This window comes from Perna viridis, chromosome 15, assembly GCF_037379345.1.
Source record: "Perna viridis isolate PV_CMFRI_1.1 ecotype Kerala chromosome 15, ASM3737934v1, whole genome shotgun sequence".
Classification (NCBI taxonomy): domain Eukaryota; kingdom Metazoa; phylum Mollusca; class Bivalvia; order Mytilida; family Mytilidae; genus Perna; species Perna viridis.
In genome coordinates, this window is record NC_142459.1 from 8,709,227 (window position 1) to 8,781,315 (window position 72,089).

Here is a 72,089-nt window from a genome sequence, read left to right on the forward strand (position 1 = left end):
ACATCTGAATCGAAGAAGACTTTCAGTTAATCAAAATGACCTTAGGTTTCGCTTTAAGTAAAGTGAAACAAATTCTAGATAATAAAGTTAAAAAAAAACAATAAAAAATCTTCCTTAATATATTACATCGAACGTATGCGTCCATTCATATAAATACAAGTTTTTATATTCAACGAAATCACCTCATTTAAACGCTCCATAAAATTAATTCAATTATACATACAATTGTCCCTGTTGAATACCTCAGCATAAAAAATATAGACAAAAACAGATAAAAACTCAAAGAATGCTCACAGTTTCTAAAAGCTAGCTTAGAGCATACAGTGGACTGGATTTGGAGAAGTAACCTCAGGTACGAGCTGGGCAAGATTCGATGTACTGTAGTTCGATATCCTAAAAAAAGGTACTTTGTACTTTGGGGTGCATTTACTGGTCCAATATATTTATTTGGAAGAACAAGGCCCAACAAATAGATAATAATTTGAAAATCGTATCGTTTACGAATACGTTTTTTTCGGACAGTTAATAAGTCCAACAAATTTTATTTTGTAAGAATGTGCTTTAAAGACTATATTTTTGTAAAAAAAAAAAAAAAAAAAAAAAACACGGTGAGCAGTACCGTTTTTAATTTAGAACCTGTAAGATACAATGTTTTCGTTTCAAAATTTATAACCATGAAAATAAAAATATTTGTAAATGTTGCACCGATTCACACATCAAACACAATCTAAACAGTCCGTAAACTAATCGCATGGAGAATAACTCTGCATTAATTAAACAATATGAAAATTTCAGATAATATTTATCTGCTTTATCAAAGATCAGTGTGATTGGCTACTAATATGTCATACCTTTGAAGCTTTTGATTGGATACAAGATTTAGTATCTATATATACAAGAACAGCACAAATACGAAATTATTAATGTTGGTTTATTTGTACACACATTTGTACACACAGTAGTTTTGTTCAGGTAAGAGTTTAATAGGGTATAAATATAACGGATATTTAAAAGGCTTCCTATATTCACATGACTGTTTTATTCATATCCGAAAGAATACTATCATTTTATAGGTTTCATCTTTATATAACTGCATTTTGATTATTTTTGCTAGATTTCTCATGAAAATCTTGCATGCTTTTTCCGATGAGATTTCAGATATGTACTACGGTTTTTGAGGCAACGGTGTTTGATGACTACCCTTAAAACATATTTTTTTAAATCTGTAATTAAATTTCAAATTCCGTGCGACATTCGGTCAAAACCCAAATTAATGTTTATTATGAACTGTTATGAATATCAGGTTAACTTATTAGAAAAAAAATGCTCTGTTCAACCACTGGCATCCGTCATACTGTAAATTGGTTAATCAGGTAAGCGTCAAATTCGGTTGGTCACCAATACGGTAAGACGTGAAATCTAACTAAATATATCTTCCGTCATCTATGAGAGAAACTTCATTGGTCAAATAAATTGTGATGACGGATGTCCGTGCACATGTACAGCAGTAATGGATTACATGAAACTCTGGTATGTATACTACTTAGGATTAAGATGTTCGTGTATTTCGACTTAGAAAACGAAAGTTTAATATTGTAAAGTAAATATCATCACATTTGTCATGAAATTTGGCTTTAAAACATCATGTACCACTTGTGTATCGGATAATGTTAAGGTATGAAGCAGAATAACGTGTATCAGTTGTCCCTTACTTCAATTAGGTAGATCAAATAAAAGCAATTCCTGAAACTAGGTTGATTGTACAATTGAATCCATAACAATAGTTTTTAAAGTGATGCAAATCACAAAGTGAGGTCAACAGGAACGTGTGTGTATTTTAAAAATACATTGGTCCCAATGATAGTCATCAGTCAAACAGGTACTCACAAAAGGATGTTCCACAGTAAAAAAATTAAACAAGTACTATACTTTGAAGAAAGATAGACGACGCAGTATTTTTTTTCATTTTACTTATAATTTTCTACATTTCATTCAGAACATAACACATGGCACGCAATTTCGATTTTCGATAGAGTTTTTTCGAACGCCACTAAGTTATAAATATTTGGCCAATCGGGAAACAGAATTACGATCAGGTGACTTGTTTCAATTGAGAAGCGTATTTAAGGTCAGAGGGTTAAAAAAGAAACTATATCGATTGCGTCGGAAAAAAATCCGGGAAAAAATGACACTAATCGGATCATTAAATGAATATTTATTATACTCGACGTTACATTTTCGAATTGAACCTCTATTTTTATATTGTTTGGGACGTACCGCTAGAGACGTCTCTCTTATTTAATCTGAAGATAGTTCGCATATATGCATGAGGTGTAACAGTTAGTACCTACGAGTCACTAATTTGCTTTAATCGTGCGTAACAAATCCTTACGGGAAAACCCACCATGTTTGTTTCTACGGGACGATTTGTTAACAAATGAAGTTCGTAAATTCCCGTAGAACTCCGGTGACAATCGTATAATTTCCCGCCAAATTGGATGTAAACAAGAAGCTGATTTGTCGGTCGTTTCTTACATTATTCTGTACATTTTTTAAGTCGTAAAACAGGTTAATTTACACTGATTTACTACACTGTATATAATTTATGATTCAAGACGATTTTAAACTAGATTTATTAATAAAATAAGACAGCCAATATTGCTGGGTTCAGAGATTTTTTCAACTCTCAGTAAGTTAACTAAGTCAATGCAACAGATTTGTTTTGTCGGAAATTAATACGTGAATCATACTGATCGAGTAATTACTCCTCGATGATAAAGCATGAGAGGTTATAGTTTAGAGAATGAAGTCTGTATATGAAACATGGCATTTCTTGCAAAAGCTCCGACGATAAAAACAAAAATATAAAATTATATTTACATGTGACAGGGACTATATAATACTAATAGTAATATGAAGTCCCTTCAAGTGAATACTTCATAACAGTCCTCATCAGGACATCTGTATTTATGGAGACACATGTACTCGGAGGGATGCCTTTCCATTTTTATCTTGTGGAGACGCTCCAAAAATTATTTAAAATTTTAATGAAATGAATGTCAACAGCCAAATGGTAATTCCCAGTAATTCATCTTGGATTGGACTATATAGAAGTACAAAATATACACCATATCAGTGCACAGGTGTACAACTCTCTTTAAGTTATTTGATGTGTATTTGATTTGAGGCACACCACAATTTAGTGCAACAATCATGTCAATATTTTCTTGTTATTGGTGTATTTTTTCAGATGCTTTTAAGCATTTTAGGGTAAATACGACTTGTTGTGTTGTAAGTAACCTGACATTGCACTTGTATGTAATTACTTCTGTCAGAGTAGTGAATTCTAAATTGAGGTATATTAATTTTTCTATTGATAATGCTTACATGTATAATTTTGCAACTCCATTAAACACAGAATAGACAAATGTTTGACCCCACATTTTCTACAAGTACATGTTATAGTAAAATATTAAAATATGGCCACACTATTCTGTCAACTTTAGTCCACAAATGAACATTAATTCAATTAAACTTGTCTTCGACAAAGTAATACATGTTCTTTTAGTGTCGTTGTGACTGTCCTTGATTCATTTTCGTTGTGGGTATGTAGATGGGAAATTTGTATTATACATTTCACAATTTTAAGTTATCTAATTATCAAATATTATCTAATTATCAAATATAAGTGTTCAAAAGACAGAAACAATTGCTGAAAGATCAGATTTTTTTCTTTGGAGGAGGCGGTAGGGATATTTTTGATGTTATTGTTCCATATATTCTGGTATCAAAATCATTGGTTGACACGTCTCGGTGGTTAAGAACGGAAAAGCACCGAAGACATACATTCCTTGGAAGGGCATGTTTTGTGTTGCATTTGTTATGCACCCCCTACCCCCAATCAAACATATCACAATGTGTTTGTCCTTCCGAATGGACTTTGGTGGCTCCGCGTTGCCACTGTTGTTGCACAAAACCTCATTAGCTGGATCAATGAAATCAGAGATTTCGTCTAGGTCATTGTACTTTTCTAAGTCATCGCTCTCCCCCTCATCCGAAACACAGTTTGGAATAGTCATCAGTGTCATAAGTGTCAGAATCGTCCGTCACGCGTGGCACGTCCTCATCTGTGAGTCCGTCCATTTGCCAGAGCTTTTCCTCATACTCCCTTATCACGTGGACTTGGCGAAATGGAGGGTGTCTTTGAAACACTCTGTAAAGTGCTCCTTATTCATCTCATCATGATAATTTTGATTATTGGTCTTATGATTCAAAGTTCAGACCACATCCATTGATGAGGCCTTGACCTTTGTAACCAACATTTCAGCTATTGAAAGTTTCTTTGTATCTATCAAAATTTTCAAGTTGTTGGCTGAAAACTCTAAAAAAATCCCAAAAAACCCACTATTTTCCACCCTCAAAGGCAATAAATCTTAGAAAGAGTCGTCTGACAACTTAGATCCCTTCAAGACTTTTGCAGACCTTATATCAAGGGTCATTTCAGCAATTGCAAGAATTTGGCTAAACCTAATGGTTTTGGAGATATATGCGAAAAACTACTGTCTGACTCCTATGTTCTATTTTAGTAACGGCAGCCATCTTTTTAGACAGATCATAAATCCCACATCAGTTCTATGTAGCATACATTCATACCAAGTTTGTTCCAATTGGTCAGGTAGTGTGAGAGGAGAAGAGTCTTGAAAAATTTTAACGACGATGACGGACGATGGACGCCAAATGATGGCAATAGCTCACTTGGACTTCGACCAGGTGACCTAAAAAGTAGACATATTTTATTGTCCTATTATTTTTGTTTATGTTAAAAAAAAAAGCCATAACCTATACCTTCCCAAAATAAAAGGCAGAATAGCCCCCTCCCCCTATAAAAATGAAATGGTTTAAAATGGTTTTCCCTTGGTGTAGCACCTCGTGGTACAATTTCTGGTTCATTCACTTTATTCAGATAATCATAATGACATAAGGAACATGTTTGTTTCACTAGCCCTTTATTCCATATATAGGTCAATTCACCAACCCTAAATGATAACAAATAATAATAATAATAATAATAATAATAATAATAATAATAAATCCTAGTCTTCCTTTGGACGTATGACTAGGAAGTACATTTTTTACCATTTGGTTTATAAATGGGGGTTAGGATCAAATTTGAAATGAAAAAGCAGTATTCAAATTAGATTAGCAAGAAATAGAAAGGAAGTATCTACAGTTTTATTGTCTAATATTTCTTGTATACATGTATATATTTATATTTTTTAAAGCAAGACCTATGATTTTCTCAAGATAAAGACAAGATAGAAAATTTGATCTCAGCACCCCCACCCCCACCCCATAAACTGAATGGTTGCTCTCTAACTCTGTGGTCATACATGTATCAAACTGCACCATGTGAAACTTCTATGTCTTTCACGGATTTATATAGCTTTATTTGATGAAAATATGGAATGATTGTTTCTGGGATCAACACATAGAATAAACTTTGAAATGTTCATGATAGACCCGCAGTTTTTAGTATATGTTATAATAAAGAGATTTATGGTGAATTTTGACTCTTAGTGAGAAATTCAAACAAGTTTTTAATGTTGCAAGAAAAATAATAACTGTCTTATGTAATAGTTACATCTGAGGATATTTTTGTGCATTGTTACTAAAATAATATAAACTTCAATTTATATTGTAAAAAACTACTCCTAGGAACATGGTCTTCCATAGTTACCCAAAAGATTACATAGCAACCATTAATTATCATAGCAACGAACCATTATTGTGATATATTTTCGCATGTTCTAAAATGAATAAACCTTTATTGATTTAAGATCACTATCTAAAGTTATAATTCTATTATTCAAAACTAAACCAGGCAACATTGGTTTCCATGGTGACCAGAAAAAAAATCTCAATAGCAACCATGAGTATACGATGTGGTTGATTCAGAAAAAGGGTGTCTGTTGGTTGGTCTGGGGTGTGGGGGCTAGTGATTTTCACTTTTTTAATTAACCTTTAACCTTTGCAATTTTCTAGTATAAAGGGTCTGACATTTATTAATTATAATTAAAACTGAAGCAAGGTAAATTTCTATTAATATCAATAATTTATTGAAAATTTTATCAAACAAAAAAGTGACACATAATGAGTGGCTATAATGCATCATTACAGGATTGTGTACAGTTATAATAAATATATGATAATTCATATTCCAAACAAAAATCACTTTTTGTTTCAGGAAGTTCTTGGCTCAATTTGTTACAGTTCTTATAATTTGAGGGCATGCTTATCAAATACTCTTTGAAAACCTATGCTTGCTCTTAATTTCGTGTCAATCAAAAGTAAGAAGACAGTCTGATGAGTGGCCGAAACTAAAAGTACAGTTTTTTTCAATCACAGCATAACTTTTTGAGTTATTGGTAAACTTACACTTACTTCATGGGTTATGGGGTGATCATTTGATATTGAGGGGGGTCGGAAATATGTTTTGCCCTTCACTGAATTCATCGCTCTCTAGACTAGGACCCATTCTCGTGAAATCACGGGGTCACATGACGAGACTTACCCTACAACGGTTTCTGAGATCACGTTATGGTTAGAATATTTACTTTTGAAATTTTGCAGGTCATTTACAACTATATTGTGGAACGATTATTTAATACCATTTCGGTGTATTAAGTATTTAAAACTGAGGTTAGAAATTTATTTATTTCCAGTATAGGAGGGCGATAGACCAGAATGTTTATTTTCAACTATGTCAGTGTCAGAATATTTATATCCAAAATATGCCCCCCCCCCAAACTCAGAATAAAATAGAAGTTGTACTTTATATATTTATTGACAAAGGTCTGTCTATCAAAATATTACAAATTCTGTATGTACTTGTACTATCAATATTTTTTTAAAAGGGGTAGGGAGGTTGCATATTTATTTGATATTAATGCATGTGATTCTAAATATCATCAAATATACTGATAATGCTCCTAGTTTTGTTTCATTGTTTTTGAATTATTCTTGATTTGGACATACTACATGTATATTGCTTGTCACTCAGTTACCCAAATATCGTCAATATTGTATTTTTTTTTGAATTTTTCTACCTCGAAATGTCTCCTCCTTTTTACCAAATGTACACACTGCTATCTTGTTCGCAACAACCAACAAAATCGAGTTCGTCTGTTTGACCAACTTCTCGGCATTGTACGTTATTTGTGTAGAATAAATCCGAGATATCCGAACCAACGCCGAAATGCAATCTGGGTTCTTCGGTTTTTGGGAAAAAAAACGACTAAACGTAAACAACATCTCCTAGCAACCCGATCATTGTAAACATGACATGCTTTTGACAATATAAATATTGGGACCAAGAATTAAGATCTCACCGGAATTTAACGATTCAAAGTTTAGTGAGAAACCGTTTGGCTTAACGAATGAGCAAGTCATTTAGTACAATTTAAACGAGGGTAGGTGTCAATAAAGTCGTATTCTCTGTGTCACCCGACCACTTTTGGACAAAAAAATAGTGATAAAAAATATGTTTCATTTTTTCGCCAAATGAATAACTAAAATAAAAAGCCATGCATCGACCATTGATTTTTTACGGTTTACATCATTTTCGGTCCGTTAAATTTGTAATTCCGCCTTCTTTAAATTCCTGACGAGGATTCTCATTGTAAACTTGTTTCTGCCATGGCGGTCTTTATCGCCTAGCAACATCTTATTTGCATAATTTCTTTGGAAAAAAAAACGTAGACCAATCAGATCGACTTCCGCCAAGATCGGAAAATTTGGCGCCATTTCGATCATAAAGTGTCCGTTCAATGTCTGCATTGTGTAAGTTGTCTTACGATGCCCTTATATTTTTGTTCTATAATTTTGCCATAAAAATATATCTACATCAAATAAAAAATATAAACAAATATTCAAATATGAACCCTGCAGCCAAATAAGATAAACATTTTCTATTCTGATTTACAGCAAACATACTAATCAATTATAAATTATTTAACAAACTCATACTTACAGTAATTTCAATGTTTCATCTTCCAAATCTTCCCTACATGAAGTATAGGTTTGTATTATAAAATAGTATCTTATTTCACATTTTAGGGGGAAGATAACATCCAGAATAAACTGCTTATTTTTTTTCAAACAATTTACTTTTATGTGCATTCAATAATTGTTTTTTTATTTATTTTGCATTTATTGTAAGGGTGATTTGCATAATCCACAAACTTTCATATAGGATGGACAGATACAAATGTAATTAAAACTTAGCTTTGGTTACCACCCCCTTCTTTAATGATGAAATTGGAGTTTGAAAATCTACAGAAAATACTAACACACAAACAGTAAAATGTTTGTATTGAATATTCAGGACGAATATATATATCTTATCTTATATATATCTTATATTGCAATTTAAAATAACTTTAGTTATGTGTATTTTATGAACAAGAAAAGAGAGATAACTGATGACATGAATAATTGTAAAAATGACAAATTTATGTAAATTGCAATGAAATAACACTTAAACTCAATCATACTTAACTATAAAACTAAATTTCATCGCTTCAGAAAAAGTGCCAATAGGTGTCGTTCACTACTTCATTTTTCATTTGCTAAGAAGCATGATAAATGCGGCAACCACTTTTACCACAAAATCATAATTTTAAAATATTTAAAAATTGACAACCGTTTACAATTATAAGTAATACTTATAAACTATAAATAAAATATAATAGAAACATCTAACTTACCTTGTCTAGTGCGTATAAGAAATAAATAACAATTTTAGTATCCACGTGAAACACGACCCCGTGGAATCAGCAGATTTAGTCGATATTTACCGTTGGGTTATCTGCCCCTTTACTACCTCCTTCAATTCGGAAGGCGGTCACCTGAAGTAGCTACCTGTCTGTTAATCATAATTTTCATGCTTCCAGTTTTTAGTGGAGTCCGAGTTGCTCATTTACTTTTTTTACTTTGTATGTATGATTTCAGTTACTTTATGTTCTATGTTGTGTATGTCTGTTTTCCATGTCTGGTCTTTGTCCCTGGATTACATTCTTTTGATTACCGCTATAACCTTCGTTCCCTTGATTACTCTTTCATCTAATTCAGAATAATGTGAATTAACCAAATGAAGACCCATGGGATCCTTAGTAGAACTGAACTGATTTAAAAAAAGCATATCAAATAATCATTTATGTCTAAGTATTGATATATCAGGAAAAGATCAAAACTTTTTTCAACATTGATATAATTAGTTCATAAGTAATTGTATATATACATGTATGTAAGTAAGTAAGTGTGTGAATACTGATACATGTGGTATTTATGTATACATGACAGATAATACTAATTAAGTACAAGTGATATCACATTAAAACTTTTATCACAGAGTTTGAATTAATTTTCACTTAATCACAACTTTTGAAATCCAAGCAATATCGCAGATATTTTTATACATTGTATGTATATTGAGTTAAAGGAGACATGACACAAAAATATCGTTTTTAAACGTTTATATTTAAAAAAAACTATAGTTTGTATAGTATAACGAGTATAACAAACGTTTTCTCATCAGGTTAGTGCTAAATAAAGTTAAAATGAATTATTTGTGTTATCACGACTACCAAATAAATATGCATAAATGAAAACCGGATGTAACACCCACTTACCATATATGGAAGTGCTACGTCATTGGTTCTCAATCTCCGTTTGGGTACATTGAAAATGCATATACGTGCCCAAAAAAATGATAAATCTTCAAAAATAGCTTGTATATATAATGTAGAGCGGTCCAATGATCTGTGTATGAATGCACTAATCGTGTTTAGAAAGTAAGAAGACTAAAGTTCTTCTCGTTTTCTGTCTGCTTATCATTTTCATTAGGCATACATCCCCGCGTGGCGAAAACACAACTACTTTGCACACTATTTTTAGGACTTGATGAACAGGATGGTGCACATAAATAGTGACACTCTGTGTATCGTTCTTTCTATGCCGCTGGGTTATCTCAATTAATAAGCCTGGTAGATTTAATTAAGACCAGAAAACCTCGTGATACAGGTGAATGATTTCGATAATGGAAATATAATTGCATTTCTTTTGTCTTTTTGAATTTTGAAATAAAACATTTTTCATGGAGAATTTGACCTAATACACAGTTTATAATAGCAGGCGACCCTAGGTGAGTTTGAGGGAGCTTTTCTGATACGAACGATATTTTTATAGGTTAGTTAAAATCTTTAATTTTAGCAAAAAAGATTTTAAACACGAGGTAGCTTCAGCACAAAACCTTTTTGGGGTTCTCAAATAAATCAATGGTTACTGTTCTTATAACTATATATTTTAGACATTTTTCTTTGCTTGTAGCGATCAGATATACTCGGCCATTTCCGCTATACTAAAACTAACCACGGATGCAGTAAGGAGAATTTCTTCTTGAAAAAACAATTGCTGGAATAATTGTAGTCATACGCGAATCAAAGTAGTTCCATTCACCAGGTTGCGCTAACAACTTTAGTTGGAAAGAACTAGAAATAAAGAACAAGAACTCTTCCTAGAATTTTGGTCCGAAGCAAGGATCAAAGAAAAAAAGCAATGATAAAAATTCAACCAGTTTAACTATTATTTTAGAATTGAATCGGTCAAATTCCGGACAGATCCATCCGCCTAGTGCTTCCGATGTTTTTCTTTTGTGTAACTAGACAGGCTGACCTGTTTTTGTTATATCGAAAAACATAATTGACACATATCTATGCCAATGACTGAATTAGACAAAATACGTTATATCAGGAAATCAGTTATTCTATATAACATTTACATTAGTCACTTATTTTAAACCTTAAGGGGGCAGCAGGCACACAAAAAGACCTGACGACTTAATAATGTTTCTGTCGTCTTACTGAAATTTCAAATACTTGGACTCGACCTTGAATAAATATGAATGTCGATAATTCAGAATGAAATGGTTATGCCCAAACAGTTTCGGGATCGGCAATAGTGAGGAAAATAATGTTCGGTCAATAGTCCTTTGGCACGCAACTCATTAGAATAGTGAAACTATTCACATACAATGTGTAACGATGTATAAAATTGATTATATTCACACTTGGATCATATGTCATGTAATGGGTCCTTGCTATTGTTATAAGTCATTCGCTTCTCTTCACCAATGAATCATTCGTTATCTTATAGTTCTTTTACATGTAAGACATTATATACTTATTTATTGGGTATGAAGGAAATAGCAAGTTTATTGTTCCCCAAGACTGTCACTATAAGTATTTTATTTTACCGAAAACATTAGACTTGTAGTACATTTACTCCATATCCCTCCATTGTTCATAATTGAATGATCATCTCAAAATGATAACCCAGAAAAACGTTTTTTTTTCAATTTTTTCAATTTGAATGTCAATGATATTTTCCCCTCATCACCTCAAATTGTTCAAAACCCAGAAAACCATGCATCTTTTGGCAATATTTTAATCTGAATGTTGTCTCATTGACCTTTTCACCAATAATTAATAGGAGTTTGAATTTGCAGAAAGTAGCCTTCAACATCAATTACATGGTGTATGTAAGATAAAGAACACCAACAATGTACACATTTGAACATAGTCTCGCAAACAATCAATTTCATCTGTGTTAAAGTGCAACACTTGTCGAAGAGGGCGCCAGTATGCAGTATTGAAGTTTTGCGACTTATTGTTTATGCCCCGTTTCTAATTATGTACATATTGTTATTGTACTGTTTCTTCTTCTTCTTCTTCTTCTTCTTCTTATTATTATTATTATTTTTATTTCTATTATTCTTATTATTTTTCTTCCAATGATTTTTTGCAATATCTCGGAAACCTAGGTGGCTAGAAACTTGAAATTTGGTATGGTGGTAGAACTCAATGTGCCTAATAAAGATAACGAAAAGACAAGTGAATCGATATGTTGCGAGTTGCCATTGCAACGAAAAAATCTGAAAATTGCATGGAATCCAACATGTAAATTTTGTAAATTTTTCAACACTGTAAACTTCTATTCCCCATACTCAGTTAAAATCCCGACTTAAAAACATTATACATCGTTGTTTTTCAAAAAAAAGACGGTACACCTAGATACAAATATATAGTTCTTGGTAGAGATTTCTCATACTTTGTAAGAAATAATTCCAAATCATCTTCCAAATATACAGAGGAAGATGTTTACAAAATGCTGGAATTTTTAATTGACAACATATTTGTCCAGTGTGGTGGACGTGTTTTTCAACAAACGGTCGGCATTCCAATGGGAACAAATTGTGCTCCTTTACTAGCTGCCCTATTCCTTCACTCTTATGAGGCTGACTTTATAGCTGATCTGATCAGAAAGAAAGAATATCGTTTGGATAGATCCTTCAATCTCAGTTTCCGCTATATAGATGACGTATTATCCTTAAAAAATCCTAATTTCGGGGATTTGATACATCGCATCTACCCAAAAGAACTTGAGATAAAGGATACTACAGACACTGTGAAGTCAGCCTCATATCTTGACCTACACTTTGAAATCGATGGTAAAGGAAAACTATTGACCAAACTTTACGACAAACGTGATGACATTCATAAATGTCAACTTTCCTTTCATCTGTGGCAACATCCCTTCGGCTCCTGCGTATGGAGTGTTCATATCACAACTCATACGTTATGCCAGAGCTTGCCGAAACTACGCAGACTTTTTGTATCGCGCTAGAACTCTAACAAATAGGCTTATGGAACAGGGTTATGTTGGTACAAGATTGAGGTCATCACTACAGAAGTTTTATGGCCGTTATCATGAACTCGTGGATCGTTATGGTGTATCCATAAGCACCATGAAAACTGATTTGTCCAACGGGTCATAGATTTCCTTCCGTCGTTTGTCTACCCTGGACTTGACTTTTTATGAGCAACTCGGCGGGTGTTTTTAGAAAAGCAGAGGACGCTTACCCTACCGGTGCACCTGGTCCATGCTCCCAGATTTTTGTGGAGTCCGAGTTGCTCATTTACTTTTGTGACTTTGTAAGTATGATTTTAGTTACTTTATGTTCTTTGTTGTGTATGTCTATTTTCCATGTCTGGTCTTTGTCCCTGGATTACATACTTTTGATTACCGCTATAACCTTGGTTCGCTTGATTACTCTTCCACTGTTTTTACACGGCCATATGTTTTTTATTCTTTGAACAAATTTAATTAAACTTTATCATTTTCAAAACGGCTGCCTTAGGTCACAATCTGGGACATTGCATTATCTCAACAACATGAAAAGCTATAAATTTGATAATAGGTGTGTGAAAGAAGTTGAATAGGCATAACAATACAATATTAAAATTGGGAACTTAAACGGTTGCCGGAGGCGATATTCGATATTGCTCGCAATGGCAATTCTAGTTTACATTGTTATTGCTGGATTACCACTTGTAGTATAAAATGTCATTAGAACACGTACATGTACATTTTTTTTTATATTGATGGTCCGATTTTGTAATGGTCCATTTTCGTTTTGGTCCGAATCATCTTGTCACCACTGAAATAAGTGTTGATGAAAATTGTTGAAAAAAATTAAGATAAAAAATGTAAAGGTATGACAATTATGAAACTTGAAAGGTCGTAGATCTTAAATGAAGTTGATGGTACTATTAGAGCTTGGATTGGTTATTATTTGAACCCATGAAAGTTGTGACATGTGAAATATTATATTGATTATTGTGAAAAAGTGTCTCTTAGTAAATGACTTGGTACAAAGAAACATTTATATTATGTAACTTATACCAAGCACCTATGATAATGTTGTGTTAATGTTAAATTTGAATGATAATTGTATTAAATGTAATTAAGAATGGTGATATACAACAAATGAGTTTTTATAGGGTTTATACCCCGGTTAAAAGTTTGGTGTTACATGTACATTCAGAACTATGCAAAAAGTCAGGAAATATCTATACAAAAAACTCTCCTCATAAATGTCATTACTTTCTTAACAAATATTAAATATGTAAACAGGGAAGTAAAATTACTGTTAGAAATGGTCGCAATTGTGAACAGTAGGGTGACAATAATGAATATTTTTTTATAGCAATCTTATCTCCAATCTTCACGACTTTATGTGGACGATTATTTTTTCAGTGGAAGTTTGAAAAAAAAATATCATGTATTAATTGCTTTGTTAAATTTGGAAGCTCCTGCCCTGGTTTGAAAAATTCTGTTGTTTCTGTTTCAAGATGGGTTGCATGAAGCAAATATTAGATGGAGTCTGTTAGAGCACACACTGATCCAAAATTATAGAATCTCTACACAACATGCCATTTAGCAGGAGTTTTTTTTTACAATAATTCAGAAACCTGCACACATGTATGTGGATTGGCCATAACAGAAGCAACTTTTTATTTATTTTACATGTGGCACTAATTTGTCTTATTTTGTGTTAAAATACTGAAGTATGGGTTATGGTAACATTCAGAAGTATTCAAAACACAAGCAAATTTTAAGGGATTAAATCAGCCTGACAATTTTCCACTTTTCTGGTTTCAAAGAAAAAAGGGTCTTGTACAAAATCTTTCTTTTCAAGTTTTTAGTTGTGTTAGAAAACACTCAAACGTTCGAGGACGACCAATTTTATGCTGATGGGGAGAGAGTGGCTAGTTGGCAGATTCTTGAAATAAAAATAATGGCCAGTACCTTCTAGAAAAAAATTAAATATTTAATATTCTGACCTCAAACGATGTATATTTTTAATCGACGATCTACGGTCGTATTATTGAGGTCGCCAATCTTGGCAAAACGCCCTGAGTGCGGGATTATTGAATTCATTTGCGTCAGGTCAGTTATTTTGGAGAAATATAAAAAATTGATGTCGTCGGTTGTAGATGACCCAGAGTATAGAAAATATTTTTATTCAAATTTAAAAGTATCATATTTATGTGACGCCAAGTTATTTTAACTTTAATATTTGCATTTTGTCATTAAAATTTCAATGCATTTCATCCTCTTTTTTTCTGCTTCATACAATATATTCATGAAAATTTCTGTCCGTAGTTCAACTTGATGTTCAAGAACATAACCCGCCATGTATAAAATATAGTTCTAATTGTATTTTCTTAGATAAGAAATGGAATCGTGTTTGGAATATCTGAAAAAAAATTATCAAGGGAACCAAGGTTATAGCGGTAATCGAAAGAATACAATCCAGGAACAAAAACCAGACATGGAAAACAGACATACACAACAAAGAACATAAAGGAACTTAAATCATACATACAAAGTAACAAAAGCAAAGAGCAACTCGGACTCCATTAAAAACAGGGAACATGGACCAGTTGCACCGGAAAGGTAAGCGTCCTCTGCATTTTTAGAAATACCCACAGTGTTGCTCATAGAAGTCAAGTCTGGGGTAGACAAAACTATGCCTGTCAGTTGCTTCAGTATGATGTGCCTATGTTACAACACAATTTATGTGTTAAATATTCCCACTATCCGTGGAGAACTATTACATTTCCGGACTTCGAACAATACTCTGAATTAAACTTAAAAGGATATTATAGCTTGCGCTTCTGCTCGCTAAGTTAAAAGTGAAAATTCCAGAATGCCAAACCTCCTGATGATCGCATCTATAGACAATGCACATGCCTCCACCATATTAGTTTTATGTCGGTGTGGTCATGTTCTTTAAGCAATGTGTGCGAAAAAAACAATGATGAACATGACCACGTGGTAAACCGTTACACGCATGTTGGATATTATCGGAAAAGAAAGGAAAGAAAAGGAACTTTTTTTCATTGTAAATACGAAATTCACATGTCATAAAATGTTAGAATAATAAGACTTGTTTGCCCAGTGAAAATTTGTGCATGTCTATATAACAATACTAGTACATCGAAAACCATCAAATGTAAGTTGAACAGGTTTAGCTCCTGGTTAAACCCACCGGCCTGTAGGAAGTATGGAATTGCGGTTCTTACCAACTTTCCGGTTTTTTGTCTAAATATTGCCATAGAGTATATTAACTTTTTCATATCCCTTCTGTCTTTTACCTTGACCTTTATATAAGCTGTAGGAAATTAAAAAAAAACCTTAAAAAAGCTCTTAACATAGGTGGATCCAGATGGAAATGGGTGCCTAGGGTCCGCTCCTTGTGCTCGAAAATTTGGTTGATTATATGTCTAAAAAAACAGGACATCAATAGAGCGAATCCCTTTTTTCGGAATAACTTGACACGTCACTATTTCATAATAGAAAATGTGTTACATTTGCTTCTAAATAAAACTGATTGCACCTTAGTTTTTGAAAACGTCTACTTATGAGCAAATCAATAATTGATCAACATGCGTGCATTCTTGATGAAATTAAAATTTTTAACAATGGTTATTTTAGGGATTTTACCGAACATATGTGAAGAAATGTAAAACATTCCCATGGATAATGATGATGCTATTGCAATAGTTGGAATTGGTGGGAAATTTCCAGGGGCAGATAACATCGAAGAATTCTGGAAAATCTTGGTAAATGGAGAAAATCATATAACGGAAATTCCTCCTGAGAGGTGGAATGCTGAAGCATTTTACGACAGCGATCCAGATGCTGTAGGAAAGACATATGTGCGGAAAGCTGGATTACTCAAGAGGTTTGTTGATTATCTGCATATAATGTGGTGTATTTAAAAAAGACTGAAAAGAATTAGAAAAGGTACATTTAAAAAACAGTGATCATCCAAAACTATCATAGATTGAAAATGAGGGCAACACAAATTTGATCTGTATAGAAAACATACTTGGACATATTTCTAGTTAATGTTTTGGAAACCAATGATATTTGCTCAAAGCTATACTAAATAAAGTTTTATTTTAATTTGTAGACATGATGAATTTGATAACAAGTTGTTTGGAATCAGTGATATTGAAGCTGCGAGAATGGATCCGCAACAGCGATACGTACTGGAATGTGTACATATGGCTTTGGAAGATGGTGGTATAACTTCATCAGTCATAACGGGGTCCAATACCGGTGTCTTTATAGGTAGGCTTTTTTTTGTGGCTACCAGAAACACAATCGTTCACCTTAGGTATGGATCTACATAAGCAAACCAAAAACAAATATCTCCCATGAAGCTAATTAGCTTATTAACTTCAAAATTCAACCAACAAAATCCTTAAAATTTTCAAAACTTTCAAAGTTCTGTCTATTATATCTTTCGGTCATTAAAGTTGTTGGAATTTCTAAATTACTAATTTTATCCCATTAAATATGACCGCCATATCATAGAACACAAGGCTTAAAGTACTCATTTCAAGTTTATATCTAAACTATAGGAGAAAGAGAATGAGAAGACGGTCTTTCTATTTTTCTACGTTGGCTTGAAAAGCTGTGCAAAATGCTTTACTAGGTCGCAGTTTCATGACGTCTCTGCATCAGAGTTATTGTCCCAGAAAATCAGATATCACATTTATTATTTTTTGTTTAGTCTTATAGCTTTAAAACCGTAACAGAGTGATAAAACTTCCAGTTGATGGAATGGTACGCTCCCGAAGGGAGAGTTTATGGTTGTATTATCAACTTGGCTCTGTATACTTATGGCAAGAAAAAGCATCAATATCCGGTTTGCACCTTCATTTTCAGGAGCTGAAAAACAGCATAATGGCAGCTTCATTTGCGTATACTTGTATGTATGCGATTGAGAGCCAAACCAGCCTTGGAAAATATTCGTTATTTTCGACAATTTAATACAAATCATAGTTTTTTTTCCAAAATAGGGTTGGTCATAATAGTCTGCAGTATGGCACCCAGATGTTTACTGAAATTACGTAATCAAAATTACACATAATGTTCGGGTCATAAAAATTGCAAAACGAAAATGAAACAAAATGAAACGAAAATAATCGATAAAAGAAAGAATCGAAACGAAACAATTCATGAAAATGAATCAAATCGTAATAAAAGACATAATTAACAGAATGAAGCCAAACCAAATTCAATAAAAGAAATCTTTTTAAGACGTTGCGCAAATGATAAGGAACATATTTTTTCCAGTTCCGGACAATTCGACTGCAGATATTTCGGACCATGACAACCAACAATTCCTTGTGAATGCTGGACATTAAGGCTAATAGACATATCAGACCATGACAATTAGCTTTAGGAAATATATCATTACAAAATTTACCATATTTGAAGGTTATTGGTATAATATATCAAATCAGAGCTGACAAAAATTATCAAAGTTGTTTTTAAAAATTGTTTCTTCGGGAGCGTTAAAATGTTTCCCCTTCATCATATTATTTATGATAAGATTGTTAGGATATAACTCTGTTAATGAAAACAATATTATGAGATTGTGAAAAAAGATATCATTTGTAACCCCTCAAAAACATGTTAATCATATTCCTCACTTTAATTCTTTGTAATGCTATATATACATATGACTATTAAGTGCATTAAATACGATTGGCTTTAAAGTTCTAATCTCTAATACGGGTATTCTACCGTATATTATTGACGTTGTATTATTTAAAGGTGTAATGAATGATGATTACAAAGGAATGTCAGGTGATGACTTAGCAACTATGACAAACTACAGCCTGACAGGAACTTCCCAGAGTATTATATCAGCACGGGTGTCATATGTTTACAACCTTCTGGGTCCAAGTATGGTGATTGATACAGCTTGTTCTTCTTCTCTTGTGGCAATAGATGCTGGAGTACAAAATCTGAAATCAGGTGAGCTAAATCCACTATAATATTTTATCAATATCTAAACAAGGGGTAGAGTAATCAAGGAAACCAAGATTCTAGCGACAATCAAAAGAATGTAATCTAGGGACAAAGATCAGACATGGAAAACAAACATACACAACAAAGAATATAAAATAAACAAAATAATACATACAAAGTAACAAAAGTAAACGAGCAACTCGGATTCCACTAAACACTTGGAACACGGACTAGGTACACCGGTAGGGTAAACGTCCTTTGCTCCTTAAGGAACACCCGTCGAATTCCTCATAAAAGTCAAGTAAGTCTGGGGTGGACGAGGAAAGGAAAACTAAGACACGTTGAGAAAATCAGTTTTCATGGTGTAGATAGCTACACCGCAACGATCCACGAGTTCATGATGACGACCATAATACTTCTGTAGTGGTGACTTCAATCTTGTAGCATCATAATCCTGTTCCAAAAGTTTAATTATATAGGAATTAAAAATGATTCTGAGGCAAAGTCGGATACACATACTTGAACAAGATAGAACAGGACATTGTTGGTTAGATCGAATTTTTTTTCGAGTAACAAAGCAGAAAGTTGTGATCATCGACCTCTATAATTTAGGTCGATGCTCAATGGTAATTTGTGGAGGAGTAAACAGTATAGTTTCACCTGACCTGTTTGTTCCATTGAGTCGTGCCAGGATGATTTCACCAACAGGCCAGTGTCAAGCATTTTCAGCAAATGCAGATGGATATTGTAGAGGAGAGGGTTGTGGTATTGTGATTCTAAAAAGGCTAGGTGAGGTAGGTTTGTGTTTTGAGATATATCAATGAAAGAACATTAAGTGAGCTCATCAATGAGAAGGGGGAAATTAAACTAGCCAATCAATTAAGTGAGTGATTGAGAAAACACTGACAAAATTTTGGTGAATTCATACTCAAGCCTTGCATTTTGCCCCGTCCCTAAGTTGTATACACATACAGGATGTATTTGTCGACAATACCCTAGCATTGTATATATACTATTCAAGTACTATGTCGTTTTTTTTAATCATTCTACGAGAACATCGCACATTGGGTTGTAATTTCATTATCCCGAAATTTAAATAATTAGTTTACTACTATAATATTTCCTAAAATAACAGGTAAACTGTCCATATGATATAGATTGCCGACCCAGACCAATACAGAAAAAAGTTAGGGAGCATTCTTCAACAACTCTTCCTTGTGATCATGATGCATATGAGTTCGACACACCCATTTATTCGTAAACAATAGAATTATCACCTGTAATAATCTTTACTTCAATCTGTGTCCATTTATGAAATCATATCTAAAGATACCTTTAGTTTAGCATCTTAATATCATTTCCTCATTTCATGTGTTTGTTTTGTTAATTAGTAAAAATATTATTACTTAATGATTTCGGTATTGGGCTGGGCTTTTTTTTGTCTTCGATCAGCTTTAATTACATTTGATTGCAGTTCAGGCTTATACAGAAATCATCACATAATTATATCATAATATCATAATATTATATTTTCCAGGAACAATTAGATAACAAAAGTTGTTACATTTAGTGTAATTTATAGGTTACTAAATATCATTTCAATTACTTTTGATAAGGCAAAACTTGACATGAACAAGATTTGGTCTACAATAGTAACAGACTGTAACCAAGATGGTCACACGGCTACACCCATTACAGCCCCATCATCTTCACAACAGGAAGAACTACTAAAACGTATATATTCAGAAAACAGGGTTGACCCGGGTGATATTCATGTAATTGAAGCTCACGGTAAGAAAAAGTTTTATGTGAATTATCGATATTATTCACATTGTGAATCTATTTTACGAATGATGTTACATTTTGTGATGTATTTTGTGTCAAATTCGCAATCACAGCTTCTAATCATTAGTTTGAATTCAAATTTGTAAAGTACAATGCTACACTATACTATATCATTTTTACAAGATTGATTGACTTGTTTGTTCATAGCATGTTTATTTACTGCCGGGTATCAACATCCGGGTCTCTAAAATTTTCGGGTCAAAGTTCGCTGTAGCTGATGAACAACAAAAGAGTGAAGAAAAACTGACAAAAGCAACCTGACAAAATTGTATTTGTTGCTTTGAATAAACGTAGACGTTTAGGGCATGCACTTTATTCCTGGTACATTGAGTATGTCCTAAGACGAACTAATGAAAACAATCAAGACCTTAATTCAGGCCCCGACGCCACAAAAGTTAAAATAAATACTTAAGTCAGAGAATATTCCTATTTTCTATGGTTACTCCAATCAGAGCCATTGAAAGTGATGAAATCACAAACATCTTAGAATTTTGTCAGAGTTCAGAAATTGTTTTTCGTCTTGTAGCGCTCATTACTCAAAATTACTGGTTTATATCCTATTCAGTGCTATAATACTGGTATCGTATATTCGTTTACTAACACTAAGATAAACAGGCTTTAATAGAAGAGCCTTTTCGAGACACTCTAATAAATAGGTTCACTGAACCTTTTAAGTCTGCTATATTAATGAGTACTTCTTCAATTAGAACTAGGTCACTTTTTCAGGACATATTAGTGACATTTTAAGTATTATTCTGTCTAAGAATCAGGCAGTGGATGGCACATCTAACGACTGAAATGTCGAACGTTTGTTCTACCCACTATAAATGTACTAATTTTGTTTTTGACAGGCACTGGAACACCAGTTGGGGATCCGATTGAAATTAATACTCTTGGTAGATTTTTCGTCGGTAGGAAATCAAAGATTAACAAGGATAAAAACATGGTACACGTTGCCTCTGTGAAAACTAATATTGGTCACTTAGAATCGGCCGCCGGAGTAGCCAGCCTTATTAAAGTCCTTCTTATGATGAAAAACAAAACAATTGTTCCTTCTTTGCATTTTACAGAACCAAATCCAAAAATAGACTTTCAAAGATTCCGATTTAAAATCCCAGTGAATTCATTTCCTTGGGACAGTGCAGCTGGAAGAACACAACTGGCATGTATCAATTGTTTTGGGTTTGGTGGAACTAATGCCCACGCTATAGTAAAGGATTATCAAAAACCAAGTAGAACAATTAAATGCAATTGCTCAAAGCATATAGTACTTCTGTCACATTCGGAGGTTTCTGGACTAAGAAACGTTTTGAATACTTTTTTGACAGATATTTCCAAAAATCAGTATAACCTGTGTGATGTGTCTTATACATCACTTTGCCGAAGGAATCACTACAGCTTAAGAGTAGCAATCTTGGCAGAGAACATGGATGAATTGAAATCAAAGGTGGAACAAAACATTCATGAATCGGCAGACTATACCACAAAAACTAAACAACCCAGAATAATTGCTGTATTTTGTGGAGTTGGAACAGTATGGAAGGGGATGTGCAAAACACTTTTGACAATAAATGACCTCTTCCGGGACACTGTCATGAAGGTTGATGGCATATTACGGCAATTTACACCAATGTCTATCTACGATATCTTGATAAAAGGGGAGGAGATAAGCGATCCATTCACAGGGCACATTGCTATTTTTACATGTCAAATAGGGTTGTGGAAGTTATGGGAGAGTTTTGGATTACAGGTAGATGCTGTTCTTGGCCAGTCTGTGGGTGAAGTAGCAGTATCGTATGCTTCAGGTTGTCTTACGCTTGAGCAAGCAGTTAAAGTCATATATCTTAGGTCCAAACTTTTGGCTGATGTGACAGGTGGAAAAATGTTTGTTATCGGTAACTGCAAAACACAGTATGTAGAGTCAGTTTGTAGTCGGTACAAAGGAAAAGCATGCATTGCTGTTCATGCAAGCTCAAAGTCATGTGTTATTGCATGTAATGCCGATATAGTTGATGAATTAAAACAATCGATCAGAAATCATCTTTCAACTGAGGCGAGGGGTGATTTGTTTATAAAAGATTTAAACGTGAAATGTGCCTACCACAGTCACCATACTGATGACGCTGGTACCGCCTTAGAACATGCCCTAGGGGAATTGCACGTTAGTGCCAATAAAATTGAGGTCATATCATCAGTAACTGGTATCCAAGCAGACTTTAAGATTTTCAACAAGAATTATTGGAACAGAAATGTCAGTAATCCAGTTCTTTTCAAATCAGCCATTGTGACGGCAGGTCATATCGACAAGTTTAATATATTTTTGGAAATTGGCCCAAAACCGGTTCTACGTCCGCATCTTTTTGATTCTTTTTCTACTGAAAACGCAATATGTCTGTCGTCAATGGAAGAACACGATCAATCAGCGATTTTAAAATCTGCAGGAACACTGTTTGAGTTGAAAGTTAATGTAGACTGGCCGTACATTTCTTGCAAAGGGGAAGTCTGTGATGTACCTAAAATTCCACTAAATCCAACATTCAAAGGTATTTTCCTTTCAGATATTTCCCTTTTAAAAACACAGGGCCTTGGTCCATATCAAGGATCTCATCTTTTTGTATCAAGAACTCACGACAAAAGTGCTATGTTTAAGTTGACAATCAGTGAAGGAAATGTCCCTTTTGTTTATCAACATTTTGTCAGTGGATCGATTGTTGTTCCTGGGGCATTTTATGCAGACGTTGCCCTTGAGGTTGGACAGTCATTGACAGGTAGACGGGTGCAAGATATTTGCGTTCAAGTCGAATTTATACGTCCTATTCAACTTTCTGCAAAAAAATCATACTTTGCTGATGTTATCTTACATGGTTGTTCAAATGATTACATCAGCGGTTCTGTTAAAAGAGGAAACGATGTCATTGCCACCTTCGAAGTAAGATGTTTGAGTGACAATTGTCATCTGGAGACAATAAGCATTGAAAATTTACGAAGAGAATGTCGGGAAACTCAGAACTCAGAAACGACATATGAAAAATTAAAAGAATTAGGATTTACCTATGGACCACCCTTGATGATTTTAGGAGACGCAATAAAAAACAAAGATCAATGTTTAGTGAAAATGCACTTATCAGATATGATATGGAATGATGTAAAAAGAACACATATTCATCCGGCAGTATTAGATGGGCTTTTACAAACACCAGGAATATTAGCCTTAGACTCTTCCGAGAACGGCGAATTATTACCTGGAGGAATAGACAAATTTGTAATTCGAAGAGGAGTTGAACGTAATATGCTTGCATATGCTGAAATATCAAGAAGAACAAAAGAATACACATCATATAATATGGCTTTACTGAGTCTTACTGGAGTTGTCATTGCTGAGGTAAAAAACTTCAAGATCAAATATGTAATGGAGACCTCAGAAAACCAATCTGTAAAATATGAGTTAAAATGGAAGGATGTGGATTATAAGACCAGACCAATTAGCAACAAAAACAAGGTTTTACTATTTTCATTTGAAACTGAAACGGTAAGGTGTATTGAAAAATCACTTTCAAAAGAAAATGAAATTTTGTTTATACATATTAAAGCAAGAAATCTATGGGACTGCAAAATTTTGATTAAGGAAGTTATCGAAAAAACAGAATCCTTTCAGCTGCTATACATACCTTGTCTAACGATGACGAACGGAATAGAAGGATCTGATTTGTTCAGAAAATTGAATTTATCATGCATGTTCATGCTTGCAGTAGTTCAAGTACTCGCAGAGAAAGGCCTGTACGTCCCTATAACTGTCGTTACAGAGTGTACCCAGGCATATGATCTAAACAAATGTGACCATATCAACCTTTGTGGATCTGAACTATGGGGTCAAGTGAGGTCTATAGTCAGGGAAGATTCTGTTATCGACATACTACTTCTTGATTGTCATCCTTCAATTAAGGCGGCAAAAGATTTCATTAAAACTATAATGGAAGACAGACCAATTGCAGTTGGTGAAATTGTATACGAGAATGACCATGTGCATTCTAATACCTTGAATCGCATTTCATGGGGTCTGAATGACAGATTATACAAACTAGGCACTTTAGACCATCATTGTCAAGTACAAATGAAAGCTACCAAGCATAATGACATAGCAGACGCATTTTATGTACTGGAAAGTCCTCACCAATGTGTAAATGACCAACACGAAACTCTGAGTCTTCATGACGTGTTTTTACATTCTTCTGATTTACATGCAATGACAATGAAACCAGTCAACCATGGTGGGTTCAGATTGTTGGAGAATTCAGAGGTCGGATTAGATGTTATCACGTTTGAAGCCACGGCAATGAGTGTCAAAGGACAGGGAATTACCAACAGTTCAATATGTGCAGATAAAGTCATTTTATATCCAATGAAAGTACAGAGTACAGTTGTCGTTCCTCGTCAGTGTGTTTACTCATTGGCAGATTTAAAGGGCTACTCACCAGGTGTCCTGTTGAAAGCTGTTTTGATGTATACATTGTCTGGTCAGGTCATACATGATAATGCCCTTGTAGTATATGACGAAGATCATGAACTGTGCGCCAAACTACTGCTATTCTTTTTAAAAAATGTTTTTGGCCGGAATGCCTCAATGGGTCCAAAATTGAAGCCAACTACTGATATAATTATTTTGAAGGTACTAGATAACCAGGACATGCAAGAACTGATGTCTATCGATTCCATACAATCGATCACAACATTATCAAGTATACTTTCACAAAGTCAAAAACTCATGATTGAGATGAAAGGCATTTACGTTAATAGTCTTCAGACTGATGACGTCTTAAACCAACAAGTTTTGCTTTCATTTAGTCCGGTCATTCACAAATATCTTATTGGATACCTGCAAGAAACTGGAGAAAAACATCTTCGACAAAATGATACCAAAAAACTTGGAGAAACAATTTCGCTCAAACCTGGTCAAAATAATGCAAAGAAAGGTATCAACATTCCGAAACAAATGCTGCTTCGAAGGGATTGCTGCTACATAGTAATCGGTGGTTTAACTGGTCTTGGGTGGGAAATAGTTAAATTACTAGCTGCGAGAGGTGCAGGTGAAGTGATAAGCATATCCAGGCGAAAACCTAATGCCAAAAGAGAACTCGATATGGAACAAATTACCAGAAAACATGGATGTCGAGTTCATTCACTGTCAGCCGATATATCTGACTGGAGTAGCGTTTGTGATGTATTTGCGATGATAGATAAGATATCAACATTTCATTTAAAAGGAATATTTCAAGGAGCTGGCATTCTAAGAAACGCACTAAGTCTGCAAATGACTGAAGATGAATTAACAGAGGTCATGAAACCAAAAGTGCTAGGCACATGGAATCTTCATTTGATATCAACAAGATATCCACTAGATTATTTTGTGATGCATTCATCAGTCACATCTGTCTTTGGTAACATCGGACAGAGCAACTATGGTGCTGCTAATTCATTCTTAGATTCATTAGCACATTATAGACGACTTCACATTCTTAACAGCCAGAGTATAAATTGGGGTCCTTTGGCACTTGGGATGATGAAAGAAGGATCAAACACTGCCAACTTGGACACAATTCTAAAGGAGCAGGGCTACATTTCTATGGACGTTGAACAAATCTGTCAGTGTTTACTAGACGCTATGTTGAACAATGAGGTTCAGGTAATGTATGGAATATATGATTGGAAAGTACTTGGAAAAGCTTTGTCAACAGTTACGAATAGCATTATCAAGCATAAGTTGAGAGGATTTCTTATTGAAAAAGACGAACTGGCCCTCGCATCAAATTTGTCATCCCAAGATGAACTTTTAGCAATTTTGAATACATCAATCGATCAACAAAACGAGAGAATATTAGAAACTGTTTTTAATATAGCGGGCGAAGCATTCACTCATGATATCCAAAACCTAAGCACTAAGACTCTTATTGGAGAACTAGGTATTGACTCGATGCAAGTGATGACCTTTGCAAACAAAATACATGAAATATTTGGGATCAGAATACCTTTGATAACATTCATTTCAGAAGAAACAACATTTGAAACTATTGCAAATCTTCTTTATGCTGGAATACAGGAAAATGGACAAAATCTTTTAAACGAGGAGACAAAGCAAGGAAAGACAGTTTTATCACCAATAGAAAAACGACTTTATAATGCATACATACATAATCCAAAAGATCCTACATTGACAATTTTTGCAGATCTCGAGTTAACACAAAATGTCGCAGATCCAAATATGTGGGAAAAAATATTGGCACGAATGCAGACTAAATATACGACGTTAAGAACTTTAATACAAGCAAATGAAAATAAAACTGAAATAGTGAAAGTTATAATTAATCCCGATGACGCAAAGTTAGATTTTCAGGTCGTTGATATACAAGATTTAGAGCATAATGAGCGACTTCCTTGGGATATGAGACCGCTTCTGTTTGACCCATCAAAAGATTTTCCCATTCGAGCCTTATTTGCAAACAATTCGAACAAATGTATATTAAGAATTGTGTTCAGCCATCTCCTAATAGATTTTACATCAATTGGTATACTTGTAAGTGACCTTACAAAAATGTTTTTCAACAAAACACAAGAAAGTGGAGACTTTTTTGAGACAGATGTTTTCCCGGTATTTCACAAACAATTAGCAAAGAAAAAAAGTCAACTCAGGGTTTACTGGAAAAATCGTACGCCTCGACAAATCAAGTCAATGTCAATTTCTGGATTGCAAAAAGAAGATTTGGATCCATACCGAGTGGAAACTGTGAACCATATCATTCCTATAACAATGGTGGATCAACTACGAAAGGCAATGCAACACCATAAGGTAAAACTATCAGAAGTTGTCATAAGTCTGTACCATGTATTGTTATACCAACAGCTACGTTCTGATATTGTTGCCATCTTTATGAATATGGACATGAGAATTCATTTCCCAGAATATAAAGGTTATGTCGGACGTTTTGCAAATCTTATACCACTGTATGCTGAAGTAGATAAAACAATGTCCTTATTATCTATCATCAATATGAACAAGCAGTCTTTGACAGATGCGTTAGAAAATGGTCTTTTGCCATTCGGTGATATTGTCGAGTTTATTGAAGACGACACACTGTCTTCCGTTTATCGACATCAATTGTCAATGGACTACCAACAGGATATGGACGAATCTCTTGACCGACTTAAAAACATGAAACTGAAAAGAATGGTTACTGGGAACTACTACATGGAAACGCAATTGCTTGTTTGGTACAATTTAGAGAAAAACTATCTTGAATTCGAAATAGCTTACAGCAGTTTGGTCTTTGACAAACAAAAAGCTAACATTATGTTAGATATTGTGGTGGAAATGATAAAAACATTTATAGAAAATCCAGAAACAACAGTAGATGTGTTAGTGGGTACGCACTCAATCAGAGATGAACTTAAGAGCATACCAAACATACAGAAAAATCTGAATGTGAGGGATGTCCAACAATGCATCAACCATCACACAGAATTGACAAACAATAACGAACACGAACAGCAGAACAGATATAACAATGGAAACCCAGCAGGTAATTCCGTTTTTTAGTTTCCCAAGCTGGAGTGGAATACATTTGGTTTTAGTGATTGTCTTATGTGCAGTGTTGTATGTTCTTTCTGACAACATCAAAAGATAGCAAACACCCATCATTTATACATATTTGGTCAGTTGGAAAAGCATGATGAAGAGACCTTTGAGCTAAATAGGAAATTATTAAAACCAAATGGCATTATGTTTTACCAACTGCTAATGCAAATAATATATTCTGCTTTCCAGATTTTCAAAATATAGAAAATTATAGAAATAAATTGCCAATTATGCACTTCACGAAATTTGTGAATAATATTTCATTTAATTATTTTAACGCGTTTTCAAAACACGTTACATGAGTGGTAATTAATTGTTTAATATCCCAGACTAATTTAGCTGGAAAAAAGTAAAATTTTCTATACTTTGGTAACACATAAATTTTACCACAAATATATGCAAAATTAATTAAGTGCAGCTCCGCCTTAAAACCAGGCAGATGATTCTAATGGGTGATTCATGCTTTCCTTAATCCCAAATATTTTTTTTTCATTGCGAATCCTTCTATGGGCCTCAGAGAAACTGTAGTAGGAAATGTAAGAGATAATGAAAGTAGTTTACTGGATATATTAAAACTTTAAATTAGATTATGTTCTAATTTAAAAAAGAACGGGAAATCTTCCCGCTAGAATTTGTATTCTATAACCAGTCGAAAAATATTTTAAGATTTATAGGAGGTCCCAAATATCTTTTTATTAGAAATCCTTCAAAAATAAAAGTAAAAAAAAACACATAAAAGTTAAAAAAAATAAAAGTTGCCCACTTTGATTTTGGTTATGTTTTACTACAGGAAAAGTACAGGAAAACTTTCCACCAAAATATTTACACTATAACAAGTCAAAAAATATTTCAAGAAATGAACTTAGGAAGAGTTTTTTTAGGACCTAACAAATGTATTTATACAGTGTCATTGATAATTATAAGATCTGATGAATCACCTCCTTTCTGTGTTGTATTTATACTTAAAAAGTTGAGTAACAATTTACGATAAATTTGCATATTTAAAGCGAAAAGTCTTTGAATTAATAAATTTGGTACAATTTAGTGTGAGTTACATGTAATAACGATCATAAACCAACACAATCATGCTGTACAGTTAAAAAAAGACAAATAATTTTCTCTTTGCTTTTCACAGGATCTTTTTTTAAGCGTACAAAAGGAGGATGGAGCCACCCTGTTTGGGTTACCATTGAGGGCTTTGGGACAAATTGTCGATTATCTTGGGGAAGAAACAAAGATAAATTGTCGAAAACAGTGTATTTCAAGGAAATGAAGCACATATCATTGGCTGAAACGAATGGTAACTTTCTTATTATATAGTGTGAGGCGTGCCACTGGCATAACAGGGTGTACTTACCCTTCAAGAGTACCTGATATCACTTCCTATAATTGCATTGTGTATTGTTCGCTACAATACATTGTGTATGTACATTGTCACAGTTACTTATTTTAACGTTTTGGCCATGTACTTGGATTTGGTGTTTCTGAATTGGCCTTCTCTTTTGATAATTTGGTTTAATTTTTTTTACCGATGTAAATAATTCATAATTTCATTCTGCTAGTAAACACAAACAGTTGTTAATGCACATTTTGCAAACATGTTTGACACATTTCCCGTAGTAGATTTGTGAATAATAAAAACACCAAATGGTGTTTATATCAACTCTGGATTTTTAGTATATCATACGGTTTTTAGCATTACCGTAGAGATCATGCATTTTATATGTTTATATATATATATGTTATATATTTATACATGTAATAAAATTGCTACTATCTAGCTATTTATATTTACCATATTGTCTTTTGCGGTTTGTAATTCATTGTTCTTATATTTTCAGGAACTCATATTATGTATATCACAGGACGAAGGCGGCAATATACCTTCTCAACAAAAGACAGTCAAGTCGTTGACCACTTTAAAGCATTCATTTCAGAACTATCTGATATATGTTAGAAATTTTTTTGATAGAAAAATAATATACTATTTTACGTATATGTTAATAGTCTGGTACATGTTCATCTTGTTTATCTCTAGAAAATGAACTTAAGTAGGTCAGAGTATGCATATTATGGTTGTATGAGTTTAAAATATTACCCTAATAACCTATTTCCTTCTATATATATATGTAAGTATCTTAATATGCAAGTTTATTTGGCAAGTTACCACCAAGGTAACACAAACTGTTTTAATTTGATATGCATTTTTCCCCAAAATATAAACGACAAAAACAAATTCAAATCAATGTAAGTAAATATTTTTCAGCTGGAGTCTTTTTTGTTTAATACTGAGTAAACATATTTTGAGCTTAATTTTTCATTTTTGTAGACTTTAGTATGATATAACCTTAACATGTATTGTCCTGTTGTGCAAACAATTAACCAAGTCATGCTTTTTGATAGATCCACCTTTTAAAAGCTTCTCTGATACGAATGTTGTTAAATACGTTGACTAACTTTGTTTGTTTTTATGTTTATTGTAAATTGCGTCAATCAATGTTTTAGGGTTAATTTAAGATAAAAACATACGTACGTTAAAAAAATATACCCCACTCAACGAATTGATAGTATATTGGTACCACCTTGTCTGTCTATTAGCCTGTCAATCTGTTCTGCAAATGTTTCGTCACAAAAACCCAAGTAGATAGACTTATTTCATATTGGTATGCGATGTATATAGATGGTGCATACATGGTACATGTAAACAATTTTGGTTGGTGTCCGATATAATTTTCTGTTTTGTTGAACTTTCCTACCTTTCACTGTATAGAATAATAGAGAAAATCTCAGCTCGAATAGACGGATTGATTTCAAATTTGACATATGACTTAATATAGTAAGGGCAAACGTTGTGAGTAAATTTAGTTGCTCTTCAATATAAACTTCCTGTACATGTTTCGGTATATCTAGCACAACAACGAGTGTTACTTCATGTTCATTTTCAAAGACATTTAGTGCAGTAGGGAAGTTCAGCATCACAATAATTTGTCAAGATTAGTGTTATCATCATTATCATTATTATTTTTGTTATATGCGTTTGAATATCGAAAAATCCGACAGAAAAAATATGTGTAGATTAAAAGAAGTTTATGTCGATAAGAGAACTCACTTTTTCAACGTAAAATAAGATTTGTGTCTTCATTTTTTTATATATATATATACGGAAATTATCAGTCAATAAAATATATTCATTATCATAGTTCGTTATCAGTTATTTAACACAAAGCATGAATCAACCAATATAATATGCACATTGAAATGAAATAAATCAGAAACCCAGATTTCACTAATTTTGGTTGACATACAATGATTTTTTTTTATAAAGTTACATCTACATTCCCCAATATAAAAGAAATATATAGCCAAACGAAAAAATAAAGCTTTTGTCGCAAATATGACAAAAGTGATAATCCCTATTTATATAACAAAAAAAAATATTTTTTTAAATATCAAAGTTGATCTTTATTTTGTCACACATACGTTATATCCAAGTCTGAAAATAATCTGCTCAATATAATGCACATATCAGGTTGTTGCATGGACAATGTATGACAAGCCCATCCGTCCGCCATACATCCCAAACTAATAACATAAAATTCGGTAAAAAATCAATATACATTTTTGCAAATTACTTTTGATCACAAAAAATCTTTGAATCTGATGTTTGTGCTTATTGTTCTAGCAGCGACAAAACATAGCTTTGTTTGTTAAAATCAAAGCAAGTGATAAAAATATAATGCAGTGATAACGATTAGACTGAAGAAATAGATACTCACAAAAAAGAACATGCAATTATCAACATTACAGGCATATAAAAACAAACTTATATGAGCAATCTGCCCTCCACTAAAAACTGGAAGCATGAATCAAGTGCACCAGTATCCTCTGCTTTTCGAGGAAAAGACTCCCGTTGAGTTGCTCCTAAAATTATTTTACGTTCGAGGTAGACGAAAGAAGAAAATGATGACACGGTAAACGAATCGGTCCTGATATATTTGGCAACACCGTCTGCTCTAAGTCCAGCGCTCTAGACAATTCGACAAATAGGGTTATAAAATTTACCGATTGATTCTTACTTGTTATTTATTTTTGAATTTCTCGTTTCAATGGATATTGACTTTGTCTTATGGTGTCAGATAAAATGGTTGTATCGAAAATATACATTTTATGGAATTTGCCATCTTTCAGTTTGTTTACCTACAATAAGAAAAACAAACAATTTGTCAAGCATAGTTACATATTTAAGAAATGAAGTGTATAGTTTTGGTAAGGAATTATGGGTAAGAAAGATAAAGCCATTTTCGTACATATTTGGGCGCTATTATTTGAGTGACTTCTTGGTCACCGCTATCTTAGAAAAAAACTACGATTAGCCTTGTGTTTAATAATGGAAGTTATTGATACTGGTTCGGTTCGGGATTGCCTTTACAATAATCCCTTACAGTATACAAAATAAAGAATGATGGTATGTAAGGCTCTGTAGAACCTACTAGAAGAAATGAAATCATCTACCTTAAGTAAACTCAAAATTTTAAATGAAAACAATATATTTCATCTTCGCTTTAAACAAAATAAAAAAAAACATATCTGTTTACAAAAGAAATAAACAAATTTACAAACAACCTATCAAATACAAAAAAAAAAAACACACACAACAGAAGAAAAAGAAATAAATTTATTCTACGTTGTATGTTTATCTGATTTGTCTGTTTGTCAGATAAACATACAACGTAGGATAAATTGATTTATTTTTCTTCTGTTGTGTGTGTTTTTTTGTATTTGATAGGTTAGATGAATGGACTTCCGATAACACAATATTTTGCAGGTGAAAGGATTTATATGACCATATCATACATGTAATTTAAACATTTTATGGTTTGGCGTTCTAGAATCGGCCAGAGAAGTGTTTTATACATAGTTTATGTCTTAACATAAATTAAGAATTGAAGCTATAAATTAAGGAGGCATATATATATTTATCTGCAGTTCCCGATGTAAATATGAAGACAAAATAATTCGTTGGATAGTTGCACTGGTGCGGTCGCCCACTTTTTCCTGTTAATAATGTCTACATTTGTACCTTTACTTCTACACTTTATAAAGCTTTAGGCATCAACTCCTTTATGTCTCCCGTTCCGTAACATAACATTTTATTTGAATTAAATTTGTATAAATTTTTGGATCATCAAGTCTTAAAGTATGTTCACCTGCAAACGCAATCAACAGAGATGATATATACAACGTCTCAGTATGTGACGACTCTATTCACTACACTGCTCCATCGGATCAAATTGATACAGGGAAGATAGCGTAAACTTGTCGAAAGGTCTGAAAAATTCCCAACTATGTTAGAACTGTCAAATTTGCGAAGCAAATTTTTTTTGTCGTTCCCTCCGCGGGACTCGAAATCGTACCGCTGTGACATCTATGGCAACACCGCCTGCAGTAAGTCCAGCGCCCTAGACCACTCGGCCAGCTAGGCTATATAAATATATATATATATATATAGTAACTGTCCCGCTTTCTCCTGCTTTCGCCTGGAGCCGAGAGACGGACAGGCCGTCAGAGATTACAGAATGTTTGATGAAATGTCAACATGCATTCCTTAGTCTACGGCTGAAAACCTGCCGCTGTCGAAAATGATGGGAATAAAGAAGGGAAGTTATGACGCTCAGAAGTGACACACTTCAATTTTAGATGAAAAAAGACAGTTCGTTTTTTTTAAATTCCAATCTAATATTGTAATGTTTGGAAATAAACTGACACAAAATCTAGTAGTTTAATAACACAAAGGTTGATACTAAAAGTTGACGTGAAAATGTTCCCTCTTCCGGAACATTGTAAGAGGGGTCTTCCTTTGTAGAGTTTCCGAAGATTAACATATTTGCAAATAGGATTTGGCAAACATCTTAAATTCAAAGATCTTAAATTCAATGTCAAAAACTAATTTCAATAAATGTCACATGGATATTCATACCACTAAACATGAAATGGTTCACAGCCAGGCCATGCTTATAAAATCTGACAGCCTATAACTAGTGCATCACCACCCGGGACGCGCCTGCTTTTATTTCTCAAGAATTTCAAGAGTCGGATAGCAAAAGTTTGGAAAGACATAGATGGATGCAGCTGATTGAAAAAAAAAAGTCAACTTCGTTACGAACAAAATATAGACGCTACTATTTGCCTGAAGTTATTCGAAAGGACGACAAAAAGCTCTACTGCTGACAACAATTAGCACGACAGGACCGCTTGGCACAAATATTAGATTAGATCTGTCATAACAGACATTTAAACTATATGTAGCCTATTAAACGTGGATATTTTTATAGTTAGCACGTTATTACAGATACTTAAACTACATTTAGCCTATAAAACGCAGATATGCTTCTACTGAACATTCATTTTTCTCTTGAGCGGTGCATCAAAGTAATTCATCAGGTTACAGCTTAGATATAATTACGGGTATTGTAATTACCCACATCTTTATTTGGTGTATGTGTAGGTGTACATTAAATAGGAAATAAATGTTGTAAAATTTACATTATATACAAGAGCAACAAGATTGTATACACACAAAAATGAGTAAAAATTCAACGAACATTTTGCATATTTCAACTTTGCGATATCGAATACATGTAGGGACATGTTTGATATGTGCAAATTGTAAATGTATATGTATTGGAGATTTTGTTTTGTTTTGAGAAAGCAGTTTTGAGAGAACTTAGAACTGTACCTGACCATTGCTTTCGATCAATACAAAGTCAGTGCATTCACGTTAAAGCATATTTATAGCAGAGGCTATTTCAAAATCGACATCCGATCATTTCAGACTCTATTTGATTATTTATTAATTTTTTTATTATTTGGTTAACGCTGGATCTCACTATGACGTAAGTAGCAAATGAGTCTAAAAATGCTACTTTATTTACTAACTAGCCTTTCAGATGGTTTTTCTGCACTCCTTTCTGAATTGTTAAATTACATAAAATTGCACGAAATTGAAAATTATAATATGACTTACACCATTACTTCTTCCAAATTTATGATAACTTTTTTTTACCGATTATTTCAGTAGGCAGAATAAGGCGTTATAGGCTTCCGTTCTTTACCTGAAGTTAGACATATTGCTTTACTAGGTTGTTCAGGAACTTGATATCGGTTGGCAACCAAATTCGCTTACAGCGTATGCCCAATATATACAAACCACATACCAAATATGAAACAATCGATTTTTTTTTACCAAATTAACTCACAGCCACAAATTGTATAAGAACATTACCCTTTTTCATGGAAAGTTTTATCATGTATTTATGAATTGTTGGTTTTATAAAGATTATAAGGCATATAATGTCATAAGGCAAAACCTAGATTAGTCTGAAATTCAAAGCAAGGAAATTGAAGGGTTTAAAATTGTCTTGATTTTTTCCATAGAAGGATATATATTTTTCTCTTCAACTTAAATATTGCCAATGAAGTAACTGACATGTTTTATGTTTTTATTTTTATATTTTTTTATTTTTAATGTTTATTTTTATTTTTTTATTTTAATTTTTATGTTTATTATTATGTTTATTTTTTTTAATTTTAATTTTTATGTTTATTTTTATGTTTTTTTTTTATTTATTTTTTTATTTTTTTAATTCTTTTTATGTTTATGTTCCTTGAGTGGAAAGCACGAGAAGCAGAATAGTGTCCTAATTTTTAGGCAATTTTTGCTAGATGAGATTTATTCATTTACGTAGCATGGTCTGAAAATAAATGATGAGCCGGTTTTAAATGAATTTTTCGGACAGTCAATAAAATTTGATACAGATTTGTAAACTTGAATTTTAAAAGCTTTTCATATAAACTTTAACAAATAAAAAAGCTTAAAGTATAAGTTGTTTTTATGAAAATGTATACAATAATCAACGCTTAAACAGATTGCATATTTGGTGTTTGGTTATTCGTACAAAAATGTTCATTTGATCTTCTTGTATTTAATGGTATGTTTGACTTAGGTTTGGGTAAAAGCGATTTAATATATAACATTATGTGAAGTACATATAGATATAGTTTTAACAGCATGGGTATAATCACTTCAACGGCTTGATAAATGCAGTTTTATTGATAAAATGCTTAACCAAAATTGACAGCTGTTAAGTACATGTATAACTAATGTAGATCAAATATGCATTGTTACAATTTTCTGTATGACAATAGTTTTAAAAAAACACACATTTGAAGTTTATTCTACACTACAGTTTTTCACTAAACGCGAAATTATCCCGCCCCTTTTCTTCCAATGTGAAAATAACTTGCTTTTGTATATTTGGTTTCTTTTTTGGACCTACTATGGACAAAACAACTGGGAGAAAAAATATAGCCTGTCCCAGACCAAATATAATAACTAAAAACATAACTTTGAAAAAAGAATTAAAAACATATGATTCTGAGCCAGACAAAATTAAAATACCAAGTAAAGACGAAAGAGCACCATTCATAATAGGACCCCCAGAACGGATTATTGCTTCGTTTACTCGAATATTTCTTGTTTCCCCATCGGAAATTAGAAAAGCATGGCATATATGTGTGCTGTAATCAACAGAAAACCCAACACTCATTATCACATGAATCATTGTTATTGAACTGAGAGATAGTCCCCAAATATGCATGAAACCAAGCAGCCCCAGCATGATCATTGCCATGGATATTGTTACATATATAATAACAAAAGGGTTAGACATAAAGACACAAGTTATTAAAAAGACTGCTGCTACAGACGCACCTACAGTTTGTAAAGTATTTGGTAGAACAGCAACATATTGCTCAAAGTATTGGTAGATTGGTGAAAAAGTAAATGCCCCAGGGAAAGCTTCGCTTATTGTTTCCCTCATTCGTTGCATAAGTTTACCCTGTAAATACGTGTCTTTTACATTTTTCGAAAATACATGAAATCGGCTATGAACTATATTACATTCATCGGAAATGACAAAATCATTAGAATACATCGGATTCATTGCGGCAAATGCTTTTAAGTTGTAGCAGAAACTGATTTTATTTGTGTCATCAAACCATTTTGATGACGTAAACGCTGAAACCCAATCAATCTTATTTTTGCAGTTGATATCTTGGTCCTGGCATATTTTTTCCATTAAGTTTCGTGTTTTATTTCTTGTTTTTATGTTTGAATAATCTAGGTCAGGTGGCAGATACACTGAAATTATAAACGTTGCCGGGAAGTTATCATAATTCCAATTACTATAGGCTTGAAAGTATGAAGTTTCAGACACTAGGTTACGAATTAGGAGACCTTGCTTTAAATTCATTACTCCCCACACTGATGTCCCAATATAGCCTATTGAGCAAAGCATTATGAATAATTTCACAGGTGTTCTCAAAATAATTCTTGGAATAAATAGTGATGGGAGTTTCTGACAAAGGCTTTCTTGTTCAATTCTAGATTTTGGAGGTCCACCACTACAGCAGATGATTTTATGAATACCAGCATCTTCTGCCTTCAGGGCATCCAAAGTTTTTGTCTGTTGGCATGTAACGCAATGTCTATTTGCAGCAACTCTCCTTTCATGTATGGCCAAGCAACCGAGAAAAAACGTCATTTGATTTATATAGCAAAGAAAAACAGCAACACCTGCAATTAAGCACATATTCAAAATTATTTATTTGAACAGGTAAAACAAGTGGTATTCTAAATCAAGAATCAAATGCACTGATATGATAAATGAAGAAGAGAAGTACTCATAATTCCAATTGATATAGGCTTGATTATAATTAGGCTTATTCTCAAATGTACATTTTTCAAATACATGACAATGACGTCATATTATATAAGTAGTATGTATTATGTATTTTTTCCCGATATAATAGTTTGTTTTTAATTGGCATTCAAGCTAAGAATCATGCAAAATGTGATACATGGTTGGAAAGCCTACATATTTTTATGTTTGATATTTTGTTCAAAATGCTTCAGTAAACAGAAATTAACATTTGGTTTTTCGTATAACCCGTGCTCATAGAAGATAAAAATTGTATAGAATGCACTGTAGAATTCAAAATTAAGGGAGATAACTCTGTATTTGTTTGTTTGTTTGATTGTTGGGGTTTAAAGTCCGAGGAGCAATATTTCAGCTATATTCAGACAATGAACATGAAATGGATGATAAAATGAACATGAAATGAAAAAAAAGGATGGGTCACAAGGATAATAGGGTCGACAAATTTTGATTGCCGCTGGAAAAAGGGGGGATGGGTAAGGTCGGGCAATTTAGCCTCCTGTGGCGGAGCGCAAAGGTTCCTACTCCTATCGAATACCACAGCAGTGTTCTTTAACGTGCGAGGAACGTGGCATCTTTCCAAACACGGTGCACCACTATGGTTTGCGGTCAGGTTTTCCGTATTATAGCCTGACAACCCCAGCATGTAACACGCCAGGGGTACCCCATTCCACCACCTGGGGCACACATCCCAGTTGCCTTATACGACAAGCTTAGCGCTGCTGCAGGCCTATTCTTTTAACACCCGGACCTGCACGGGGCGAGATAACTCTGTAAATGACACTCAAATACAATAGAATCTATTGGATTTTTAATGTTGATTGTCTCTTAAGAGCAGGTAGATTTGAATGAATTATTACACATTTCATAATATAGACCCATAAAACGACTTAAATACAAAAATAAAAATATGTAGCCTTTTTTTGGGGTGTATCACACTTCTCAGATTTTGCATGATTCTTACGTACACAGCTACTTAATATCTCATATAATACCTGTGTATACACAGAATAGTTGAACACTTCTAAAGGAAGATAAGGCACCGGATGTAAACGCAACAATATTGGTCAACGAAGTTATAGTAACTGCAACACCACTAGATTCAACTGTTTTTCCAACTCGTTCTTCTGGCGAACATTTAAGTGGAGCATCAGAATGTGCAGACAGGAATATAAACATGTCGTCAACACCAATACCTGAGGAACAGCAAATCAAAAATCAGTATAGAAACAGTCAGTTATTTATTTTGTTTTGCTTAAAGTCATTGCAACCGTACACAAAGATAGTGTGATTAGTGTATTTGTTGCTTTGCTACAAAATGTAGTGGTAATTAGTTTATTTTTGACATTTGTTTTGACAGCTATTCTATCCTAAAATACAAATACGTTATTCGACTTTGTTTGATATTTCATATTCAAAAGATCGCAGTGTACTCAAATTTGGCAATGTCTTTGATATGCATCATTTTTTTAACAACGAATTTAAATGATTCAACCTAAAGTGACTATACCACCACAAACAAGATATTATTACAATTCAACGACGAGTGCCAACGTATTCGCATGGTATTTATTTACAAAGCATTTCAATGTGACAATAAGGAAAGACCTTTAAAATGTTCACATTGTGAACGATTTTTTCTTGATAATACTAGATAAGAATGTTAGAAAAAAACACCAAAAATATATAGACATGTACCAATAATTAGAAACGGCATTACACCAACTAAGCTGACAAATTCAAAGCCCATGGCACTGCAAATTCCAAAAGAACCTAATATTGCCAATCCGCTAGCTATAACACCAGCTCGGCCTAGGTGACCTCTTTGAGATACCCAGTTCCCACCTGCAGCAGCAAAAGAAACGTATGTAATCATCAATGAAAAGGTGAGGGAAAAATAGCGCACATCTCCCTTTGTGTTTGCATTCAGCTCGGAACCAAGTGAATCTGAGACTGAAAAAGCTACGTCAAAGCAATCACTTTTGTACGATTTAAAGGTTTGGACAAATTTGTTTTCCCATTGACTAGCCAGCTGAGAATAAAGTCTGCGATCTTCTCTTAGGAAGAAAGACATTTTAAATGCTTTCACAGAGCTTACTTTGCTGTTGTTATTAAGTTTAACACCTCCAAAAACTTGGAATAATACTTCTTGTGTTCCACGACTATCGGTAAAGACAGGATAGGATACATCATTGTTTATAACATTGGTCCAAAATAAGTCCGACTCAAGAACAGAGAAGTTGGTGGCACACACATTGTTACGCTTAGCACACAAGTCTTTATAAGAATAGGTTATTCCATCGGATGAAACTGAAATGTTCCTAACTACATCAAAAAGCTTTTGCAAGTCATTTCGATAAAATGCTGTCAAAAGATTGCTGCCATTTATGGTCTTTACTATTAATATTCCATACTTTCCCGTGTCGAGTAAGCTTTGTTCATAAAAGTTAGTTCCGGTATAATCCGAAAACTGTTGTTTAACTCGTATGCCGTCTTTTTGTGCCTGGCTATTAAACGGTGTATAGATTGAGATGTCTTTTACTTTTTTCATCCAAATTATATTTATGCCGAGAAGTCCGTTCAGTAGAATGCAAAATAAAATGGCCGAAGCTGCATTTTTAGCGATGAATTGACCATATCTGTTGAAAATTCCTTGCAATGCAATATCATATTTCTTTGTTAGGAACATCCTGTCATAAAAATCTAAGAATAAAGACAAACAAAAACAAACAAACAAACAAACAGACAAAAAAAAAGAAAAGAAAGCAAACATTAAGTTCTTTTTTTTTCTCAGAATAGACTGATTTGATCAACCAGGCATGACCATTAGGGAAATATGACAAACGTGTTTACTGCGTACATGCTGTTTACTTCAGGAAAACTGGGTTTCTATTTTGACACTTTGATAGATTTCACTACTTCTAGTTTCTTCGATAAAAATGTAGTTTGCAGATTCACGACAAAATACAAAAAAGCCAATATTCAGCTTTTTGCGAACTGTATTAGAGCTAATCATGCCGCTAACTGCCATTTTGAGAATGTTAACCGCCATTTTTCAATGGTGTATTTCTCAAGCTTTGCATTATCAGTTTATATGTCAAAACTCGTACGTTTATTTTGCCAGAACCTGCCGTGGGTTCACAGATATATTGAATTGTGCATAACCTTTACAGCTTCGGAATAAAGCAATGTCGCCACAAAACTGTAGTCGACACTTTGATACACCATGGTTGTGGCCAACAGCACAATTTAAACAAAAATAGTTTATTCTTTCGTAGGTTTCCTTTTCTGTTTGAATCCGCATTTGACATCATATGTGTAAGTCGGTGAGCGTTTTTGTAACAAATATAGGATGCTAATCACATCCTAGTCAATGCTCTAAACGCTTAAAAGACTCCGGATTTCCCATGATTACTCTTTTAATATGTGTTTATGTGCAAATCATAGTATACCATTCATGGGCGAAAGAAAGTAAGATGGTAAATTTTTTGAATTGAATGTATTGACGCTATAGTTTGAAATATATTTGAATTAGTGTGTTAAAATGACTATACGAAATAAGATCTATTATTAATTTTTAAACTTATTCAACTGACCTTGAATGTGATATAAGACGTAAATAGATATCAATTGACTAGTCTATTTTGAAATGTGTTATGTCGTTATCAGAACTTCCTACCACAATCCCTAACACAGGTATTTTAAACCGGTAAATTTAAATGCACTAACTATGTTTTGTAGTTTAGAATCTTATATATGAACATACCATATATACCAGGTCTTTAGAATATAGCACTTATTACATTGTATGTTCAGTCTTTTTATAACAAAAATTCCCAAAAGCTAATAGACAGAATCCAATGAAAGTTGGATTATTGTTTCTTATGGTATCTTGAAAAAAAATTGTAATTTCATTTATGAACTGTTAAAAAAAACCACAACAATGATTATTGAATATAGGAGTAAAACCACTTATTCCAAGGTACATCTAAAACAACCTTTGAGAGATTGAAAAAATAAAGACGACATACAAAGCTCTATAAAAGTCCTAATAGGTTACATGAAAGAGTTTGAGGATTCCTGCTTACAGATAATTTCACTAAAAGGCTTTAAACGTTTTTTATTTCCATTTTTAGCTGATAACTTTAAGACCAGAGTAAGGTTAATTAAACTTTAATTGTTGAATGATTCTTGTGACAATGCCAACGAAATATTTCATTGATCTAAGTTTTTATGGAACATTTTATGGATGCAATGATCAACAGAATGTTCCAATCCATGGTAGAAAGAAAATTATGTTCAGCCATACAAATTCAGTTAAAGGTTATAAAAGCATGTTTCGTCAGATAGAAATATTTGAAAAGCTAGTGGAAGAGTTCTTAGCGCATTTATCTCAAATATTAATAATTACAACCTTGCTTTTTCCCCTCCAACATTTTAAAAAAGAGAGCTCTTGCAGAACCCAGTCTTTACAGCACTTGGATGGTATAAACTTCCCACTTACACCATATACCATTCCCCATTCCTCATTGTCCCCTTCCCTATACCCTATTGAGATTTCCCCATCCCCTTTGAATCCCCATTGTATATTTCCTATCAAATATTTACATCATCAAGTTAAAGTTCATATTCATAAGTTCAATATTTAAACGGATAAAATTGAGTTTAATATACTTTTTCACGTCAATAAATACTTTTAAACAAATTGTGTACGAAGCCAGACATGTACGCCACAAACGATTAGATCGTCTGAAACGGGGATGGGGACTTTTGGATTCAGATGATTTAATGTTCTGACACGCACAATAAGGCAAATTCAGAAGCATGTGGGCTTACGTGGAACACAAAATTGATCTTACGTTAAGGCTTTTTACACATGATTATTGACTAATATTAAATCAGTCAAGGTGGTTCCTTTTAGTTGGATAGTGTTGAAAAATACTGGCGACAGAGCCTAATTTAGGCAATAAATCCAAAAACTTCTTTGGGTCAGTTGAGCAGAAAAATTGGAAAATAAGAATAATTCGAAATTAGGGAACACATAAACAACTTCGGCAAATTTAAACCGAATAGAAAAGGTATTTAATAAATGTCTTCTACGTTTCTGATATTTCAACTTGCATGTGTAAATAAAAATACGACTTTGTATAACAAGTTTCGTCCACTTTACCTTATAGCAAGTTCTTTAATGCAGCATTAGACATTCTTAAGTTATGACATGGTAACATCCTACTACATTAAGTTTCTTATTGTATCATGAATGATAACCGTTCTAAAGTTAAGTAAACAGTTTTAATTCGTCGTATATAGAGTCTTTGGTATAACATTTAGACATGGTTGGTGCTGTTATCTGAATAATATGTGATAAATGAGGATAAACGTACAATCATTTTAATGATTATTTAACGTTGTTTATTAGGTCGAGAGTTTTGCTATACATTTTAATGTATAAGGACATTAAATACATGTAAGCGTAAAGGGGATGACCCAGAATGACCTTCCAATCAAGTCAATGATATACCAGAAGTTTGAATATCCCCCTAACAACTTCGTTTTAACTAAAGTATTGAATGTATTGCATAAACTGGTATTTCCATGAATAGATTGACCGTTAATACACTATTTAAGACCAAATTAATTTCCACACTTTTTCTTATGTAAGTATGGAATCGATAGAATAGCATACAAACCCAATACGTTTTCGAAATAAAGTGAAATCAGAACTGAAACATTGACGGAAAATTGAAAACAAGTCCTATCATAGTTTACGTTTGTTAAAGTGTCAATAGAGCTGTAGAAGTAGGCAATACTTTTTCGCTGTACATGAGCGTGTTTTTTGTTTGGGGGCTAGCTGTAGCCTGCTCTGTGGTGTGAGGGTTTTTATTGTCTTCATTTATGACCTACAAGTGGCCTTGAGCTACGATATTTCATCCTAGTGGGGTTTGCTAGCTTTTTGACATATTCAATAAATCCATTTTCGTTATATATACGTACAGTGTAAGTCAAAATTGTAGTTGTCTCGACCTGTTTATCATATCGCACTTCACTTACATGTAAAAGTTGCAATAAAATAATGGAAATTTATTTAATTTTTGTCTGTTTTACCTAGTGTTGATACATCTATATTACCCCAACTACATCGTTGATAATTCAATTTGCAAGTCGAAAGGTTATATTGACATATAAGAAACCACGTTTACCAAATTTAGTTCTACCTATATGACCCCCACTACACCGTTGATAATTCAATTTGCAGGTCGAAAGATAATGTTGACATATAAGAAACCATGTTTACCCGATTTAATACACGGCCCTCAGAAACAAAACTAGTTTACCAAACTACATACTATTAATTATCAGCCGCTATCATTATGTACACAAAATCATTACCCTTTACTAGTTACAACCCTTCAGAAAATTCAGTTCAAACAAACAAGAATTTATCTTTTGGAATACCTTGTGGGAAATCAATTGCATAACTATTGGATACTCTTTATTTATAAAATTCGTAAACAGAACGAAAAATTATTTATCATTTGTGAGAATCAAGGGTTTTAAAATATTTGGACTACCTGTCCAAAATAAAATAATTTCATATGCAATGGCTTCTACCTTATTTTGAAAATACTTTCTTTTATATCCACATGACAAACCAAAATCTGTATTTGTTGGAACGATCAGATATTAGATTTGTGAAGAAAATCGATTTTATTTATCTGCTACAGATCGATTATTCAAATAATTTGCTATGATGATGAATATAAACTGAGTAGCCTAAAGCAACATAAGTTTACTTAAACAAAAGTATATCAGACATCCAATATATTAGCATACCTTAAACAGGAAATTGCTTCAGATCCAATACTAACATATTTATTTAATTATAATTGACATTACTTTTATCATTATTCTTATTACTACTATCAAGTTTGGGACTTTGATATTTAGTGGAATGAATTTTATAAAACTTATGTTTCTTAATGAAAACTTTTGGATTCAGATCAGGGCCAATGTATCAATTTTGAATAAAATATGTAAAATTAATATGGGGACAACTATGACGGACATATATAAATCAAGGTCAAAATTGCAATATAAATATACAGTTTTGGATGCATTAGGCGAAGAAAAGGGATATAAAATGTTTGCTTTCGATTTGTCTTTCAAATACGGCGGAATTTTGTCCGTGACTGTTTTACGATGGTAGATGTTTTACGATGGTAGATGTTAGGTAAATTATTCGGTTTTACACTTTTTTGATATACGATCGGGATTGTTATGAATTGAACCTTTGTTTTCATTTTGACCTTTGGCACAATATATCTTCTATTAGTATTTATACAAAGTTTGATAAATGATTATTTCTATGTAAATGTGCAACTGTTTACCAGGATCAGCAATATTGTGCGTGATAGTTGTTATCTACATCCAGGTTGATCTGAAGTGTTTATTGTTTGACAGGTGGGTCACGTAAGCAGATAAAATTTTTGTGTTCCTAAAAACAGTAATATTTTAGCATATCTTGTACATATACGTGCAGCTGATGTTATATCCAAAGAAACAGACCATAAAGAACGTTAATCTTTAAAGTGTTGAAAATAGTTCGATAGACATTCTGCCCAGGAAATTCAATAGATATTAACATGGACATGGACATCATTAAAGTTGAAATCTGTGTAAAGTTCAAAGCCATTCAAATAAAGTATAATCGTGTAATAAAATAACATCCCTTTTTAAATATTAAAACAAGTTAACTTTCATAGTTTAATTAGCCAATCAATGGAACTGTGGCTTCCAATTTACATTCGTGTCAAAACAGGATCAAACGACCCGCATGGTGTCATATAAGATGCTTAATTAGCCCTATGTATCTGTTATTTGTTAACAGAAAACGTGCATTTATCATGTTTATTCGCACTTGTTATCTGTCTTAACGACTGAAATCCGAATTACTTGCTCTTGTCGAGCATAACATGTTTTCTTTTTTAAAAACATTTGGTATTTCTCAATAGAACAAACGCGTATAGTGGAAATACTCATTCTACCAAGCCCAATTAAGTGCAGATTGGTAATGTGCACATACAACCTGAAGTTAAGGGTGATATACTAGATTTGTGCGGACATTTGAATGGAGAGTGTAAGACCGAAAAAAAAAGTTTTAGAGGGTTAGAGATTGATGGTATTAATGACAGAAGGGTGGTATACCAGAATGACTTATCTTTGTAAACAAATGAAAATCGCTCAATTTTATAGGCAGTTTTATAAATCTTATTTCTTTTCCCCGGTCAAAAATTTGTATCTCGTCAACTTCAAAATTAATGCTGAGTTAATGAAGTTAATGAACCTGCTCAAGGAATGATTATTTGTGAATGTAATGATTAATGTTTTTTTGTTTTTGTTTTTGTTTTTTTTTTTAATGGATATTTATGTACTAATTTCATGCACTTGCTGTTTAGATATGCAATTTGAATTCTTCATTTCTATCAGAATAAAGCCTTACTTGGACTTACTTTATCTTTTCTCAAAAGGGGTCCTCTTTTTTATGTTCGTTTTATGTTCTTTGTTATATTTGTCTGTTTTACATGTCGGGCCTTTGTCTCTGGGTTACATCCTTTTGATTTCCGCTAGAATTTTGGTTTCCTTGATTACTCAACATATTTATGTCAAGCTTTTCTTAACATAATGTCACTCACGGTTTATTATTTTTTTTTGGAATTCAGATCTTCAATTCGGTAGTGTTTTGTGTGGTTCTTTGTTTTACTTATCTTCAGTTATTATGATATTGCCAGTTTTGTTTGTAATGTGCATGCATTTAAGTCTGTGTTGACTGATTTCATGGTTTGATAATGTTTTCTGTATTCTAATGTCCCTGACTTTTCTTTCTGTTTTTATGCTTCGGTATTTTTGCCGTTATCTTCTCTTGATGTGTTTCCTACTGTTTCAAAAAGTTTTCTGTGATTCTTAAATGTGCCTCAGCAAGTCACCGACACTTCTATGTATTTTACAATACTCTGAAGTCGGACCACCAGAATCGGAACTGCACCAATATTGAAAATATTGCTTTTTTGCTTGTACTGACCGAGGATATAATTTAAATTGTAAAGACAGTTATGGTATAAATTAAGACAAAAGTATAAAATATTTAATACTAAAAGTATTATAATAGGCACTTTTTACCTATTTTCACTTATTTTAAGGCAGAAATTCATGATCTTTTAATATTAATCGGAGTTAACTGACGACAAACTACCTCAAACAAATCTTAAAAAAACCTCTTTTATCATTTTCTTATTTCATTTCTATTATATTTACATGCATGCTTGCAATTCATGTTGCAAACAAAAATTGCAAACTATTTACAATAACAATTGAGCTCTTGAAAGGTTAATAACCAGTTACACTTTTTCGATATCTATGTATCTATATTTTGTGATGACAAAAATTTAAAAGGCACTTTTTAAAAAACTGTTAAAATTATTAAAAAAAAAAAACACACATGTAAGTAATTAAGTTTTCCTGATCATTTACTCGTAAGCTCATCTGCATCAGGCATAATTGTATAAATATAGGTCATATGTAACGTAAAAAAAATGAAATAAAATAAAATAGATAAAAAAAACCACGCAACACGAACTTATCACATTTAATGTCTTGTTCTTGTGCCGCTTTGAAGTTCAAGTCCTGCATTATCTATTCCAGTAGATGCTTTTTTCGGAGAAAATCTTGGGCCACAAATAGAAAGAACTACTGGCAGTAAAAGTAGAGAATGAGCTGCTCCAAATGATATTATTAGTAACATTACTTTAAAAAAAGAGCGAAAAATATACGATTTCGATAAAACCAAAAGAATAATGCCTATTATCGAAGACATAGCCCCGTTAAAAATCGGACCACCAGCTCTTCTTAATGCTCCCTTTGCTCCATCATTTCTATCTGTTGAAGCTGTTTCCATAAAGCCATGACAAATATGAGCACTAAAATCAACGGAGAATCCAACACTCATTATGATATGTATCATTGTGATAGAACTAAGTGTCAAGTGCCAGAAATACATAAAGCCGAACAACCCAATAAGAATCATTGCTAATGTCAATGTAACAAAAAAAATCAAACCTGGATGTGGGAGAAAAATAGCTGTAACAACAAATATTGCAGCAATGGCTATTCCAAGAGTTTGCAAAGTGTTCGGCAAGATTGCAACATATTGTTCGAAAAATATGAACGCTGGTGCGTAAACAATTGCATTCGGCAGTTGTGACGATGCAGTTACTTCTCGCACTTTTGTCATTAACTTGCCCTGTTCGGATGATTCTGAAATCTGATTGCTAAAGATGTAGAATCTTGACGCAACAATCGATGTATTGGCGCTGTCAAACTTAATGTCGTTTTTAAATTGGGGCGACGTTGGAAGAAACTTCGAGCGCAGAGAAGCGATGAAATTGTGCTCCGACGAACCGTCAAATCCTGCTGATAATCGAAAGTTCTGGTACCAATTAATGGATTTAACACTGTTAATTTCTTTTATATCTTGCAAGGAGTCTTGTAGTTTTGAAACCTTTATCCAGGTGGCATTGTCAGAATATTTAATTTCTGTTGGTATGGTTACTGATATAATATAACGAGTAGAGAAATACTTCTCGTTCAGTTCGCTATATTTGTAATAGTATGAGTCGTCAGATACAAGAGATTTCAAGACAAGACCTTGTTGAAAGTTTAATGATCCCCAGATTGAAAATCCTATATAGACTCCAAAAAGGAGTAAGATGATAATCTTTATCGGTTTTCTGAGAACATATTCGGTAATTTTCTGTGCTGGATACTTTTCGAGGAAACTTTCGACATCATCCCTTGAATTCGGTAAAATACCAGTACAGCAGCAGTTAAATACTTGGTCCTCTATCCTGGATGGGTTCTCTAGTTTCTTTACCGTAATAGGTTGGCATGTGCAGTAATGTTTTTTCTCGGCAACGCGTTTTTCATGTAAATACATACATGAAATGTAAAAAGTTACATAATTCAAGTAGCAGAACAATACAGCCACACCTAAAAAGACATTACATGAGTAAAATAAATATACGCATATTTTAGATTTTTTTTTCTCTTCACATGATGAAATGTATCCATTTGATTAATAGTTATGATACAAATTTAAAATATGTAATATTCAACAAATAAAACGATAGAACATTTTTGTTTTATTTTTTATAGATAACACTGCATGCTGTGTTGCAGGAAAAACAATGCCAAATAGACGAAATATCTGATTTGACATTCTTCGCGACACAATTGCAAATATATTTAAAAACACATACTATGTATATAAATTGATCCATTGCTGTCTTTGTATTATGGGTATATAATACATATCTGTCCATTTTTGTTTCGGCTTTTTTTAATGATTTTCAATATAAAGAACCTTTTTTTCAATTTGAAATCATGAATACAAAATATTTCGGCTATACGTTCAATGTACATAATCATGCTTTGTTTATTTTTAAATATGTGTTAGTATGTGTATTGAAATAAAGGTGATAACAAATTTGGCTGATTGATGTGTGTTTATTGATGATTTGATTCGACCCTGAGAAGCTCAGTTAGACTACAAACAAAGTTGCCTGACAGGAAGTGATGTTGATCGAGCCTGAAATTCGATTTCACAAGATTGTATACTAAAGCTTTAGTAAAACTATCAAGAGCTTTTGATAAATATTTACACAGAAAACTGTAACGGAAAAAGTGCACACCAACGAGTGGGCGCCACAATAACCGGGGTAGACGAAAGAGGAAAAGAAATTTGGCACGTTGAACAAATCAGTTTTCTTGGTGCAGATGGATACACCGTAACGATCCACGAGTTCATGATGACGACTTTAAAACTTCTGTAGTGCTAACTTCAATGGGCAACATAACCCTGTTCAAGAAACCTATTTGTTAGAATTCTAGCGCGATACAAAAAGTATGCGTAGTTCTGCAAGCTCTGGCATATCGTATGAGTTGTGATATGAACACATCATACGCAGGTGCTGAACGGATGTTTAAAAGCAAAAGTTATAATGAACGCAGATCATTCATTCATAATCGGAATTCATGACACACATTTAAAGAAGAGAACGATGTATCGTCAATTCTCCATTGATTTCGTGTGCATCAAATTGTCCAATAAGAATAGTAAATATTGCTTGTCATGACATAGTCCTTTTTTACAGTGCCTGATTAGGCTAATTTTTGCACTGGTCCATTCTCGTAAAATAAAATTGAAATTTCCTAGGTTTTGATTTAATTAAGTTTACTGTATTTGTTTGTTGCTTTTAATAAACATGGTCGGGGATCTTGTCGATGTTTTTTAAGTCAAGGGCAGTAATTTTAATATTTTCATTGAAATATCTAATGCAAGGCAATATGCATGTAAACTGTTGTAGTGCGAAAGATAAACGGTTGCTTTTAAGTGAAGTTCACTCAATTCAACCGCGGCTACGCTTCTCAACCTTATCATAGTTTATTATGTCAACTAGTGCATATATGTTGAAAGTTACATTACGTCAAATTGAAAACTTATTTTCCCTGTGAAAGTATAAGGGGAAATAAGAAACAGCATTATTGAAAACAAAACTATGTTCTAGAAATGCTTTAATTTCAGTGAACATTCAGTCGTTGTTATTCGATTCTATGTTAGAAAGATGACTCTTTTTTGGATAGAGACCCATTTAATAGATAAATATCTGTACTGTTTGATAATATCTGGTGTTATCATTTAAACTTCATTTCTCTAACCTAACGTTCCACATGCTTTCCCATTTTCTTCATGCTTTTATTGTCTGATTTCACTAATGGTAGCACACTTTCATTAAATTAAGGGAATGTAAACTGTTTACTGGGCAAATACATCTACCCTGGGACAGCCCTTTAAGCTAAGGCATTCAGGTTGTTATATTTTCTTTCAGGGGCATTATGGAAACATTATTGAGCTCGTAAAAGATGATTTAAAGAAACGTTTTTCATTAATATTGAATCAGTAAAAAATCCTAAGCACTATTGATTTGAACAGAATGCAAAACCTTGGTGTAATATTCTACAGCTTCTTGCAACGAGTCTAAGTGTTCAAATAGAAAAATATCTTAATTTAAAATTATTGATGCAAAGAGTAACACAATGCTATTGATGGTTAAACGAGTTATCCTGTTTGTAAGAACATTTTTGATTGAAATCATCAGTTGTTGATATTCAACTGCAGATGTAGAAACGTGCCCAGAAAGAAACTAATTGACAGAAGGATAGACATTCATTTGTTGAAGATGGTCATGAAATTTACTAGTTACTAGTAATATTTAATTTTGACAAACGTTTGTGTATGAAATTTGCTGACGAAACTCGTCCAAATTAACAAAGAAGCGGTCTGGATGTATGTCGATGAGTCGCTCAACGGGATATGAAATAAAGATAAATGGGGCATGTTTGTGTCTCAAAATTGTACGTAAGCTGACATTTTGTTGACACTACTTTTTAGTTACCACAAAGAGTAGGATTTACTGCGTTGTAAATATTTAAGCCAACTTTGAAACCATAGAAATCGATTTTTGTATTGATATGGTATAAGTATATAAGTATGGTAACTTCGTTCCTCAAATCTGGAAGTACGTTGAAGCATAGAAAAATGCAGCTGTGAGGCTAGATTTGCCACACAAATATGTCGCCAATCTGACTTTTCTGATCTTGTAATTTGCTGTTTATACAATGATTATGACTACGACCATACCTTTCACTTAAACTAGCTTCTCAAAGAAGCCACATGAATTGTTTATAGTAATTACTTAATTTATACCAAAATTTGATACTTTGCTCATTTGTATTCTGTCATTGTAGGTCGGAAACAGTATGTTTGTTATATTATTGAAAATACACTACAACGCAAGCGTTTTATGGGCATACATGTATTTGTAGCGTGATAAAATGGTCGAAATAAAATTATATACACAAGATCAAAACATGTCACCTCTATCACTGTGTACGTCTTCAGTTAAATTGCTAATTAGATTTCAAATCAAAGTTTATTCTTGATCTTTGACACCTCCTCTAATTAAGGCAAAATACCAGGAAATTGTTTTTCATTTGAATACTTTAACTTATATGTCATTTGATATATACTCAAATATTATTCGGATTTTACCTGTGCGACACTCAATCATATTACATTTTCTAACTTGTGACACCATACTGAAATTGTAGGAATAAAAGTAAAGTAAAACGTTATTTTTGCTTTATGCTTACCTGTATACAGGCAGAAATTCCTCACACTTTTAAAAGATGAAGTAGCACCGATGAAAAAGGCTAATAGATCAGTAATTGTCGTAATGGTAATCCCAACTCCACTTGAACGCATGGTCGCACAAATACGAGTTTCTGGAGTATGGTATTTTTTACTGTTGTATGTTTCAGCCAAACCAGAAAGAAGGAGGAACATATCATCTAACCCAATACCTACAATAATATGTGGATCTGATGTTGCATGTTTAATTTTGTTCAGACCATACAAATGAATAAACTCCTATAATCTCTAATTAATATATATATATATATAAAACGTCTCAGATTGTGACGACTCTATTTGCTACACTGCTCCATCGGATCAAATTGATACAGGGAAGATATAAAAACGTGTAGAGAGGTCTGAAAAATTCCCAACGATGTTAGAACTGTCAAATTTGCGGTGCAAATTTTTGGTCGTTCCCTCCGCGGGACTCGAACTCGTACTGCTGAGACAGTATATATACGGGTCTGCAAAATTCCCAACGATGATATACGTTTACATATCTTCCCTGTATCAATTTGATCCGATGGAGCAGTGTAGCGAATAGAGTCGCATCGCAAATTTGACAGTTGTTGGGAATTTTTCAGACCTTTATATATATATAAACGTCTCCGAATGTGACCACTCTATTCGCTACACTGCTCCATTCGGATCGAATTGATACAGGAAAGATAATATAAACTTATAGAAGGGTCTGAGAAATTCCCAACGATCTTATAAATGTCAAATTTGTTATGCAAATTTTTGGTCGTTCCATCAGCGGGACTCGAACTCGTAGCGCTGTGACATTTATGACAACGCGCCTGCACAAAGTCTAGAATGGTCTAGGGTACGCCAAAAAGACCCTTATATATATTACCTTATTATCAAAGTCAATATGGACTATAGGTGTACTTTTCATTGCAGTTTTGTTATTACCAATTATACATAAACAAGTTACACGTTTTGCGACAGAATAGCAGAAATAATCGTCTACATTCTTAATTTGAGAGATCTTAAACAACTTTATCGATGTTTTGTAAGTTTTGTGTAATCATTAGTGTTTAAATCTATACATCATTTTTTTTACCCTAAAAGGCAGAATATATACTTTTCGAGAACCATTATAAAATGGTCATTTGATTACAAAATAGAACTCATATATACAAAAGTACATTTTTTATTTCTTCTTGTGATGCCATAAAATCCTTATTTGAAGTAATAACGGATCATTTTCGTTATATATAATTTGCAAACATAACGAATTATATGTAACTTTGCTTGCATTGAATGAGAGTTGTATAAATTAAAAAAAAATACCATTTTTTTCACGGACATGCAACTTAATACTTTCACCTTTTAATTTAATTTGAATATGAAATACGTTTTTTTTTAATTAACCTTGACGGCAAAAATCATCTTTTCTTGAAAAAGTAATAACAATTTACAAAAAAATTATTAAATATTAAAACAAAGGTAAAATAGTGGACTAAACAAATTTAGAAATGCCACCAAATTACAATTAAATGTCAATACTTGCAATTGGTACTTGTTTGATTGAGTCATTTTGTGTATGTTTTTTAAAACTCCTTGTGGTGTGTATGTTTTAAAATATTGTTCGTGTGTCATATTGTATAACTGAAAATTTCTGTTTTGTTGCGTAATTAAAATATATAAGTTACCCATTATGAGAAAGGGCATTACACCAACAATACTAACAAACTCCAATCCACAAGCTGAACATAGACCAAATGCCCCTAGAATTGAAAATGTAACTCCTATAACTCCGGCTCGTCCGAGGTTTCTTCTTTCGGAAATGCAGTTACGGTTAGATGTTGCTACGGTGGCATATACTATCATCAGAAGAAATGTAAGCGAAAAAATTACAATGTCACCACTAACATTAGCATTTAATTCTTCGTCACGAGAGTTTGAATGTGCATAAAAGATGTTTGTATTGTTGCCTGTTATTGTTTTCATTTTGGTAAGAAATTTGTCCATCCATTTCTTCGACTCTGAAACTGATGTTTCTGAATTGTGTCTCAAATGAAATCGAAATTTAGCCACGGAGGCATCTTTTAAAATATTTCCAACAACAATTGTGTCACCGAAAATTCCCTCTAACGACTTTGAGCCAGTCCCAGGATATGGTATGTTGTTAGCACTGAGATGATTTGAAAACCAGCTTGAAAATATAATGTTCCCATCTACAACACATTTGTTGTTTCTGATGGCACATACATCGGAAAAACTTCTACCAGTAACATCATGCTTCATTACCTTAATTTCGTGGACAACGTGTTTCATTTCTGATATAGAATTTGCCTGAAGAATTTGTTGTTTCGTCTTTGATTCAAAAATTATGTCGCCATATAGACCGGTTTCTACTTCGCTTTTAACGTAAAAATTGCTAATAGAAAAATCAGCAAAGGTTCTTTGAAGTGTCGCTCTGTCCTTTGAAGCCTGGCTGTTGCTCGGTGTATACAACTGCTCGACATCATTGTTTGACTTCAAATTAACCAATCCTATACCGAGCAGTCCATTAATCATAAGAGGAATCAAAATGAAAAACCATGGTCTTTTACACACAAGGCTTGCGTATCCAGAAAAAAGTTTCCCAAGAAAATGTTCTACTAAGTCGTACACGACTAAGCAATTCATCTTCTACTCTGAAGTGAAAATGTGTTAATAGAAAATACTATTTGGTAGATTTCCCGTAACGAATTTCCCAATTAACGAAATATGTGTTTTGTAGGAGCATTAGCATTGCGTAATACATGACACATTTATTGTTTGTCATGTAATGATGATTAAAAAAAAGAATTGCAAAATCCATATTATAACAAATAAGATGTAGATGAATAAAGATTGAATCGAAAACAAATCATGTTGACTCTTTAAAAAATGTTCTGATATATGTACTTAAATATGTGCAAAAATGGCCCATTGGGCACAACGGGAAACACTGACCCCTCTTGCCGAATTATGGGCTATGATTTTCAGCTACTTTAACATGTCTATCTTCATCATTTACGTGTCAGTAACTTGATATGTTCAGATGATTTTAAGGTAAACATGTGCTTTTAATTAATGAATCAATTTGTTCGAATACATAATTTGCAGATTATTTACAGTAAAAACAACGATTTGAATTCCGAATGTAAAATTCATATTTTGTTCTATCATAATTCAATTTGTAAATCTTTCTTTTTTGTACTATGAAAAATAATTAATAGAATTTGGTAATCTGGAAAAGCCTTCCTATTTAACACGATAGGAATATGCAGTCTAATAGTGCGTTTTACGTTTGAATGTCAAAAATTGTCCTCTCTGCTTATAATTATTTACATAAACTAACTTAACTATCTGGAAATTGTGAAGCATGAAACCACGAAGCGTTCGGCTTTTTTTCTTTTGCCTCTAAAATCCTCCCCCCATTTTTTTTACACTTATCCACTTAATAAACTTCCGGTATTGATTGTAAATGCTTTATTTCACGAGTTAACAGCGCCCCTTTTCTGACAAACAAAGCAACGTTACAATGAAGAAATATTGATTAAGATATGTATTAAGATTACACCTGCACTATACAGATGCAATTGAAGTGCACTGTTTCATACACAAAATTGACTCGGTCTAACTTTTTTTTAAACTTAAAAATTGTCCGACCTTACCCATCCCCCCTTTTTCCAGTGGCAATCAAAGTTTGTCGACCCTATTGTCCTTGTGTCCCATCCTTTTTTTTTCATTTCATGTTCATTTTATCATCCATTTCGTGTTCATTGTCTGAATATAGCTAAAATATTGCTGCTCGGACGTTAAACCCCAACAAACAAACAAACAAATAAAAATAAAAAAGAGAAACTTTGTGGGAATATTGATTGTATGTGGTAGAACATTCGTGTATACATAGATTAAAATACTTGTGAGAGAAAAGAGGTGTAAAATACATGCTTTAAGCTATCCGGGAAGATTCAGGTTCTCGTCGGAATTGATTCTCTCCTTTGCACCAACTGGCTGTATAAAATCATGAACAAATGAGCAGAAAAAGGTACACTTTATATTTTCTTTTACAGTAATACCATGCCAAATTACTCTTTCTGGAAGTTATATAGTGCCTGAAATTTTAGAAAACCTGGTGTTTTTGGGGAAGGCACCACATTTATTTATGAAAACTGATATATTTTTTTTATTATATAATTGGCTACGGATTTTTATGACAATTTATAAAATAATTTTTTTTCGTGGATCCTCATAATGTAAAGTTTTGGAAAATATACTCTTTTACAGGAAAAACAATATGGATTTGTCTCAATATAGCTTCATTTCCACAAATATCATACAATTATCTGTAGTGACCTATCAATAGAGTGGAACCTGAAAACAATGCATTGCTGAGTCGGATCGTATACCGAATAGAGAAACTAAATTAATTACAGTTTCTTGTTAAAAGAGCAATTTGAAATGCGAATATTAAGTTATTAGCAAATGCATGAATAAATATTTGTTTTATTTGGTAATTTAATCCTACATTTTGGGAGATTATTTTCTTTTTTTTTAAATGACTATGTAACATGAATGTGGTATGATCGAAATTGCATTACGTACAAATATTTTTGTTTTGACCATAAATCCCTTCCATACGATGGATGCTACAGTGTACAGGATTTATTGATTTATTCCTTCACTCTGTATTCTTATCCAATAAAAGTAGTCAAAGTTTTCTTTAGAAGATTTGTCGTTGTGAATAAGACGACATTTTTGTCGTTTCCAGATTGTATTTTATATTTGATACATTTGAGTCAACTTCGTAAATTGCAGGCTTCATAGCCTCAATTTATTTTTTATGCCAAAAGAAAAAAGAAAACAATAAATTACATGTCGGAAAAAAAAATATCTGAACTGAAATAGTTATTGAAGACAAATATACGACTTTATCAGTAAACTAAATTCCGCTAGACACAATACGTATAAATCGTTATGCTTGATCACTTTAAAAATCATAAAAGTGTAATTATTTGAAGCAATACTCTAAGGCTTTTGTTATTAAAACCGACAAATGCATGTGTAAAAAGCTATACATAGACTCTTTCTACGTATACGGTAAATAGGTACAAATATATATACGTTATATTCGATCAAGATTCAATCAAGTATATTGTGTCACATGGTATAATTTTTATACGTTATATTCGATCAAGATTCAATCAAGTATATTGTGTCACATGGTATATTTTTTATACGTTATATTCGATCAAGATTCAATCAAGTATATTGTGTCACGTGGTATAATTTTAACATCTTGATGATATAAACATATTGATTTTGATTATGTTCAATAAACGATCCACTTTATGGTGTTAATTGATTGCAACTGACTTTTACCATTGCTTTGATTATTATCCACTTGAAAAATAAAACTCAGTCTGTAACAAACAATATAACTTACATATTGTAATGATATCATCTGATGTCCCCCATTTATAATCCTCTACAGTATTATGGAAAATACTGGCTCAGCCAAAAAATAATATGTATAGTCAAGAAAGGTGGTGCAACCAAAATTCAAAAGTACAAGGAGATTAAAGTTTATCTACTGTTATCGTTGGTTTTCTGTTTAGGAAAACAATCTTTATTTAAGTAACCAAGTATCCTTTTAACTCAACCCTGCGTAAATATAAACATATCCTTATTTTAAGATTACGCTTGTATTCATTCGTTTCAAGATTACCCTTTTATTCATTCAAATATAATTTAAAAGCCCCATCTTTACAAGTTTCATCATAAAATATCAAAAGAGCTTCATAATAATATGAGGTTTTCATCATGATATAGGTTGGCACTTATTTTAGTCAAAAAGTACCTTTTTGACGTTACGTGCACAATGAGAACAAAATGTTACTTGGAACTTCATTAATAATGTTGATATGGCTTTTTAAATTCAATTTCATGTCATAGTTATTGTAAATGTTCTTTTATTGGTATTTTATAATTATCATATGATTAAACAGCTATTTTCGGTCATCTTGGGGCTCCTGAACTAAATGAACGGCTGAAGACCGTTCTTGTAATATTTGGGAGTGGAGAGATCTGTTCATACATGCATGAACGACCAAAAATAGCGGTTTAATCCTTATAATTCTATTCCGACATTTGGGTATTATTTGTTTGAAATGTGTTGACCCAGTAAATGTATTTATAAAATCTAGTTCTGGAACAATTTAATTATGGGGCAAATTTACTTGTAGCTAGATTTTAAGCATTTATAAGTTCTTTCCCGAGCTGAAAATTAATCTAGAGATGTAAAAACACATGACCGGTAAAATCAATGTGGATGTAATAAACTATTCTTACGTTTATATTATACCATTTGGTTCGCTATACTCTTTCGAACTACACGGCCCCCATATTGGTTTCAGGTTTACTGACTGATTAGATTTATTTTCTAATGAACTCAAATATCATATAAAAGTCAACTTCTAAAAGCATAATTTAAACTCCATGAACAACTTCAAAAATAAAATCGTAAGTCATATAACTTTTCGCCATATACTTGGTCGAAAATTCCCGATGTTGCTATATAGTGCCATTGTCCTCACATCTAGAGGCAAATAAAATAATATCGTAATGCAAAAATTTTTTTGTTTATTCTATCAGTGTTACTTTGCACAATTCTACACTTTTTCTTATACCAGTACTTTTAAAATTGAATCTTAAATGCCGTATAAGCGATATACACATATTGGTTTTGCATATCCTTATACCGATATGGCTAGTCGGTTGGAAAAAAATACGCGATTTAAATATTACAAAAAAAAAAAAGATATTCATGAAGTCATAGCTAAAGGGCCATGTTATCTTTAATTTGACTTTAAAAAGTAACGAACAAATAGAGGACTATACATAAGAAGGGAGATTTTCAAGAGTATAAATCAATCGAATATCCTATTGAATATACGAATTCGTTTTCTTAAAGACTTAAAGACAGAAACATTGTGCACCAATCATGATATATAATTTGTTGTCCATACAGCTGAAGCCTCTTTTAGCCTCAGATTTTCAACTTAATTTACATTTATCCCAAACCCTAAATACGGTGACAGACCTCCATGTTTTAAACTATACGGGAAATTGGATAGACATTGAATTTTCAAAAAAGTGAAATCTGCAGCTCCCCTGTTCTCACTGTATCTCATATTGGTCGCTTCTGTTTTTGCGCACTTTAATGAATATGTGTAGTATGACTCATTCTACAAGACATTAATACCAATTATTTGTAAGGACCAGATCAGTCATATATGTCGTTAGACACTGCATGCAAAGTGTCAGAATTGTAACAATTTTTAGACTTCTGAGAACTCAAATCAGGAAGTTTACCATGGCAACAGACCTTTGTGCGTTTGACAAAAAGCCCAAATAATGTATGGAAATCGACAATATTTATGGCAATTTCCCGTCATTTAAAACGAAAAATACATAGATAATTTGCAAAAAGATAATTTTTCAAAGCATTTAACTTCTATACTCACAGATGTCAAAGAGGGTTCCAGTCTTACCACAACACTTGTTACTTCCGAAGTGGTATCAATTCATTGAGGATCCTGACAAATTCGACAGATCTTTTATACACTCTAAATTCAAGATTATTGTAATGGTAATTTTCAACCAATCAGTGCGTTTGCAATAAACAGCGAACCATCTAAGTAAACCTTATTTATCTCATGGAATGTCATATATCTTTTGGGTGTAAATCGTATGCCTCAGTCGGAGTTACCCAACTGAAAACATGTATTACTTAAGCTGCACCCAGTAAGAAACAAAATGGGTGTGCATTGGTATGCTATTGTCGTCGTACAGATAACTTCGTGTTTATAATTTGGTTCTTGGATTTGGTAGGGTTTTAACTAATCACATGCAAATGCTAGGTAAATTTTTGTCATAATTATTTGTTCTTCCTTACACCCCATATATGTTCTAATTTAGTACACAGTGAGGAGGTAAATTACAACGGCATGTTTATTTCATATTATATCACATGCTCGAAAGCATACCCGTAATGACTTAATGGCAATTTGGTCCTAGCATATTTAAAGTCCAGCTTGCTTTTCTATTAAATAAATATTAAAAATTAGGTTTTTTTAAATAAAAAAGGCAGTGGATCCTATACCCGTCCCCATGTTCCAGTGTCAGTGTACCCAACGCCTGAAGCCCATTGAACCCTGTAAATTGGGAACCAGTTTGAAATGCAATTGGTGTTGTATACATGAGTAAAAAGATTGTTGAAGGTTGTGTCATGGTGTTATGTGAAGATGAAAACACCCTATGCAAACTAGTGATTATAGGGAATATTTCAATGCTCTTTGTAAGAAAATTCCTGAATACCAAACGATTGTTTTCTTCTTATACAAAACTTATTGATATGTAGTTTTGTAATATTCGCTCTTCAAGAAATACTTCTAGCTGAATTGTTTGTACTATGAGTGTGATACACCAAGAAATTATCAGACGTTGACTACGCAATAACCAAAATTATTTTTTCGTCGGTTTTAATTGTATATTTATTTTGAAACTAGTATATGCAAGGATTACTGTTCAAATTGGTTCTGACCTTTGGTCAGGGACAGTTTCGTTTGTTGTATAAACATATTAGATTTAGGCTGTAAGATATACCTGCCAAGTAAGACTACCAGTTACATTGAAAGTGTGTAAAGTCTGGTTTGTGTTCGATCGGTTGTCAATCCGGATATAGTTTATTTCCAAGGAATGGGCTGTTAAACAAAGATGTTTTTTTTGCAGGAAGATTTGCTGAAAATGTTTTATGAAACCATTTTTATAACATGAATACAAATTTATGAAGATTATGTAATTTTGTTACAGCTAAAATGCAATCAAATAATCAAACAGTTTCGTTAGCAACCGTACATCATATCACTACATATTTATAGTTCATATATGATATATGTAGCATATTTCAAAACAATCTGTTACCACTGTTTGATCCAGTTTGATCCTTAGGGTAAAGAAGTGTTTTGTCATTTTTCTTTACTCTAGAAGGGTGATTTACCTTTAGGTTGTTGGCTTAACGTAATCAGAATGTACCAAAATGGGGACGACATGAAATGCACAAACCGTGGATTTCCCTACTGTATTCCTTTATCAAGATAAACTTTGTTGTTTACTAAGGATTGCTCAAGGTTATGAAGAAAATAAACTTATCCATCTAAATGTATTGCATTACTTTATATTGACTTGTACACATGATTATTGATGATAACAGTTTGTGCAATATTACAGTTCGGAACTTAAGCTGCGTATCAACGGATTTATTATTTTTCATTATTCCTGCTTTTCAGATACATTCATATTAACGGAAAACGAGACATAACGGAAAACCTATCGAAGTACTTTCAATAAGTACATCTTATACTTAAGATCATTCATTTGTTTATAGAATTGAAACCGGCAATGAGGTCTCAATTAATTGATCTCATAAAACTTGATGAAGCTTTAGTAAATACTTGAATAATAGTTAACCGTTTTTTCTTCGTTTATTTTGCACTAAAAATGAAATATCAAACGCCATTGTATGAACATGTTTTATTTAACCACCAAACGCCTTTCCCTTTACTGTTTCGACTGGTCTTTTATGTGACCTTAATAGTTCTGTTGTTGAAATTGTTGTCAAAGATATGTGTCTGCTAACTGTAAACATTCAATACAATGTTTTAGGAGCACACTTTCATACATATTTTGGTCACATCTTCAAAGAAGATATAATGGAAAACCATAAATCTTTGCCATCCTCTTTTTGTCTTTCTACCAAAGACAATGATTGTGATCTACCGTCTTTATACTGGACTCTTAAACTCCACAAGGATCCATGCAAATAACGCTACATAGCTAGTCCTACCATGACACTTGCTACTCCCGTAGTGGTATAAATTTAATGAGAATTCTGAAAGATTCGAAAGATCTCCAAGAAACCCTCAATATAAGGTTATTATCAGAATGCAATAGCATGAAAACCTATGATTTTTTCAACTCTTGATACTTCTGTTCCAGTTAAAAATCCCTACTTAAAATACCATACATCGTTGTTACTTAAAGAATACAGTACACCAAGAATCAAATATGTAGTTCTTGATAGAGATCTCATACTTTGTAAAACAAATAATTCCAAATCAACTTCAAAATATACCGTAGAAGATTTTTTTTTCAAAATGCTGTATTTATTTTTTATCGACAGCATATTTGTCCAGTGTGGTGGACGTATTTTTCAACAAATAGTCGGCATTACAATGGCGGAAAACTTGTGCTCCTCTACTTGTTGACCTATTCCTTCACTCTCATGAGGCTGGCATTATAGCTTATATGAATTAGAAAGAAAGTACATCATTTAACTAGATGTTTTATTCCCAATTTCCGTTATACAGATGTCGTTTTATCGTTAAACAATACTAGTTTCAGGGATTTGATATATCGCATCTGCCCAAAAGAACTTTCCATGTCTAGTCTTTGTCCCTGGGTTACACTCTTTTGATTTCCGCAGAAATATACGTTCACTTATTTACTCTTACACATTGTTGTGATACTATATTTAATTTTCTTTTAATTATTTTTTTTATTTTTGAGTAGTGTCAATCAACCGCTAACGAAATGCTTAAACTAAGTTTTGCGTTACGTTTCCAATTATTGTGTCATTAAATTTTACGCATGTTTCATCATCTGTATGACATAGAAATAAGCATGACATGTGTATGAGAGCAGTTTCGAGTTTTATTACGAAGTGATGTTCCATTTGTAAATGAGCAATGGTTTTTGCTCTGACGGAATTTGTAACTCCGTTGAAAAATACCTTTATCTATTTATGAACTTTGACCTTTTGGTCATTCCTATGGCCAGTTTGTATTCAACTATTGCACACAGTTTAGTATACATATACCTGGACAAAAGCTAGGCATTTGTAGTTAAAAATACCATATTTACATTTTAAACTGTTCAGGTCGACGGGAAGTCTCACGGTATTAACATGCCTTTATATTATACATAGTGATCAAAATATGTTTATACTTATTACATGATTGACATACCTTTTGTCGCACCAGATCACTGGTTCTGATTAATTTAATATGATAACACATTTATACCCCCACTTGCATAATGCGAGTCATATAGTGATAATGTAATTACATCCTAATGTCCTTCCTTCCTGCCTTTACACAGGGTGGATGGGGACCCATCTCTTATCCTTTACTCGCCCCTTGCAGGTCTGGGTGTCAAAATAATAGGCAGCACGCAGCACTAAGCTTGTCGTAAAAGGCAACTAAATAGTGCTCAAAAACCTAGCCGGGGGCTAGGCGCTCTGCCCACAGAGCAACTGGGATGTGTGCCCCAGGTGGTGGAATGTGGTACCCCTGGCGTGTTACATGCTGGGGTTGTCAGGCTATTATACGGAAAACCTGACCGCTTACCATAGTGGTGCACCGTGTTGGGAAAGATACCACGTTCCTCGCACATTAAAGAACCAGATGTGGTATTCGATTGGAGTAGGAACCTTTGCGCTCCGCCACAGGAGGCTAAATTGCCCAACCCTACCCTTTCCCCCTTTTGCCTCGTGGCGATCAAAATTTGTCGACCCCATCCCTTTTTTCATTCATCGTTTCATGTTAATTGTGCATCCCTTTCATGTTCATCGCCTGAATACAGCTGAAATGTTGATGCTCGGACCTTAAACCCCAACAAACAAACAAACAAACAAACGTATCCTTTACTCATCATATTCCACTAAATGCGATTGAATGAAACCTTCACAGAATCTGTATTGCATGTTTTTATTGTGCACCTCCAAATTATAGATTTTAGATTTATAAGAATTTGGGGATGACATAGCAAACCATGGTGTTTTTCATTTGTAAATATTGGACCATGGGAGACCCATCTCTTATCCATCACTTCTCCTGTTCAACAGAAAGAAATTGATTGGGACTTTCACTGAATCTTTGATACGTTTATTGTTCCAGTTGTGCATTACCTATTTTAGATTTTGATTTAGACCAGACATGGAAAACAGACATACACAACAAAGAATATAAAGTAACCTAAATCATACATACAAAGTAACATAAGTAAATGAGCAACTCGAACTCCACTTAAAACTGGGAGCATGGACCAGGTGAACCTTTAGGATAAGCGTCCTCTGCTGGTCTAGAAACACCCGCCGAGTTGCTCATAAAAAGTCAAGTCCGGGGTAGACAAACGAGGAAAGGAAAACTATGACCGTAGAATAAATCAGTTTTTATGGTGCAGATGGATACGATCACCGAGTTCATAATCGTAAATATTGCGCCTTTGCTATTAATGTTTTGACTTTTCAAAACTATATACTTACTTACCTCATGATAAATACATCATCAACAAACATTCCAATGTAAGAAGGGCAATTCCTAAAATTTGTTACTTAAAGTTATTCCAAATATTTAACCACTTTAACCATTTTTTTCCCAGTTGTAACATTTTGTTGCCCTTTGAATATGCAGTTAACTGTAAATAATTAAACAAATTAATCAAAAAGGGTGTTAATGCTATATGTAGTTTTGGTTTCGTTCGGGGATCCCTTTACCAAGTCAGAACCACTACGGCTGTTCCCAACTTTTCGTTTTCTGATGTGTCCATTTGTTGCGTGAACTTTCCGATGCTTAAAGAAATAAACGGACATATTTTAAAATATCCAAATCCAATTACATGATCTAAATATAAAACAAGAGCAATTTACACACATGAAATCCTTCCAGTATTTATGAATTAATAGTGTAGTAAAGGCACGTGTTTAACTAAACAAAACAAATACGAACACATGTACAAAATCATATAATGTCAAACTACTGTTTATTAATCGTCATAAGTTGGAATCATTTTATTATAGGATGTTACACTTTTTTCGGGAATTTATCGATATGTAAAATCTGACTAATTAATCACGAAACAAATGCAGTTCATGTGTGGATTGTCCAATTAAACACATTCAAATATTCTGGAAAACAGTAAGTATTTTTTATTTTTTTTCCTTAAATATATTAAAAATATTAAATGATCATTTTTGTTCTTGGAGACTTCAGTAAATTAACATTGCCAGTGATGGCATTCAACGTAAAGTGTATGTCGATTTCAATGTTCGATGTAGCAGGGATTACTGATAATCATACTCTTTTAAGTAAAGTTGTTGAGATATACGATGCAAAACTATAATACCGTCAAACGCCTTCAATCCGCTCTATACCATGTCGAAGCGATATAAGCCATGTTTTATTTTCAACATAAACATATAATTTCGTTGTTCATTTGATTAATAATCAATCATAGGCAAGGGAGGTAAGAACAAATAAATGTCGTTTAAATTCAGAGGTGATAATGTAGGTATACTTATGAACAATCATTAGATATTTAAATTATAAATCTGGAACATGGATCAGCATTTAAAACAAATGACCCAGAAGAACCAGAATTCGAGCGAAATTATCCGGACGCCTACCCTACCGGTGCACCTGGTCCATGCTCCCAGTTTTTAGTGGAGTCCGAATTGCTCATTTACTTTTGTTACTTGGTATGTATGATTTTAGTTACTTTGTGTTCTTTGGTGTGTATGTCTGTTTTCCATGTCTGGTCTTTGTTTTTGATTACTCTTTAAAAAAAATATCAACACTGGATTAGGAGACAAGAAAATAGCATTATACACGTGCATATTCATTGTTTTCAAAAACAGGGGACCACATTTTACTCAACAAATATATAGACCTATTTATATTATTTAATGAAATTCGTAAAATTCAATCAGGATAATGCTGCAAAAATTGATAGGAAGAATTCAAGTAGATTACATATGTAGTAATCGACAAATGTAGGATATAAATGATTTTTCACCGTATTTTCATAAGCTTTTAACAATAATTGAATTTCATGTTTCCAGTTTTAAAGAATTAAATTGATAAAAAATTACACATTGTAGATGAACAAAATATTTCAATAACATTTTCAATAAAATACTTATAATAATAGGGTATTAAAAAAATTTCAGTGCATTGTGTAAAATTATGTAAATCAAAAACATAATGTTCTGTTTTACAAATTAAGTACACACCAGATTTTTAACATTTCCAGGTGAGCAATTAAGAGTATTAAGAGTTTTTTTACTTGTAGACACTTAAAGGAAAAAAAATACTAGTATTCTTCAAATGCAGGTATTAAAACTTGCAAATCTGGGTCACTCATGTGCTTGTAATAAACTACATGGGTATCGGATCGTCGAGTCATGACGATGCCGCACAAACAAACAAAACTATATAAGTCTAAAGGATTGTACAACGATACCGATAAAGATGTTAATACACTATAATAAAATATATAATGAGCAAACTTTTCAGTCAACAAGTGACTGAACAAATACATATATATAGTAACATGTAGTACCAATAGGCAATATGTGGAGAATTGTTTGCATTTTCAAATTCTAGTTGATAAACATATCTGCTTGGTATGTTTATGTAGGTTGCAATTAAATCATCGTAATGATAAACTAAAATCCCTAGCCATATAATATCTTACATTATTATTTCCAGCCTCTATTTGGTTCTGTGTAAAGAATGAAAGAGTAAGCAAGGGAACCAAGGTTATAGCGGTAATCAAAAGAATGTAATCCAGGGACAAAGACCAGACATAGAAAACAGACATACACAACAAAGAACATAAAGTAACTAAAATCATACATACAAAGTAACAAAAGTAAATGAGCAACTCGGACTCCACTAAAAACTGGGAGCATGGACCAGGTGCACCGGTAGGGTAAGCGCCTCTGCTGTTCTAGAAACACCCGCCAAGCGAATTTATTCAAACAATCAGGTAACAAAACAATAGTTAACTTCCTGCAAATATGATGCATATATGTAACTCACAGTGGATGTAATACATGTGCATAGAGTTTAACTTGTACGGGTCAAAATTCAGAATGTACAGCATTTACATGTAAACAGAGAAGCATGTGCTGCACGTGTATGTAAAGTTTGTAATTTCATGTATGAGTTACTTGAAACTGAACACAAACTATTTTCGATTGTATTTCTAGTCCTGAACAGTGAGGGCAAGTATAGTATGTGGATTATTGACAGTTTATCAAACATTTTTGGGGTCATTATTACATTTGGAAATATGTATATATTTTAGACGGCATTTATATCTGGTATGTAACTTAGAAAAAAAAATAGATTTATATTTCACCTATTCTCAGCAAGTGCTTAATGATATATGTGACCTTTTTTAACTACTAGGCGGTTATTAAATGACTGCGAGAGATTTCCCAATAGTTAATTGTTTTTTTTTTTCATGGGAGAAATAATCCTTCTGCCTATTTTTGCTCTAAACTTTTTCTCAACACTCCATACATGCTAACTAAATTGGCATGTTGAAAATCTAACTTTTACCATCTCTAGTAGAGGAATAATTTGAACAACACATTACTGAAAGATAATCTATATTTTCCAATTCTAAGCTGGTGATTATAAAATGATTGTGACTTTTTGGCCACCGGGCCCTGATTAAATTTTTGCGAGAGTGTTCCCGCTATTTTATAATTCCGAGTTTTTTTCATATTTCATGGGAGAAATAGATTCTCCTATGCCCTCAGGGGTTACAAGTTTTCGCCATTCTCGAAGCTCAATAGTTAAAATCTAAAACTAAACTCTCTCGAGTGGAGATTGATAGATTCAATAGTCTAGGATAACGTATATACATGTACAAAAATAACATACGTACAGAGGCCCTAAAATCAAAATGTTTGATTTAATTAAACACTTACTAGAATTATAAAACATAGCTGATTGAACAAAATAGACTGAAAGTACCCATTGTACCCATTTAACATAAACAGATAATTCCAAAATAGACTGAAAGTACCCATTGTACCCATTTAACATAAACAGATAATTCTTTATCCCCAAAGCAAAGTACAAAGTACATAGTGTGTATATTTACCTTCATTTTCTAGATAAAAAATAACAATAAAAGTATTCAAAAATCACGGTGCAAATTATCATATGATATGATGTTAATGTATGAGGGTATTCCAAATGACATTTTCATTTGAATCTAACGTATAAACTTTAAAACTTTTAAATACTTTATTTGCACAAAGTCATCCACCTTTACATAGTAAAATTTCAAATTCGGCTCATTGAACATTGTTGAAAGTTTACAGTATACATACATTCTAAAATATGTAAAGCAGCAGGAACTATAAATAGTTCTACTCGCAGATTGTACTCACATGTACATTTTGTACTTTTACATGTACATGCATATGAACTGTAGACCTACAGAAATATCCAGGAACTGTTGGTAAAGTAAGGACTTAATACTACATTCTCTAGCTAGAATGAATGGGAGCACACCGAGTCAAAGAGAGAACCCATGAATCCACAGAGTTACCTACAGTACATCTACATGATTACAGATACATATTTATTTTGCATCAGGGATCTCTATTGACAAGGACCCAAACTGTGAATATATGTTCATACTCGCTTGTGTTCCTGTTTTCTCACAATGCTGACCAAATGTTGAAACTGAACTGGATTGCTATGTGAATTTTCAATCTAAAAATGGACTATTAAATATGTAACTAAAATGTTTGCAAACGGCTCGCAATGGCCAGGTCAACTTTTGCAACATGAAGGTTCAAAACAGAATTGTTTTTTTTTACATGCAACACCCCGTAATAATAAAGTAGTGATAAAAAACAGCTCTGAAAATTGAAAAAAAAGATGCAAAATATGACTTAATTTATCAAAACATCAATGGCAAATCAAAATAGTTGAATCTTTAAATACTTGCTAAATATGTATCGATTTATAGGTCCAATTTATTAACATCCGCACGTTTGATCACAAATGCGCTGGTAGACGAGTGCAAGCCGAACTGTAGCTAAAAGTAATTGGTTAGAATTCAAGCTACTTTAAGAATAAAAAAGGCAATTAATCCTTGTATAGTTCTAATCGGTACAACTTAGCCATTCGTGTTAGTCATTTGTAGCAAAAATGACCTACAATTTCCGATTAATAAATAGAAAAGACACACGAAAATGAATTTCGATATATTTTTTTTTGCTACACTATTTCCGCTGTAATCAGTGATTCCAAAGGTTCGTAAGACGGAAGTCAATGTAATGGCAAGTAAAATTATGTTTAGTTCGGTAATAATTTGGCAAATTTTATATGCCATATATCAGGAATTCTGGTCAAATGTGCAATAAATGCAAAAACGGATTGGAAAACACTAGTAACAGTACATTTCATGGAAAACAAATCAATATTTTATATGTACTTAATGACTGGGTATGAGGGGATTTGCCAGTTTATTTTCCTTGAGATACAACAATTCCCTGAATATAAGTCAATAAAACAATAAATTTTTTATGTCGTCTGACTCTAGGCTTGACCTTGAATTAAAACGAATGCTGAGAATTCCGAATGAAGCGTTACATTTTTAGACCTTCCCATTTCCGTAACAGCAATGAAAATAGTTTCAGGGAGGATAATAGACTTTTGGCGCGCAACTCATCAAAATAGTAAAACTATTCATATAAATTTTCAAAAGTATAAAAATATATTATGTTCCACCTCGGTAATAATGGAAATATATGCTCTGTATATGAAACTAAATTTGCGGTTTTCTAACAATATGTGTAACCATTTAAGATTGATACATTCGGCTATGGTCAAGTGGATATTTATCAAAAAAAGATAAAATGTGCATATTAGCATAACCGACAGATCGCTAGGTGATTTAAATAGTACTTTTGATTGCCTAATGTGCCAACTTCGTAAAAAATATCAGTAACTATTCTGCCGAGATGGCTATGTATTGCGCTTATACAAGTTTTCACGAGAGATTTTTTATGCCTTTTATTACATTAAAAAAGAATTTTAGTAAAAAGTTAGTGTTCGAACGGGCAAATAGAGTTTTTAAGAACAATGTTACAGAAAGTGCGTTCTTTTTTAGTCCTAAACCTACTTAAGCCGAAGGGGACTTCTGTTTTGCACTCCGTCCGTTCGTTTGTCTGTCAGTCCGCAAAAAAATGAAGTTTTCCGCACTTTTTATCTAAATGCTTGCAGATTTTGAGCTTATGTTTGGTATGTGAGTTAACCTTGATGAATTACAGATCAAACTAAAGTTTCGTTCCACTTTGCTGAATTTTACCGAAGTTACCGACTTTCAGTTTTATGCGCTATACCAAATTTCAGTTTTAAGCGTTTTTTTTTTTTTTTTTCATAAAGACGGAAGATATTGAATTTTTTTGATAAATCAGTCAACCGTTATTTGAAACCTAATCTGTCCAATTGTCCGTGCATACAACTTTGCAAATCTGTATCTGTTAAATGGATTTGAACACCTTTCTTGTCTTGGTCCATATCCCCTCTTCTTCTGTTCAAAATCAATGTTATTTCCTCAGTTTGTCATTTATATTTATGATCCAAGGTACTATTAAGGTCAGTGATATAAACAACCGGTAGTGGACTGTGTATTGTTTTGCAATACTCAGAATGCTTATTCAGCTTTGTTTTTATAGTTTAAAGTAACTTCCGCGTACATTAAACATATCTAAAGATTGCAAATATTGTGTTAATGATATGTTGTACATTTCCAAAAAAAATGCGAAATGGAAAAGTAATTTCATGTAACATGTAAATGGAATACGTTTTTCCTTTTTACTCGTTATTGCATAATTTTCTGTTAAGGCGAGTTTCGTAAAATTACGTTCTTTCATACGGATGTTCCTAGAAAGCAGAAGACGCTTTCCATACTGGTCCACTGGTGCATCTGGTCCACAGTCCAAGTTTTCAGTAGAGTCCGAGTTGATTATTTAGTTTTGTTACTTTGCATTTTATTTTGTTTTTTATGTTCTTTGTTGTGTGTGTCTGTTTTCAATGTCTGGTTTTGTCCCTGGAGTAAATTCTTTTGATTTCCGCTAGAATCTTGGTTCCCTTGATTACTATTTCACTGCGATTTTGTCTTTTTCAGAGATAACCGTAGAATATTTGTTTCACTTGTGTCAACATTCGTTTTAAATTTAAGAAATAAAGAAAATTTCAACGTAATCATGTTTCATAAAATATCGTTTACTTAAGAGGGAAGCGAAATAGTATAATTAAGAAGAAAAAGGAGATAGCGAAATTACAAAAACATGGGTCGAAAAAGTTCGTTCATTATGGTAATTACAATTATGCGTATATGTGCAAGCAAACATATGTCGCCAAAAGAACATAATTGAGATGGTGACATTATTCGGTCACTGTATGAATGGTTTAGTATACTTTATATACTTAGCTTCGATAAATTCGAAGTATAAATGAGTTCTGCAATATATATTGTTGGTATTGTTGTATTTGGTCGATGCAACCAAAGGTCCCGAGGGTATTCACCACACCAGTATAGTCAGACTTGCCTGATATCAGGCATATATTAATATATCCAGTTTATTTATCATTTTTATCAGAATCTGCAGTATTACAAATTTCAAAATGCGTAGATACTGAGGCGTCATTCGATGTAATGCAAATAACAGAGTCTCAGTGTGATGGATTTGGGTTCCATATTTCTAGACGTTTTGGTCTTGAGGGTTTTTGTATACAATCAATTTGTGGTTTTAGACCTCTATATATTTTTTTACTACTGCTGATAGGTGATTACCCTTCAAATACGTGTACAGCATGTCGAAATTTGCAGTACATATAATAGTTTTTTTAATATTTCATAGTTTATGAGTGGAAATGCATATATC

The 72,089-nt window shown here is 32.9% G+C and overlaps 3 protein-coding genes across 6 annotated transcripts; 1 reads left to right on the forward strand and 2 right to left on the reverse strand.

Moving 5' to 3' along the window:
• Positions 1-903: 903 nt before the first annotated feature.
• Positions 904-31,401, forward strand: LOC148596825 (uncharacterized). 2 transcript variants are annotated; one of them, XM_088564301.1, is made up of 10 exons: positions 926-972; positions 15,130-15,357; positions 16,399-16,648; positions 16,880-17,040; positions 18,535-18,738; positions 19,345-19,526; positions 20,349-20,523; positions 21,429-28,148; positions 29,340-29,504; positions 30,046-31,401. In XM_088564301.1, exons 3-10 carry the CDS (start codon positions 16,440-16,442, stop codon positions 30,159-30,161), a joined length of 7,932 nt encoding a protein of 2,643 aa, XP_088420427.1. In that variant the 5' UTR covers positions 926-972; positions 15,130-15,357; positions 16,399-16,439; the 3' UTR covers positions 30,162-31,401. The 2 variants fall into 2 exon arrangements, with proteins under 2 accessions (XP_088420426.1, XP_088420427.1); XM_088564300.1 differs by lacking the exon at positions 15,130-15,357 and having other exon boundaries at positions 904-972.
• Positions 31,402-36,295: 4,894 nt separating this feature from the next.
• LOC148596826 (patched domain-containing protein 3-like) lies at positions 36,296-43,173 on the reverse strand. The gene is made up of 4 exons (XM_088563776.1): positions 43,151-43,173; positions 39,679-40,670; positions 38,976-39,176; positions 36,296-37,838 (listed from the first exon to the last, which is right to left on the reverse strand). The coding sequence occupies exons 2-4, from the start codon at positions 40,667-40,669 to the stop codon at positions 36,445-36,447; spliced, it is 2,586 nt and encodes an 861-aa protein (XP_088419902.1). The 5' UTR covers position 40,670; positions 43,151-43,173; the 3' UTR covers positions 36,296-36,444.
• A 3,935-nt stretch (positions 43,174-47,108) lies between these two features.
• LOC148596827 (patched domain-containing protein 3-like) lies at positions 47,109-59,909 on the reverse strand. Of its 3 annotated transcripts, XM_088563785.1 has the most exons (5): positions 57,714-57,877; positions 56,219-56,281; positions 53,947-54,933; positions 52,246-52,455; positions 47,109-49,023 (listed from the first exon to the last, which is right to left on the reverse strand). In XM_088563785.1, the coding sequence occupies exons 3-5, from the start codon at positions 54,923-54,925 to the stop codon at positions 47,624-47,626; spliced, it is 2,589 nt and encodes an 862-aa protein (XP_088419911.1). In that variant the 5' UTR covers positions 54,926-54,933; positions 56,219-56,281; positions 57,714-57,877; the 3' UTR covers positions 47,109-47,623. The 3 variants fall into 3 exon arrangements, with proteins under 3 accessions (XP_088419911.1, XP_088419913.1, XP_088419910.1); XM_088563787.1 differs by lacking the exons at positions 56,219-56,281; positions 57,714-57,877 and adding an exon at positions 59,794-59,909; XM_088563784.1 differs by lacking the exon at positions 56,219-56,281 and having other exon boundaries at positions 57,714-57,876.
• Between the last annotated feature and the right edge of the window lie 12,180 nt (positions 59,910-72,089).

What these genes read in the sequence shown, in the direction of transcription:
- LOC148596827 (XM_088563787.1), bottom strand. Translation starts at nt 54,925, where the DNA reads ATGAATTGCTTAGTCGTGTACGACTTAGTAGAACATTTTCTTGGGAAA. An exon ending in AATGCCCTTTCTCATAATGG is followed by an intron (nt 52,456 to 53,946) that starts GTAACTTATATA and finishes ATATTATTGTAG; the next exon opens with GTATTGGGTTAGATGATATG. An exon ending in GAATTTCTGCCTGTATACAG is followed by an intron (nt 49,024 to 52,245) that starts GTAAGCATAAAG and finishes ATGTCTTTTTAG; the next exon opens with GTGTGGCTGTATTGTTCTGC.
- LOC148596826 (XM_088563776.1), bottom strand. Translation starts at nt 40,669, where the DNA reads ATGTTCCTAACAAAGAAATATGATATTGCATTGCAAGGAATTTTCAAC. An exon ending in AATGCCGTTTCTAATTATTG is followed by an intron (nt 39,177 to 39,678) that starts GTACATGTCTAT and finishes GCTGTTCCTCAG; the next exon opens with GTATTGGTGTTGACGACATG. An exon ending in ACTATTCTGTGTATACACAG is followed by an intron (nt 37,839 to 38,975) that starts GTATTATATGAG and finishes GCTTAATTGCAG; the next exon opens with GTGTTGCTGTTTTTCTTTGC.
- LOC148596825 (XM_088564300.1), top strand. Translation starts at nt 16,440, where the DNA reads ATGGATAATGATGATGCTATTGCAATAGTTGGAATTGGTGGGAAATTT. An exon ending in AGTACAAAATCTGAAATCAG is followed by an intron (nt 18,739 to 19,344) that starts GTGAGCTAAATC and finishes TCTATAATTTAG; the next exon opens with GTCGATGCTCAATGGTAATT. An exon ending in TCATGTAATTGAAGCTCACG is followed by an intron (nt 20,524 to 21,428) that starts GTAAGAAAAAGT and finishes TGTTTTTGACAG; the next exon opens with GCACTGGAACACCAGTTGGG.